Below are 72,089 nucleotides of genomic sequence, written 5' to 3'. Positions count from 1 at the left end.
ATGAATTAGTAGATTTTCATAGAATTAATATAGTTTAGTTAATTTATTAACTTAATTAACAATATTAGTAGCTTCCCAATTTTTTCAATTTTTTTTTATATTTTCATTCATAATTAATTAGTACATTTGAATTAATTAGCACATTTTTTAAATCTTGAATAAATTAATAGATTTTCATAGAATTAATTTAGTTTAGTTAATTTATTAACTTAATTAACAATATTAGTAGCTTCCCAATTTTTTTTCAATTTTTTTTATATTTTCATTCGTTAATTAGTACATTTGAATTAATTAGTACATTTTTTAAATCTTGAATGAATTAATAGATGTTCATAGAATTAATTTAGTTTAGTTAATTTATTAACTTAATTAACAATATTAGTAACTTCCCAATTTTTTCAATTTTTTTTATATTTTCATTCGTAATTAATTAGTACATTTGAATTAATTAGTACATTTACAATAAGTTTGATTGACATGATTACTATATTTGCAATAAGTTTATTTTTAATTACTTGTTTAATTTAAATTTTTATTCAATTGTAATGAAATAGTATATGTTCAATAGAGTTGCAATGGCTAGTGGAAGTGGAGGTGGAGGTGGAGGTAGAGGTAGAGGTGGAGATGGAGGTGGTGGGAACGGCACATTCGGCCAAGATTTAGCTTGGAAGTATTGTTCACCATTAGAGGGAAATCGAAATGGGACAATTTATAATTTTTGTGGGTTGGTGATGAAGAGTGGAAGCATTAGTCAATTCAAGTATCATTTAGAGCATAGAGACCCGAATAACAATACCAAAAAGTGTCTTTCAGTGCCACTCGAAGTGAAAGAAGAGATAGGAGAGATGTTACATGAAAAAAGTAAAGCAAAAGCAAAGAAAACTGTAGATATTGAAGAGATCAGAGATCAATTATGTGGCACTATGGGGGCTAGGCATACACTTGTCATGGACGAGGATGATGATGATGATGATGATGATGATGATGATGATGATGATGATGATGAAGTGTACATGTATCCAACAAATATGGACCTGGATGAGCGGGATGCTTATTGAGAAGCGGTTCGTGCATCGAAGGCAACAGAATGGGAGTGACAACAACATGAAAATCTTATAGGAAGCAAGCGTAAAATAGGGGAGTCGTCACGAGGTAGTGGTGTACCGATAATGCGGAAATCTCAAAGTATGCGACATTCAGACCCATCACCGCCTATTGCACCCTCACTCTACAAGTCTTCTAAGGCAAAGCAAAAAAAAAAAAAAAGATATGTTAAAGGGTGGTTCAATTAAAGAAACGATGGGACGCTTAATAAGCAAAATTTTCATTTATGATAGCATCGCACCTAATAAAGCAAACTCTCACCACTTCAAGAATATGATTATTGGTGCATAACAAGCAGGTAATTTTTAAGTTCTCCAATTTTATATTGTTTTACACCTTTAGTAGGTGTAGTATTTTGTGTCATGTTTTAAATATATCTTACATATGGTTTGTAGGAATGGGAATCGAACCTCCATCTCCATATGAAATAAAGAATAAGTACTTGGAAATGGAGTACAAAGATATGGAAGCTTATGTGAACCAGCAAAGAGAAAAATGGAAGACATATGGTTGCACCATAATGTTAGATGGATGGACAGGGTCCACGAGATTGAGCATAATTAATTTCATGGTTTATTCAAAAGGGAGTATGGTGTTCCTCAAGTTAGTCAATGCATCCAACAATATCAAAGACCAAAAATACATATACAAGCTATTGAAGAATGTTATCAAAGAAGTCGGGGTAGATAATGTGGTCCAAATTGTCACAGATAACGGGTCAGCATTCGTGAAAGTAGGGAAGCTGTTGATGAAAAAGTTTAACTTATATTGGACCCCATGTGCGGCACACTGCATCGACTTAATGTTTGAAGACATTGGGAAAAGACCTAGTACTGCTGAGGTAATACGTAATACTCGCAAGATAACTAACTTCATTTACAATCATTGTTGGTTACTTGCAGAAATGAGAAAGTACTGTGGTGGAGACATTGTTCGACCAGGAGCTACAAGGTTTGCTACAAACTATATTGCTCTTGAAAGTCTTCTTAAAAAAATGGCTGATTTGAAGAAATTGTTTATGAGTAATGAATGGGCACTCCACAAGCTTAGTCGGACAAACATTGGACAAGATATAGAGAAACTAATGTTTGATCATCCGTATTGGGATAGAATGAAACATGTTGTTTCATATAGCCACTATACATGGTGCTTCGAATCATTGATTCAAAAGTTGTTCCAACAATGTCGTTAGTGTACGAGCTTATGCAAGTGATGAAAAAAAATCTCAATCGTCAACAAGTTGGCGATTGGATCTTCAAAATACTCAAAGATCGTTGGGAGAAAACACTAAAACATCCACTTCATGCAGCAGGTACTTAATTTTCATCAATTGTTACTTTGATTTTATTTCATTTTCTCTTACACAATACTAAATCTACATAATTTTATTGTAACATACTTCTTGAATCCAAGGTTTCAATATAGGCGTGGAGTTGGTAGTGATCCATATTTAATTCAATCATTCCATGAAGTATTTGCTAAATTAGACCCAAATGCTGAATCGGTTGGTCAATTTAGAAATGAGGTAAATAAGAAACTCTTATTTTACTAAAATTTCTTATTTCATTCATCATTTTATTTGAACATTTACTAACAAATACGATATTAACAATTTAAATTATGAATACATAGTTTGTGCTTTTTCGAAATGCAAAAAGAGGATTCAGTGATCGAGTGGCGGTTGCATCAAGGTCAACCATGGTGCCCGGTAAGTACTATTTCTTAATAGAGAAAAAAATTGATTATCATTATTGTAAATTCATCACATAAATATTTATATAATTATGAATTCCCTTGCAGCTGAAAGGTGGTTCATGTATGGGAACCAAACACCTACATTGAGAAATTTGGCCATTAAAATTCTCTCACAAACTGCGTCATCTTCTGTTTGTGAGAGAAATTGGAGCACATTTGCTTTAATCCACACAAAGCAACACAATCGTTTGGCTTACTCCAGACTACAACAATTAGTTTTCTGTTACTACAATATGAAGCTAAAGTTACGCGATATGGAGGCAGAAAATGATCGAGTTGCTGAGAAAGATTACCTTGATCTTCTTGACATTTCAGTTGAGGTGGGTGAAGAAGAAAATAATCAATTATTCCAATGGGTCAGGCCTATACACTTAGATGATGAAGTTGGTAATCCTGATCCGCGAATTACTACTCATGCTCGAGAATTTGGAGTTGATGTTGAATGTGTGTTGTCCAAAGAAGTTCACAGTGAAAGTTTTAGCAAAGATACCGAGGATTTATTTTAAGGGGCATTGAATTCCCACCAAGAGGTTGACTCCACAAGTATTGGTCAAAGTAGTAGACCTAGTGCTGCTGGTACTTCTGTTTCTGGTTTCAATGGTTCAAGAGTGGAACTGATGATGGAAGTGATCATGCAGGAGAAGATATTGGGGAACGCCAAAAAACTCAATATCCAATGAGTCAATTCACTTGTGAAAATGATTTCACGCATTGCACACAAGATGAAGACCATGGCTCTAGAAGAGCTGGTCCAGGTATAGGAGCTATTGGGAAGCCATACAAAGGAAGAGAACGGATAATGACTCCATATAACGAGGAGTTACTTTCAGGGAGTTTTGAATCTATGAGTATAGGAACTCAATTTAGTGACTCCTCAAATGAGGCTAACGTTTACACTCCTTATGTGATGGGTTATGATCAACCTTCAAGTTCAACTGATGAAGAGTATGGTATGCCGAGCTACCTTTCTACTGCACAAATGTCCTACCAAGTTCCATATCAAATGTAAGGAGGATTTGACATGAACACATGGATCAATCTCGAGTATCATATCCATGTAGAGGCAGTGGGCAGGACTCAAGAGATATATTCATGGCATGTTAGAATTTTTAACCAATATTATCGAGACTCAATGAGTTGGTACCAATATTGTCTCCAACAGCAAGATGAGGTTCCTTCATCTACCAATTCCATTGAACCACATCAATCCTCATTTTGGTACTAAGGGTCATTGCAATGTAATATGTACAAATTATTGATATTTAATGAAATCAAATCTTTCATGAAGCTTCATAATGAGTGTACAATTACAAAATTCACATTTCTTATCGACCGACATGATATAATTACATTTAATATCATAAATTATATCATACATATATCAAATTCTTCAACAACACAACTTTAAATTGTCTATTATATTTCTAATTACATTGCTATGAGATTTTTTTTACATTTCCATGAGTTTTGATCAAATTTTGGCATATCGAAATTTTTTTCCAAAATATTCGTCGATATTTCTCCGATATATCCAATATATCCATAAAATTAAGTTACCGATATATTCGTGATTACCAATATTTTCATCATTGGGGAGGAGGTAGGCCGCACCAGGCCCCGTGCCGTTGCGGCCATGGGGTGCACACCACACATGTTGTGGAGCCCATGTGTGCGTGCTTGAGTGTCATCCATGTGTCCTAGGCATGCCCAAAGTTGTGCCATGGTGCCCCCTTGGTGCGGTCAAGGCCTTCTCTTGGTGTGGTCAAGACCTTCCCTTGGTGCCTCTTTGAGTCTCCTACCCCTCTTTCCCTCCTTAAAGAGCAATATGGGCCATTATCAAGATGTTTGGAGGAGACATAATGAAATATTTAAATAATTATAAATTATATTCCAAAATAAACCTCACCCTTCATTTGCACTAACTCCATAACCAACATATACCTGGTCCCTATGCGGTGCTTGTTTGGCGCGCATGCAATGCCTGTTTGGCGCGCACGCGATGCCTGTCTGCTACACGCGATGCTTGTTTGGCATGCACGTGGTGCCTGCCTGGTGCACGTGCGGTGCCCGTATGATGCGCACGCGGTGCGCGTATGATGCGCACGCGGTGCGGACAGGATGCCTATCTAGCGCGCACGCGGTGCCTGTCTGGCTCGCCCGTGGTGTCTGTCTAGCTTGCACATGGCCTCCTCATTTTAACTTTTGGGGTTTGAACCACCAAACCTCCCGACCATCCTTCCTCTCTGTCTAGGCTCCCATGGGTGCAAGGCCTACCCATGAGGCCCTTTTCTCCATCTTCGGATCAAGAGGCTAAAGGGCTGACAGTAGCCTATAAAGCATTAACAAGGAAATGTACAATATTGATTGAAAAGAATAAAAATAAAAGATATAAATCACCATTCATTTTTATGGCGCTCTATAAAGTATTAACCAAAAATCTATGATGACTTGTTTGGGAACTGTTTTTGAAAACAATTTTCTATTCTTCAGAGTAAAAAACATAGGAGACATGTTTGATAATAAAAAATTATTTTCTATTTTCTATATTTAAGAATAGAAAACACTGTATTTTCAAAGAATATCTTTTAGTTGTTTTTTATTATTTTTACTTTTTTTTAAGGTTGTTTTAAGAAATAATTATACGATGATATATAATATTAAAAATAAAATACTACATATAAAAATTAATTTAAAACATATTTAAAAATATTATAAATAGATTTAAAACATTTAAAAATTCCAAATAGACTTTTGTTTTACAAAAATGAGATAACAGTTTTCAAAAACTATTTTTCAGAATTGTTCCAAAACAATTATCAAACAGTTCTCAATCTTATCCTTGAATCCAACTTTGATCAAATCAAAGATTTAGCAAAAAAAAAATAGAAGAGAAATTATTTCAACAATTTTCCTTGCTAAATCCTTGACCGTTCAAAGTTTCTCTCCAAATTCTCCATCAAACCAAACCAAGCTTTCTTTTGTAAAATCCACATTGGTTCATACATATTTATAGAGAGCACAAAAGCACAAGTCTATTGTGAATATAGAAATAACAACAATTCAAGTTTAGGTAATCTCATTATAACCATACCAGAATTGGATTATAATATCACATTTTTTCAACCATATGATTCTCTCCAAAATTAATAATTCCTTTTGCAATAAGAGGAAATTTCTTAAATGCTTAATAAAGATAGAAATTTAATATTTTGTATGATATTATCTACAAATTGGGGTAGTATAATTCATGACAAGGTTGGACAAACTATATAGTATAAAGTTTTGGTTTTGCCTTATAAGAAAAGATAGATTGTATTTCTAACTTGATATAGAAAATTTATAATTGAATTAGTAACTTATTGTATGGAATTTTTTTTTTGTCTATTTTTTTATTTTTATTTTTGTATAATATTAATAACATCCTTTATATGCAAAAATAATTTTTTTGAAGGTATCCATAAATATTATTTTTCCCAAATTTCTTATTGTTATTATAATATTTATTATCATTATCTCACAAGAAGAATGTAATTCTCAAATTTTGTACTTTGTTGTGATTTTCTTTATTTTTTTATTTTTTAAGTTGTAATGAATAAGAAGCTACATAATAAATTTATAACTGTTGGTAAAAGGAAGTAAATAAGTAGCAAGATTTTTTACATTTTTAATTTTACAAAGGTCAAGGATGAAACGTTTTGCAAACTTCCTTTTTTACAATTTAATCTTAAAAAAAATAAGGTTGCAACTTGGACAAGTTGACCCGACCCAGCTTGAACCTAACCCAATATTTAGGTAGGTTTGGGCAAATATTTTTAATACTTGAGTTGTGTTTGGGTTGAGTTCAGGCCAAGGTTTGAACAATATGAGCCTAACTTGAATACGATTTAATGGTTTTATAATGTTTATATCCTTTAAAATGATATTCATTTTCTTTTTATATTTTAAAGAAAAAATATCAATTATAATTATATTATATATTTTTTCATTCTTTTTAGAAATATATATATGTTTATTTTTAAATTTTTTTATTGTTATATTGTAATTTTGTATTATTTACTATTTAAATTTTGGTATAAATATATAGATTTTTTTGTTTTTTTTTTTTAAAAAACAATATGGATGGATTTTGAATCATGCAACCCAATCAACCCTACTAACTTGAGTTTAATCTGATCAACCTAAGTTTAACCCAATCAACCCTAAGTTTAACTCAATTAACTCAAGTTTAACTTGACTGATCTGAATTCAACCCAAGTTTAGAAAAATGAGGTTGAGTTAGACTGAGGTTGAGTGTCTTGGGTTAAAGGTAAGGTTGAGTTGAGTTTAGATTGTTTTTTAATTCAAGTTGCGATTGGGTTAACCACCAACTCAACCAACATGCCCAAGTTGCAACCCTATAAAAAAAGTGACAAGAAAAACGTGAGATTGGGTTAACCAAATTAATTCATTTTGTAGTAAGAATATCAAAAGTGCTTAAATGCCAAATAAGGAGATAATTATATGAGTTTATAAGAAAGAAGGATGAGGACAATAGATTTGGGTAGTTTACTTGATGATAAGATTTTACCCAAAATATATCATGGAGTTCAATGTGTGGATTTGCTTAAGATGGTAAAACATTATCTAAAATTCTATCTTTTTTTTCCTCTTTAAAATTCCATTAATTTTTTGCTAGCACAAAAATGACAAATGGATTTGATTTTGATTTAGTAATGCTTAATTCAATGTTTTTATTGGTATATTAAAGTTATATTTGGTTCCTGAAAAATATTAAGAAAAAAAAAAGTTAAGAAAAATAATTTTCTTATATTTAGTTGTCCTATGGAAAATATTAAAGAAAATAAAATATAATTAAAATTATTTAGAAACTTATACGTTTTAAAATTATTTAATCTTTATGTTGATGATTTAAAACAAATAAAAGGAGTATTAAGTAGCAAATAAAAATAATTTATTGAGTTTAATTTATTTTTTATTTTCCTTTACTTTTTTTCTTCTATTTTTTCTTTATATTTTATTTCTCTTACATTTTCCTTTGCATTTGAAAACCAAACATAACCTAATCGTATAAATTTTTATATTTATTTCCATTTTTTGTGGTATATACTTAAAACAATAAGCTTGTCATATACAAATAAGAAAATTTTAACATATCCAAATATTTTATATTTCTCACACAATTTGATATCTATTACTAATACATATTCGAAGTTTCTTAATAGAAGATGATAATTTACATATTTCATATTTTTATTGTGATTTGTGCCATCATTTTATAACTTTTCAAAGAATTAGAAATGTTAGGGTATGTTTGACAATTATTTTTTAAAATAGTTTTCTATTCTTAAGAAAAAAATGAAACAAGAATATATGTTTAGTAATTATAAACTATTTCCTATTTTATATTTTTAAGAATAGAAAATAAAGTGTTTTTAGAGAACATTTTTTTGTTGTTTTTTATTATTTTCACTTTTTTTATAGTCGTTTTTAAAAATAATTATATAAGTATGTAGAATGATTAAATATAAAAATTATTTTTAAAACATATTCAAATTATTAAAAATAGGTTAAAAATATTTCAAGTTCTAAAATAAACTTTTATTTTACAAAATATTAAATAACAGTTTTCAAAAACTGTTTTTCAGAACTTTTTTTGAAAACAATTACCAACCTTAACCTTTATAAATCCATTGATAATAATAATAATAAAAAACATAAAGAAAGAAAGAAAAAAAAATACGTCATCATTTAATAGTGGATTTCTATGGAAGCCTATAAAGCATTAATCGAAACTATATCATCCCTAATATCCATTGCAAAGACAAATTTAAAAACCCAAAGAAAAAAAAAAGGTAAAAAGTCTTCATTCAATTGTGGATTTCTATGGTACCATATAAAGCATTAACGGAGAATGTATCATACCTAATATTCATTGCAAGATAAAAAAATAAAAGATATACATCTCCGGGTTTCTATGGTGGCCTATAAAGCATTAACAACCCAATATTCAATCTTGTCTTGGAATTCAACTTTGATCGAATCAATGATTTAGCAAAAAAATTTAAAAAAGAAACATTATTTCCATAATTTTTCTTGCTAAATCCTTGACCGTCCAAAGTTTCTCTCCAAATCCTCCACCATATCGAACCAAGTTTTTTTTTTCCTCCTTTTTGAAATCCTCCTTGGTTCATATATATTTATAGAGCACAAAAACATAGGTCTCTCTTGAATACAAATAACAACTCAACTTTAGGTAATCTCATTATAACTATACCAAAATTGGATAATGGTATTAGATTTTTTTCAACTATATGATTTTTTCTAAAATTAATAATTCATTTTACAAATAGTAACAATTCAACTTTAAAATATCAAAATTGGATTCTAATATCAGATGTTCTTTTCAACTATGGATTTTTGTCAAAATTAATAATTCATTTTACAAATAACAAAATTCAACTTTGGATAATCTCATTAGAACTTTACCAAAATTGGATCATAATATCAAGATATTTTTGCAACTTTACAATTCTCTCTAAAATTAATAATTCATTTTGCAATAAGAGGAAAGTTCTTGGATGCTTGGTAAGGATATAATTTTAATAATTTGTATGATGTCTTCTAGAAATTTGGGTGGTATTTTGATGATAAGATTAGATAAAATATATACTATAAATTTCAATACGTTACTTCCCGTATAAGATAAGATGGACTTGGATATAAAAAAATATAATTGTGTTGTAACGACCTGCATTCAATCGTGTAGATATTGTCAATTTTGGAATTGGTAGATATTGTCTAATTTAGGTTTAAGGGCTTCATGAGTTTAAAACGTGTCTAAAAATATCACAAATACCCCCATTGCAAATATGACATCCTCATGGATTTCAAATGTATCTACAAGATTAAGAAGAACCTATATTTATTTAGTGTTAAAAACTTTATCCCCTATCCGATGTAGGATATCACAAACACCCCTCGTTACAGTCACAACGTTCTCATGACTTTAAAATGTATCTACAAGATTAAGAGGAACTTATACTTATATAACGTCATGAATTTTCTCCCATTTCCGATGTGAGATATCACATGTGTTTTGACCCATAGATACATAATTATCCAACTGAAAATGTGGATATATATATATATATATATATATATATATATATATATATATATATATATATATATATATATGTTGCTCTTCTTGAGTTTGGAACTAAATGTATGGATTTATTTTTATGTTTATTTCCTTTGATTATTTTTTTTTTGGCGTAATAATAATAACATCCTTTATATTCACAAATAAGAAAGTTCTAAGGTATCCAAAGATATTATTTCTCCCAAAATTTCTATCTTTATTATACTAATTATTCAAATTATCTTATAAGAAGATTGTAATTCCCAAATTTTGTAATTTGTTTGCAAACCTTTCTTTTTTTTTTTTTCAATGAATAAAAAGCTAGAGAATTTTTTTTTTAATAGTTGGTAAAAGTAAGTAAATAAGTAGCAACCCTTTCTTCAATTTGAATTTTATAAAGACTCTAGAGAAAAGTTTTGCCAACTTCTTTAATAAAGTTTCTAAATTAATTCCTATCTAAATCCTTGATCAAGATTAACAAAGTTGTTTTTCTTGATATCTAAACTCGTTTAAAACATATCATATGACATGAAAACATATATAGTTGTATTGTTGATACCAATAACAACGATCCAACATTAGGTAATTTCATTGTTGCTATATTAAAATTAGATTATAATATCATATACTCATCAATTATATGATTCTTTTTAAAATTAATTTGTTGTGAAATAAGATGAAGTGCTTAAATGTATAACAAGGATACAATAGTACTATTTCTAATGTTATAGAATGAAGCCTACAAATTTGGATAATAGAGTTTATGATAAGATTTGATTGAAAAATATATTATGGAGTTCAATACATGGATTTGCTTGTAAGATAACTCCAAAAAACTATAATTGAGTTGTAACCTATGTTTTCAAAATTGAACTAGACATTGAATCAGAAAAGTTGTCAGTTCATGTTTCATTGGTCTGTCGTTAAATCATGGTCAAATTAGTGATATCATATATATATATAATTTATATTTTAATAAAATTAAAATAATTATAATTATATATATAATTAAATTTTTTAATATTTTTTTACTTTTTATATTATTTGATATGTCATAAATGAAAATATAAATATAAATGTATTAATATATTAAATTTTATTAAATAAAATATATACAATATTTAAATATGAAGATATATTTAAGATGAAAAAAAATTATAATATTTCATTTAATTACATATCTATGTATTTTGTTATTTTAAAATTTTAAAAATTATTATATTAATTAATTTATCTTATTTTCATATTTTTAATTAATAATTATTATACACATAATAGTAGATATAAATATTTTATTTGTTTAAATGTATCATATGAAAAAAAATGTAAAGAAATGATATATATATATATATATATATATATATATATATATAACAGTGGGAAGCCTATTTAGAATTTTAGTTAAACTATGATTGACCGGTTCATATGAAACCGAACATCAACGAAGGTTTGACCTATGTCTGGTCCATACCATCAAATCGGATTGAAATGGCCGCTGATCGACGCTTCAATCGAATGGACTAACCAGTTTGGTCCAATTTTTAACATTACATAAAATTTAATTTCTCTTTTTCTTCCCTCTATTAAGAATCCAACAAATTCTCTTTGTACAAAAGAAATGAAAATAGGTTTGGTGTAATTTTTTCTTACTTTTTGAATAAGCAATATTTGATACAATGTTTTTATAGGAAGTTTAATTGCATAATATATATATATATATATATATATATATATATATATATATATATATATATATATATATATATATATCTTTTGCGTTAAACAATATCCTCCATATGTACAAATGTTTAAAAAAAAAATTAAAGGCATCCAGATGTACTCTTTTTCCTAGATTATCTAATGCTATTTTACCTTTTACTTAAAACATCTCCTAAAAAGATTGTAATTATTAAACTTCATACTTTTGTAGTAATTTTTTTAATTTCTTTTAATAAATTTTAGTGAATAAAATGTTGGATGATAATTTTTTTGTTGTTGTTGTAGATAATAATAACGGAGTAAAGAGATGGTAAACTAAGTTCGAGGATAAATAGGTCTTACAATTTTTGTTGTCGTAATTAAGAGTATGTTTGATAATATTTTTATTTGAAGTGCTTTAAGTAGAAATGTATTCTCTATGACTATGTTTGGTTCTCGAAAAATTTGAGGGAAAATGCAAGGGAAAGAAAATTTAAAGGAAAAATAGAAGGAAAATAAATAAATAAATAAATAATTGATAAATTATTTTTATTTACTACTTCAAACTCATTTTACTTATTTTAACTCATCGATATAAAGATTAAATAATTTTAAAATGCATAAGTTTCCAATTAATTTTAATTTATTTGATTTTCTTTGATATTTTTCATAAACAACAAAAAAAAAATCATTTTCTTTTACTTTTTTTTTTTCTTTCCTTAGTATCTTTTGGAAACCGAACATAAGTTATAAGTATTTTTTTGAAATTACTCATCAAATGTTTTTTCAAATAAGTGATTTTTAAGTTTTTAAAAAATATTTTCTAATTTTTTTGAAAATACTTTCTAAAAATTATTATTTTATAAAAAATGAAAAGAATGAAATAAAAAATTATAAAAATTTATAACTCATTGTTTGTATTTTGTTATAATGACTAAGTAAGTCTTTATGACTAAAGGAAATAAGTGAATTTTAATTTTAAGTGGTTTAATTTAAAAAGTGAGATCCACTATTTTTTTTTCCACATTTCAATGTTAATTCGTTTATCAAACCAACCACCCCTTAATTTGTTGATAGCATTAACACCCACTTTGGCACTTATCTGCCAAAATAAAATAGTAAGCAGTAAAATGCTCTAAACAATTACTATTGGGTGGGCAAATGGAAAGAGTGAGAGCATAAGAGACTATTGAAGAGGATCTCTTATTAAGAGGATACCAATCTCTATAGCAAATATTTTAGAAAGTAAGGTCGTGTTTGATAATTGTTTTTTAAAACAGTTTTGAAAAATAGTTTTTGAGAACAATTTTTGAAAACTATTATTTAATGTTTTATAAAAAAAAGTATGTTTAGGGACTTAAAACATTTTTAACATGTTTTTAATCATTATACATGCTTGCATAATTATTTTTTAAAACAAGTCTAAAAAAACAAGTAAAAACAATTAAAATATGTTTTTTTGAAAACATCATGTTTTCTGATTGTCAAATGTGTTTTCTAGTTTTTTTATTTTAGAAAATGAAAACTGTTGTCAAAAACAGTTGCCAAAGAGACCCTAAAATTTTACCTCTTTCAAATGTAGACAATTTGTTGGGAAGAAATTAATATTCCCACCTGATATGAGATAGGGAAGTAATTGCAGATCAACTGCCAACACAAATAAAATCCAATTACACGTACCATCCAACCAACCAAATAACACTAGACCATGTGAAAAACCCTTCAAATAAAGGAAAAACTAAGGACATGACCCCTTCAATGAAATTCCCTAATCAATGAAGAGCAATCCATAGAGCTTTTCTCAAGTATAAGCTTGAGGTTTATCATCTATCCAAAATAAAATTAATACACTAGAACTTCAAAAGGATAAATGATAAATGATCTACTCCTAATTCACAAACTCTTCCAATAGAGAAAAATAACACACTTGATTTTGATAAGAAATCATCTTTATGGAAGAGAGAGTGGACAAAATAAGAGTCTTCTTCTTTGCTTCCACAAAATCAGTGGAACCCAAGTTTGGACAAATTTTAGTTTTAGCCTTTTAGGTTACTTCACATGGGGCTAGACCCCAATGGGGAAGATCCCTTCATTCTTACCACTTTTTAGTCCTATTAATTTATAGGAATTTTCTATATAAAAATCAACTAACTGACATAACATAAATTAATTAGATTGTGCCACATGAACATGACTAATGAAGTGGTGTTACTCTATTAGAAAAGCATGTGGGTACAACAATACGTCTCCCATTAAGTGCTTTCTTTCCCTCCTCTCTACAAGGCCCAAATAAATTAAACAATATTTGGATATATCTCATCCAAACAAGCCTCCAATTCTAACCATTAGACCTAGATCCTCAAATTATCAGATATCCCTGATGGCAAGGCAGGCTTCTGACTAGAGCAGGGATGACTTTTGTCTTCATATATGTTTCCCTCAACGTTGATCAGAGGCCAACACCCCCCTCTATGGGCATTCACCCAAAGATTAGGTATCTTTCACTAAGTTGCTGCCATGTCCTCATAAGAGACAGAGGTTGAAGCTTAAAAGAATTTATATGGAGCCCAAGCAAGAGATGACACCCTCCAATGGCTGTGTGTGGAGGGCCATCCATTCCCTGACCTCAGGCATGTATGCTTGTGCATCACCAGTCTTATGTGTCACAGTGAACACAAAAGTATTCTTATAAATCCACATCTCAATACAAAGTTTTGATGTTCAACAATAAAAACAAACAAATGACATAAATGAAAAGATTATGCAAATTCATGTGTAGATGAAATGTGAAATCCAATCATCATGATAGAAATTCATCATAGTACTGATAGCTATACAAACAGCAACTGGAAGAGTAGCCCAGATCCATGGAAACATTCAACTTTATTATAAACATACAAATGCATAGTTCCACATATAATGAGAGCATAAGATGAAATATTTTTCAGCAAATATCAAATTTCCCACCATGTACACCTAGAAAATATAGGGAACCAGAGCCTTGACCTCCCTAGGAAAATTTTCAAATTTGGAAAGGTACCATTTCCTAGTAGCATAGCTTCTTCCAATCAAATACACAGTTGTGCCTAGTGTGAAGGAGGATGCATATAATGTTTGAGAAATGAAGGATACCCCAATAAAGCCAATAATTTCAAAAAGATAATGTGGGCAAATAACTAAGTGAAAGAGACCCCCTCTAGGAATCTTGTAGCCCTTTTCATCCTTTCTCCTCAGTCTGGAAAGGAGGAGGTGGTGGTAAAAGTTACCATAGATTCCCACTAAAAACAGTAGAATGCCAGGGTACTTGAGATCAATAGATGGCTCCATGGACCCTTGGACCAAGTGCTGGATATAGATCATGGTTGCTGTGGATAGGGTATAGCTGAGAGAGATGAGGATGCCAGAATCCAGGACCATCCCACCACTGTATTTGTGAACAAACAAAATCTACAAAAAATGAGGCAGATATATCATTAAGCAGTTAATTTAAGAACACCATTTGCAGAATGAAGTGGATGGCAGCATGGTTAAGTTCTCAGGACTATATTTTTTTTTTTTGTCATTTGACTTGATTGTGGAATATAGGTGGGTTGCTTGCACTATGGCTTATATGCTACCAGGAAGCAATCTCTCCATATCTCTCCACCATATTTTTTATATACATATATCTTAATTTGCTTTGATTGTGTGATATGCATAACTGCTCAACATTAATATTATATGTCACCATCTCCATCAACTGGTACACTTCTTCACTCCATCTCATCTCTCTTTAAAATATAAAATTAGTTCTTCAACTACTTCAAATGCAGATGACTTGTTCCCATCCTTACACCCTATCTTGTGATGAAATATTGAACTCATGGCCCCAAAATAGTCCTTTTTTTCTTCAAGTATTTTCATATATTTGAAATTACTAATATAACCTTAAATAGAAAAAAAAATATCTAAATTTGACTAACAGTATTTTTCTTAAAAAAGGTTGTTTTTTTTTTTCCTCTTGATAAAACCTTCTATTATCAAAAGCTTAGCACTCTCTATGGTATTAAACCTTGGGGTGCTGACTCTTTCGTGACAATCAATACCAATAATCAATACTAAGTAAATTTAGGATATTATCAATGACAAGATTTAAAACTAGTATCATGTGCCACTTACCGGATCCACACTTACTAGCGTTCGACTTGACCAATTGGGCTATCTCGGTTCATGAGATAGATTGAGGTAGGTCATATGGGCTTCCCTTTGGGCTTAAAGGGTATTTTTGGAAAATAAAATATGACAAACACCTAAACGTAAAGATTTCTTTTACTTAAAAAAAGAAAAAAAAAAGGAAAAAGACAAACGTTCAACAATTCCTGCAACTCATCATGCTTAATTTTTTTGCAAAGAAACCAAAATCAAAATGCTATCTATGATATCAAAGCATAGAGAAGAGACGTACATACCTCCAAAACCCTCTTGAAGAAATGGATCGTAAGAGCAGAAGCCACCAATAGAGATCGGAAATCATTTTCCGGGAAAATCCAAAAGGAAGCAAAGCCAAAGAGACAAGCCGGAGCGTACAATAAAAGCATGCCTGCTGTGCTGGAAACCTTGATTCTCCGGGAATTGGCATTCCATAATTTGGAATACTGAAGATGAATCCCTAGAATTTCCAGGACTCCGAAGAAGGATACACTTAAAAAACTTACGATGGACATGGTTGTGATGAAGAAAGAGGAGGGGTATAGAAAATCGAGGGGCTGCACCATAGCTACCGTTCTGATCAACCTTCAATTGCTGTGTGGATGTGTGTTGAGTCTGTTGACAAGGAGGCCGACTATAAAAGAGGGTCGACCAGCCTTAATTGCACCTGGACAAGGGCACCCTACTTTGTTTTCTTCACCAGTTGCTTAATATATCTGTTTGTTTTCCCTACTGGGTGGTTGAAAGTTGGAATAGTATGTGGGCATGTGTCACATGGCTAAAGGTATGTCTTACTGAACTTTTCCCTCCACATATGAAATTTCAATTAGAGAAAAAGGAAAAGAAAAAAAAAACATAGCAATCTATTAAAATTATTTAAAACAAGTTCTAATAGTAAATAAATATTATTTTTACTATTTAATATTTCATGTTATTTTGTTTGATAAGAATTAAAATTTTTAAAAAGTTTTAATGGTAAATAAGGGTTATTCTATACTATTGAATGTCGTGGTGAAATCAATGGTACTTTTTTCTAATGTTTATCTTATTTTATATTTTTTTTGTACTTATTTTATATTTATCATCACAAATTATACATGTTTACTTAGATAATATTTAGTATAATTACATATAAATCCTATGCTTAGTACAAATATTAAATCGAGATATCCATTCTACGAGAACTCTTTTAACTTACACTCTATTTGACTACAGACTCATAACTAATTTTACGAAAATTCTATTTCTGATAATTGAACATCATTATAAATGCATCAAACATGTATTTTTTCAATTCCAATCCTATAAATCTTCAAACTACTTGAGGATTGAAATAATAATATTAGGTGACATTACGTATATATTTTCAAGTCTCATGATTTATACCTTAATTTCATTTATTTTTATCATTGTATCTTGATTTTATTTATTTATATCCTCGTTTAATGATGTAGATCCTACTCTACAGATTCAATGGTTCAAATTTGAACTTCAATAAGTGCCACTATGATACCATGGCATTTTTCAATAAACAAATATTATTTTGATTACATTTCATATTTCATATTATTTTATTTGATTAGAAAATAAAAATTTTATTTGTTATATTTATAAATTTACCATTTATATTACTTGTATGAAAGAATAAATGAAGATCCATAGGATTTTTTTTTTCCAAATTTTTAAAAGAATCATAGTGTTTTAAAAATCGGATCGAATCGATCGGTTCAATTGATCCGACGAATGTCTCTGATTTGGTTTTATATGAACCAATAAATATTTGATTGAGCAAAACCTAATTGGGTTTCGCTTGATTGTTGGAGAAAAAAAAAGGGAGAATTATGTTTTGGGGTAGATGGGCCCTCAAATTAACAAAAGGTCCATGTAACTCTTCAAATTGAGCCCAAGACCCAATAAAAGTATGGAAATTGAGTTGAAGGATATCATCCTTCAGTATTTCCAAAAATGCCCTTTGTTGATTTTGAGAAAAAAAATTAATATTTTTTAAAAATACTTTTATTTAATTTAATATTTTTGATTTAATTTAATATTTTAAAAAAATACTTTTATGTAATTTAATATTTTTTAAAATACTTTTATTTAATTTAATATTTTTTAAAAATAAATTTATTTAATTTAATATTTTTAAAAAATAAATTTATTTAATTTAATATTTTTTAAATACTTTAATTTAATTTAATATTTTTGAAAAAAAATTATTTAATTTAATATTTTTGAAAACTACTTTTATTTAATTTAGTATTTTTGAAAAAAAAATTATTGAAAAAAAAATATTTAACTTAATTTTATAAAATATTTTATATGTGTTCTTAAAGGGTATATTTGTCTGTTACTATTTCATATCCTTCAACTCAATTTGAAGAGTTATATGGACCTTTTGTTAATTTGGGGCCCATCTACCCCCAAAAGATAATTCTCCCAAAAAAAAAGGCAAAATTTTATTTGATTATGAAATAACTTGAAGACAAGAAAGAGAATAGTGAATTATAGTATATACCTTTTTAAAAAGTTTTATTAATAGTACAATGAAAATTTTTTGGCATATATGTAGAGCTTTGATTAATGCCCTTTGACCAACACTAAACTCGATCCTTTTGAAAAGTTTTGAGGGATGTGGGCTGGGCCTTGATCCCATGCTCTTGGGATTTTGTTGTGTTAACCTTTCCACTTGGGGAATGGACCCTTGATTTACATTTGAGCACCTTTTATATGATAACATTATGTTTATACAAAAATGAAATATAAAAATAAAATTTTAATAAATTAATTAATTATAATTATTTTATTTTTCAATTACATTTAACAGTTAAAAATATAAAAATATTATGATAATCTTTGATCTTTTTTTTATATGTCCTCTATATTAATTAAATATAAGAAAAATATAAACTTATAAATTAAATATGAAATATTTTAAAATAAAAAATCATAAATATATCATTTTTTTATTTTATTAAATAAAATAATTTTAATAGATATATGATTTCTTTTTTTATCTTTGGAGTTTTCTCTAATGTTTTCATCACTTTTCATCAATTTTCATCTAAGGATAATTTTTATCAAAATTTTCAACAATATTTCTCAACATATCTCGATATATCTGCAAAATCCAAACACGAATTTTTGTAAAAATAAGTATTTTTATCCTTGTTTAGTACAAATTTGTGTTCTTGATGCCAAATATATTTATAATTTTACTTCCTAAGGGTACTTGAGGTTCATTCCAAATATTCGTGCTTACTTAAGAGGATTCAAGTCATTAGCAAATTGAGCTAGGGCCATGGCATTTCATTTTTCAACAACTTTTGCCTCTAATTTTCTTTGTTCGAAGAATGTTCATGTGTCACCTTAAATTGTGAGAGGCAATTATGATATTTATTTGTGGCAAAAAAAAGGTTGACCTTGATATTAGGGGTAAGCATATGAAAGTCAACCTAGGACATGAGGTAAACAGATTTGATGTCTTTTCATCCTCTTGCTATATGCTTTAGCTTTTTCTAATTTTACATATATTGACATTGTTGGGAATATGTGAATGTCAATCATTCTCATCCTTGGACTATCAGGATGCATGTAACTCTTTCCTAGGGTTCCCTAAATGTAACTACAATGGAAGCAATAACAGTAAAAACTCTAGGTCATCTAGAGAGGGAAGAGGTCATACTTATGATCTGGATGTTCCCAAATCAAATCCAATCTGAAGAAGTAGAATCATAAATACCATAAATCTCGTAAACCAAACAATCTTCCACCCAATAACCCTCTTTCTTCGATCCTAACTGAGAAAACAAAAGTTATGCTTAAAGGAGAAAAACACCTAAGAGGGGGGTGAATTGGGTTTTTCAAAAACTTTTTTAATACAATAAATTCAAGCACAATATAAACAAGAAATAAAGAGATAGAGTTAGAGAATTCAAACTCGGATTTTATAGTGGTTCAACACTTCCTTGCCTATGTCCACTCTCCTCAATTTCCCAACCGAGTGAAGGTTCCACTAGCTTGAAACTTCAACAAAGCTTCCAATTCTTTACACTTGGATTCCGGCTTCAATGGGCTCTTACACAATCTCTTCAAGATTCAAACCTCTTGAAATCTTTAACACTCAAGTTTTACAAGAAAGAATCCCTCAACCTAGCTCAAAGATAGCTCAAATTCAAAATAAAGGTAGGATGACTCACAAGAGTGTACTAAAAGATATGCAAGTGATGGTTTAATGCACTAAGAAGGAAATGAGAGATTTTAAGCCAAGAATAGGTAGGTAGACAATTGATTACATGTGTTCTATATATCATAAATGAAGTGGAGCTCTTAATTTATAGGTTTCCAAACTCGAGAGCCAAAAACAGTAAAAAGACAGCCTCGACAGGACAACTTGGGGGTCGACCAGTTCACTAGTCGTTGGAGCATTTAATGTTTTGGCATATTACTGTTGCCTCGACCGGGAAGGGGTGAACCTCAACAAGGAAGAGGAAGCTACTGGATGAGAGAGTGTTTTTGGCACTCCTCGATTGGACAAGGGCAACCGGTCAATCGGTTCCCCAACCGGTTGAGCCGGTTGGCCAGAGCCTCGACCGATTCATCTTTTTGGCCTCAAAAACCTATCTTTTTCAATTTCTTTCTTTTCTAACACTTAGGTAAGATCTTTAGGTAAATTAATATGCTAATTTTGAAACGTTTTGCCTAAGGTACATTTGATAAAACTTGGGTTTTAATGAAATCGAAATTTTAAAGAATAAACCGAGTTTTCAAAGATGCATGAAAATGTATGAAAAACCTAAGTGCACCCATGCATTCATCTTACATTCGTTTCCTATGATCAAAAGTCTTCCAATAGTCTTAATCTTGTATTCCTTTGGTCCTTTGATGAATTTTCGAATTTATACCTAAGATTCTTTATCATTCAAACCAATTAGTCACTTAATCATGGTTTGTTATCATCAAAATCCGATTGGGAGAACCCTTGGGCTAACACTAACATTAGAAAAGGCGGAATCCTTTTTGGAAGGATAGAGGCTAAGATTCCTCTCTAAAGTCTAAATAGTAAGAGCACACCATAAAGCCTTAAACCTTTAAAGGGGTTTATATAGGCTTTCTTATGAGCTTAAGTGACTTGAGTTCATCTTGGGCTTAGGTCACTTAATCTAACCCACTTGGGTCTTAATTAATTAGTTAATTTTATTAGGTTTAAATTAATTAATTAGGCCAGTTTATAAATACCATTCACAGTATCTAGTGCAATCTTACGTTTTACAAAAAATACTCTTATGCACACGTATGAATTAGGAATCTAAAAATCCCTTAACAAAAGTGTCATCATGGACTATGAGTTAGAGTGATGACCATTGGAGCTCATAGGAAAATACTAACTCCTTCATAATCTAATTCTAAAATTGATACAACATCTCACTATATAGAATTAATTGCACTCTAGTATTTTATGGTATTTGAATGAGATAAAACTTGGTTCTAAGACCTACTATCTATTGCATGTAGACTTCCCATGAACTAATATTCATAATCTAACAAGGTATATACTATCAACATGTAAAGATTACCTCTCCAATCCTTAAGTCTCAGATTCTCTTATTATGTGATCAACTAACATGCTCTACCTTATAAATAACATATGTCAAGTTCTAATTAAGAATTTACTACGACCATAGTTTTCCTAATCACACATCCTTAGGATTATCTAAAGGGACATGCTTTCTCGAAACTATGCTTTCTCAAACCTATGAGATATCGTAGTGTCTATATCAAGAATATCTATTAACACTTAATTAATAGTGACTCAATCCGTAGGGAATATATGATCACTTTAGGGTTTCATCCATAGGTCAAAGCCACTGAAGACCTCAATACGAGCTCTACATTCTCTCAAGGTTGAGAGTCCATGTAACATAAAAGATTCATGAATCATGACTACCTAATAGTTAATATCATGATTCATCATAGGTTTTTTCTAATGTGCAACCATACACGCTAGTGCATTTACTATGAGAAAAACATCCCAATAACCAAGACAAGTCATCCCTTAGTTTTGAAGGTAGTAAAATACAGCATCTGATTGATTGCTCAAATCCATCAACTAGTTGTGAACTACGATATTAAAAAGAACCTATGACTTGAATCTTCTATACAACTTTTAATGCACCCAAGTCATATACAATGCAAGTGAGATGAGCTTGAATGCTCATACAACAATATAAATAAGGATAGATAAATGGACCTATAAATCATAATAAATGAATTTATTAATGGTAACTCATTTTGTTACATCATGTCATCATTTTAAGGGTTTTATCTTAAAAACTCTTACTATCTATAAAGCATGTTGGGTATTCATCTAACACCTATGCTATCACTATGTCCATTAGGGACTCTACTAGATAAAGTCTTGGTGAAAGGTTCATTAAGTTCTTCATAGAAGTTATCTTCTCCACAACGACATCTCCTCTCATTACTATCTCATGTATTAAGCGATACTTCCTCTTTATGAGTTTACTCTTTTGGTGATTTCTTAGTTCTTTAGACTATGACACTATCCTACTGTTATCATAAAAAAGGGTTATGAGTGGAACAACAAGGGGAACTACCCCAAGTCCCATGAGAAACTTCCTAAGTTAAACGACTTTCTTTGCTACTTTAGGAGCAACAACATATTTGACTTCCATAGAGGAGTCAATAATACAAGATTGTTTCGCACTTCTCTAACTAATAGCCCCACTACTTAGAGTGAACACAAATGTAAAGGTGAACTTGCAAAAGTCTCTATCAGACTAAAATTTTGAATCTATATACCTAAGAGGGTTCTAAATCATCACCCCACCAATGGAGTTGAAGCAGCTACCCCACTAATGGAGTTATTTACTCGGTGACATTGATAGTTCAAGGACAAGGATTATACATTTGACATTGGATATGAAGTGGTTGAATCACCCACTATGATTCCATTTGCATAGTCAATGGGCCGAATGGAAGGTATGTTGATTTTGCTTTAGGTACCTTCATGGTCAAGGTAGGAAGATCAATCTAAGAGGATCTCTAGTTAGTGATAAGATCATGATCAACATTGTAAGCTTGATTCTCTTATGATACTAAGATTTTGGAATTTGAGAGCTTTAGGATTATAATTGCTTCTTTGAGTATAGTGAATTGATTTCCTCTCTCCCTATTGATGTATGCCTACTCGTACATACATTGTTAAACAATATTCAATCTTGTATTTTTATTTTCTTGTTTTTCACTTGCTTGCACATAAAAAATGCCCTTCATGCAATAGTTGCAACTCTTTGTTTTAAAATCTTTTTCTTCAACTTCCTAGCCAAACAACTTAAACTTTATATTTTTCAAAATTCCAAAGTTTTTTCTCTTGTAAGACGGTTCCTATTTATTGATATAATTTTTCCTTCAAACCTAATTTCCCCTAACCATTTACTAATACTTGACATATTTAATCTCTGGTGTAATACTAATACCTCACATATTCTAGCAAGAATAATTTCGGTCCGTCTTGATAATTTTTTTTTGAAAATAATTTTTGAAAGTTATTATTTAATGTTTTATAAAACAAAAATCTGTTTGGAAATCTGAAATATTTTTAACGTATTTTTAATATTTTTAAATATATTATTTTAATTTTTTTTTATATGTAGTGTTTATTTTTAATCATTATCCATATTTGTATAATTATTATTTAAGAGAGTTCTCAAAAACCAAATGAAAACAATTAAAAATTATTTAGTGATGACATCTTATTTTCTAGTTGCAAACATGTTTTAGAGAATATATAAATAATTTTTTTAGAGAATAGAAAATTGGTCTTGAAAACAATTGTTAAACACGGTCTTAACCTCTAAACTACAATTCCATATTACCACCGACCCATCCTAATGTGCTTTTCTCATCATCAAATCCTTCCTAACCTTTAACTTCCCACACTCATTGAAATACCATAGCACATTATCATAAGAAAAACTTGATAGAAATTGTATTAGAATATATTTAATTTAATAGTTGTGCTTCATAGCAAAAATTTTGGTCATTGCAACCATGACTACTCTAGATTACAACAAGCTCCCATTGTGTCGAAGAAGAAGGAGACAAAGGTAAATATCGAGAAAAACACATAGAGACTAAGTAACATATAACACCCTCCAATAGCTCTATTGAGATGAGAAACCTTAATTACCTTAAGGATGTATCCATGACATTAGGCTTATGTGTCATAATAGATATGATAGTAGTACACCCTTAAACATTCATATGATAAGTTTGTTATCGACAATCTATATGAATAATTTGTATGAATAAAAGATTCATAAATAAAATGTCAATACAATAAAAATAGCTCATCATGTTCTAAACAATGTGTGAAAATAAAAATTCATTACTATGAATGAGACCATTGTGGAAACTCAACAAACAACAAATATAAGTTTCCAATGGCATACAAATTTTCAACTTTATTATAATTGATCATACAATTCCACATATCATGTGTATACATGATGACATTGTGGGCAAATCTCACATTCCCCATTGTACATAACTAGAAAACATAGGGAACTAGAGCCTTGATCTCCCTAGGGAAACTTTCAAATTTGGAAAGATACCATTTCCTAGTAGCATAACTCCTTCCAAGCAAGTACAAAGCAGTGCCTACTGTGAAGGAGAAAGAATATAGTGTTTGAGACATGAAAGAAATCCCAATAAATACTAGAATTTCAAAAAGATAATGTGGGCATATGACTTGGTGAAAGAGACCACCTCTAGGGATTTTATAGCCCTTCTCATCCTTTCCCCTCAGTTTGGAAAGGAGATAGTGGTGGTAAAAATTACCAGAAATTCCCACTAAAAATAGTAGAATCCCAGGGTATTTGAGGTCAATTGGTGGCTCCATGGACCCCTGGACAAGGTGTTGGGAATAGATGGTGGTTGCTGTGGATGTGAAATAGCTGAGAGAGATGACGATACCAGAGTCCAGAACCATGCCACCACTATACTTGTGGATGAACAGAACCTACAAACAGGGCAGATTCCCAATTAATCAATTGAATTTATAATAATTATTTTGAAAATCTTGTCTTCATTTAATTTTAAAACTTTCCTTCTTTAGGTGGGAGACTGTCATTTGCATCTTCTTTTAAGTGGGAGACGCCCACATGCAAGACAAATCTAATAATTAACAAAAATAAAAAATAAAAAATTACCCCGAATTTGTTTTATTGAAATTATTTAGAGTGAGATGATGTTTGTTTTTTTATTGAATAGAAAAAAACAGATATACAGGGTAAATTTAATAATTAATAAAAAAAATATCTGAGAATTTGTTTTATTGAAATTATTTAGAGTTAGATGATGTGTGTTTTTTGATCGAATAGAAAAAGTTATATCCACTTTATGTCTTTCCATTTAAAATTTTTCAACAACTTTTAAATTTTTTAATTTTTTTTTATTTTTATAATTTTATTAAAAATAAATATAATTTATAAATAAATAATATTATAAATATTTATAATTTATTTTTATAAAATTAATATTTTATTTATATTAAAAGTTAAAAAAATGAAAAATAAAATAAAATAAAATAAAATAAAATTGATTTAATATTATATATAATTGGGGTAGAGTGGGATGAGATAAACTCATACTCAAATTAGTTTGAAATCTTTTTTAGGTTTTTAAAAACTTTTTAAATTTATTTATCTTTATGTTAAACCCTTTGAGACGCCATGGGCGTGTACTTAAAAAAAAAACCTTATCCTATTCTCATCCATAATTCTAACAATTTTGACCTAACAAAAAAAAAATATTACTTTTAAAATTTTATTTTAATAGAAGGAGTTCTACCTAAAATTTTACAAAGGCCCAAATAAAATTTTGTGTAACTTTATTATTATATTTTATTTGTATGATATTTATTATTATTATTATTATTTTTTTTTTAACATGGTTTAATAAAATATTTTTTAGATGATTTTATTCCCTTTTTCGTTTTTATTTTGTAAGATTTTTTTTTTTCACTTTTTCTATTTTCTTAATTTTTTTTTGGAAAATAAAAAATCTAAATACGTCATAATTTCTATTTTATTTGAAAATAAAAACATAAAACAGTCTGATCAAACAAACAGACCCCTGATTCCTTCAATTGGTTTTCCCTTGGAAGTTGACCCACCAGAAAACATTCATATTTCCAAATATAATTAGTCATATTTTCCATGCTTTTTGCATCAGAAACCCAAATCAAAATACCAGTTTCAGAAGAAAATTCAAAGAAACAAACGGGAAGATGCTAGAGAAGAGGCCTACGTACCTCCAAAATTCTCTTGAGGAAATGGACTGTGAGGGCTGAAGCCACCAACCCACATCGGAAATCATAATCTGGGAAGAGCCCAAAGGAAGAAAGACCGAAGAGAAAAGCAGGAGTATACAAGAAAAGCATGCCTGCTGTGCTGGAGACTTTGATTGATGATCTCCTGGAATTGACATTCCATAGTTTGGAATACTGAAGATGGATTCCTAACATTTCAAGGAATCCAAACAAGGATAGTATTAGAAAAGTTGTGATGGACATGGCTGTGATGAAGGGAGAAGAAGGATACAGAAAAGCATGGAGTCTCATCTGCACCATGGCTATCATTCTGATCAACCTTCAAGTGATTGCTATGTGGGTGTGTGCATTGAGGGCGGAAGAGGGTTATATATCATAGAAGGAGGCCAATGCTTGACTTCTAATGGGAACAGAAGCTAGGGTTTAATGTGTTTGTACATGCTTTGCCGACCATGAATGTGAAAAATAGTTGCGTAATCTATTCTCCTTTCTCATTTGAAAATGTGGGGAAAGAGAAAAGAAGTCGGCATGTTTAGGATATTTTTTATTTAACTTATAAATCATCTTAATTACTTAATTTAAGTTATTAAGCAGATTAAACATATTTGTACGATATTTGATAAATCGATAATATCAATTTAGTGTCCGTTAAATGATGCTTTTAAAAGACACTTTTGATTTAAAAAATATTTTTGAAGAAAAATCAAATATCAGGTAAAATTTAGGAAATATTTTAAAAATTTTGAAAAATTACTTATAATATTAAAAAATTACCTACAATATTTTTTAAAGAAACGCTTCATAAATGATTCTCCTAAAAACACTTTTGTATAAAACACTTTCAGTAAGAATATTTCGACTAAAAATACTTACCAAACACACTCTTAATGACTTAATATGATTTAATTTAAGTCATTAGGTAGATTAAACATATTTGATAAATTAACTTAATATTATAACTTAAAGTTACAACTTTAAGTATAGGGTCAAAATAATTAGTTTATTATTAATTTCAAATCCTTTTTTACTTCATTTGTTTGTGCTAGTATTAGTATATTTTAAAATTATAATTTCATATCAATGACTTATTTCTTATAATAAATATTTTATGGTTATTTTAGGTAACTACAATACTTTATATATATAAATATTTTATAAAAATAAATTTTATTATTTAAAATTAGTGAAATAAATTTGAGATAATTATTAGTTAAAATTAGTAAGGTTAATGTGTCAATTTAATAATTTAAAATAAATTTTAAGTTAATTTTATCAAATAATCTTAATGCTTGAAGTAAAAAATAAATAATAAGTTTGAAGTAACAACTTAAAACTTATTTAACTTTCAACTTGAATCATTAAGAATAAAAATTAAATTTTACCAAATATCCATTAAATTCAAGTTAAAATAGTTTACTTATTCTTAATTTCAAATCACTTTTGCCATATTTGGCTATATTTAGTGAAAATATATTTTATGATTCCATATTCACAACACAATTTTTATAATAAATACTTTATAGTTATCTCATGTTTTCACAATACTTTAAATATGAATATTGGATAAATAAATTTATTATTTAAGGTCAATGAAAAAATGAATATTATTTAACATTGATGAAGGTAAATATGTCAATTTGATGATTTAAAATAAAATTCAAGTTAATTTCATCAAATAACCTTGATAATTAAAGTAAGTTTTAAATAAACAACTTAAATTTTTTTAACTTAAAGTTAATTAAATCATTAAAAAAAATAAGTATTAAATTTTATCAAGTAATTGAAATATAATTGAACTTAAAGTCAACTTAAATAATTAAGTAATAAGTATTAAATTTTACCAAACATTCTCTTAGTCAAACTTACTTGCAGATCTCTTACTCTTTTGCATGTGTATTTTCATAGTTCATTAATTTGTTTTACAGTATTCATATGGTACTTTTGATTTTAGAATATTCTCAATGACTTTAAAATTGAGAGTTTTCTATAGAATTCTCAGACTTTGAATTATTAAAAGCATGATTTTTGCATGTCCAAGATAAGCATAACATGGATTTTGAGAAAAATATTCGAGTTCCTCTTACGTAGTGTGTTGCACACAAAATAGGGCTGCAATTCCATGGGTTGGGCTGGGCTTGCATTTAATCCAAAGCCCAACACAAATTAAGAAGTATCATCACTCGATCAATTTTGACCTCACGCTCGAACAAACTCAAGTGGATCTCATTTTTTAAGATTAGAATAAGTTGAAGTTAGACTCGGGTTGATCAGGTTAAACTCAAATTTATTTATTGATTCAGTTATTTATGTCAAATTCAAGTTAATAAGATTGAGCTGATTGGCCCTAACTAAAATATGTTTTAAAAGATTTTTTTCTATATATTTATATCAAAATGTAAATAATATTTTAAGGCCCATTATCCTATGAAATTTTGAGCCCATCAAATCTCATAAAAGTTGGGAAGGCCTGTAAATAGAGGCCCAACCCAATGAAAAAAATTCTTCTTGTAAGACTCCCTAAAGGTTGAAAATCTAGGATTGATACACTATGTTTCGCAGTGTACCACAATTGGTCCTCGTACAATGTGAAAACATGTCTATCCTAGTGAAGTACATTGAGTCTTGATGTGTATATATATAATGATATGGTCTTTCTTGGAATATATGATTCCATGAGGGGTAAACAAACTTGGCCTCAATAATAAGACAACTTCAATGGTCACCCATGTGGTGTCATGCACAACTTCAATAAATGAAAAATTTAAAATACAAATAAATCAATTTTTGGATAAAAATCTTAAATATGAAATTCACTTATATTTGAACTCTTGTTTTATTTAAGAAAAATATTTTTTTCAAAAAATAAAATAAAATAATATTATTAAAAAATAAATATAAAAATACAACATTTTTTATCACATGTTTTATTTTGCATAGAATTGAACTTGTCTTTTGAAAGACGGGTCCATTTTTGTTCATTTTTCACCTCAAAAAAGTTTTTATAGTGCACTTATTTCTTAAAAAGACGGGTTCACTTTTTTCTTTTTTATATTGATTTTATCTTTAGAAAAGATAAATTTATATTTACATTAAACTTGGCTTTTCAAAAAAACAAGTTTGGTTTAAAACTAAAAAATACAGTAGTTTTAGAATTTTTTTCTACAATATAATTTTTAAAAAAATTATAAAGAAAACCCTATAAAAAAATAGTAAAATGTGGGAATAATATTTACAAAATCATTAGAAAAAAAAAAAACAAAAAACGTGAAAGAAGGTATGAACATTGGTCTTGATATACAAACAAATAGGAAAAAAAAATGGGGACAAGAAAAATGGGAATCTTTGATCACGCCATAAAGCAAGGGTTCTTGTGAAGATATATAGAGATTAATGGGGAGATAAAGGTTGGTAGGGGGGTTGTGTGGAGTTGTAAAAAGGCTGACATCATGGGGGTGGCCAGTTGCATGGAGATGGAGACAAAGGCCATGCAGTTTGAGGAAAAATTGAAAATGAAAAATGAAAAATGAAACGTACGGGGTTTCATCACGAGAGGCACGCAAAGTGTTTGAAAAAATGCCAAGCTTTTCCCATTCTTTCACTCCTTCCTCTCATTGTTCTTTTGTGTGACTTCCTCCTCTCTTTCACTTCTTCAATTATGTTTCTCTCTTGAAACTTGGAAACATCCCAAACGAAACTCCATTGACCCCTCCCACATCACCCTCCGCCTTACCCATCTTGTTCCCATCCACATTATTGCTTGGGACCAAATGGATAAAAGATGTGTGCTTGGGTTCTTATCCCTCTGTTTGAGTTCCGAGAAAGTGCAAGAAAGAGATAAGAAATTTTGGGGCATTACTATATATAGGGATGACACTGGGATGAGTTTTTTCAGGTACTCACCCTTAATGGAACGAGTTTGGGATTTTTTTTAAAACTTGGGACGGTATTGTCTCACCCTGATTATATAAAAAATTAATTTTAAAATTTAATTTAATTTATTTTTTATTTTCCTATTTTTAATACATAGATAATAATAAAAAAATAATTTTCAATAAATTAAGTTATAAAAAATAATAATTTAATTATTTATAAATATCTTTATTTTAATATAATTAAAATTTTTTAAATAAAATTTAAAAAGTTTAATTATTTTTTTTTTTTTAAAAAAAAAAAGTTAAATGGGCACATGTTGGGAGAGTATGAGAATTTCTTATACCTGCTCCAACCTACCCCGTCTCGTTTAATTTTTTTAATGAGACGGGGATGAGAATTATTTTGAATAAATGAGGCGGGATGGGGATGTGGATGACCTATCTCAAACCCATCCGTTGTCATCCCTAACTATATACTATTTGGGGTTGAAATGTCTGTAGTTAAGTACTCAATCATTCGAAGCTACTTCATATTTTGCAATAAATTGACGTGAAATGAAATGGGTTGAATTTTAAACTTTGCTCATCGTTATGAGTTAAACTTTGGTTTGATTTGAGTGCTTTAGCCATTTTATTCATATATACTTTACTCATCCAATGTATGTTATCGTTGAAGGAGCCATTTAAAGAATTAAGGGTTAATTTCCCTTAAAAGTTTATAGATAATGATATAATATATTATTTGAATCAAAAGGGTTGTGAAATTTTGTTTTGAAACTAAATTTTTAGATCTTGTTAAATTAAGGTGGTGTTTGTTTTTTGGTTGAATAGAAAAAAACTAAAATATTTGTCTTTTCTATTTTGTTAAAAATAAGTTATTGATATCAACTAATATGATTAAACTGATCTAACGATAACAAGTTCTCTTTATTTATATTGATTGATATTAACAAATTATTTTAAGTAAATAGAAAAAGTCAAATATTTTGACTTCTTTTATTCAGTTAAAAACTAAATACCACCTGAGAGTCTATTTTTATTCTAGAAAGCACTTTTAAGTTAAAAAATATTTTTTTTTAAAAATATATATTTGACAAAATTTAGAAAATGCTTTAAATAATTTAAAAAATTACTTATAGTGTTTTATAAAAAAATATTTGAGAAATAATTCTTTTAAAAATACTTCTGAAAAAAATATTTTTATTAAAAATATTTCAAATAGAAATATTATCAAAGACATCCTTATCAAACAAAAGATAAAAAGATAACAAATTCATGTGAGTTAAACAAATTTATTATTTGATGAAATTTGAATTTTCTTTGTGAAGAAATTGGAAAGAATGCCTGAGATACTATTATCCAATCCATCTGCATTCCTGTACATGTGAAAGAGACTGAAAGATGGTGAGATAAGGGTCTCAATCAGTTGATGACTTCAAAATAGAGAGACAAAAAAAAAAACATTACTCACTCAAGGCCATGGATTGACATCACCAACAGTGACCAACTTGCTAAGAGAAAAAGGATGGGGCATATAATGAAGAAAATGTTTAGGTGGCTTCCTGATGAAGACAGCTGGTGATGGCATTGGGTTGTGAAGTTGGTGGGTCCCCAGACTAAAAATAGGGGTGGGTGGTGGGGGCCAAATCACCCCTTTGTGTAGTATTCAAAAAGAACATGTTCATCCCAAAGTTGAATGCCTTTTCCATATTTGGACTGCACCCCACCTCCAATTATGGCCTCTTGCTTCATCACCATGTGCCACATCTGTAAATAAAAAAATTAAAAGGTAAATTTTGCATTTAAATTAATTTTTAAAAGTAAATTATTGATTAATAATTTTTTTTTTAATTTTAATCATTTATTCTGGTAGGCTGTGTAAAAACTATGGAATTTGAAAATATCTTCTTTAACGGTCACTTGTAATTGAACAATGAATGATGGTTAAGCTCATGATTTAAATATACTTTTATCTTTTAAATATATACTTTTTTAGAATCAAACCTCATTTCATATCCAATTAATAGAGCCATGAGGTTAAACAACTAAAAATATTTTCTTTCTTAATCAATTAATTAGAGAATTTGTTTGATTCTTATTGTCGGGGAGTGTCCCAAATTTCTAATTAGTAAATATTTTTTTTTATAAAGAATATTATATAGAATATTTACTAAGTTGATACATCACTGTAATATTAGATTTCCTTATAAAATATGAAAATTGTTAGGAATATCTCTAGAAGTATTCCAGGTTATAATGAAAAAAAGTTATAAGATGAAAATAAGCTTGTAAAAACTATATAAGGTGAATAAAAATGTAAGGAATAATGAGATATACCTAGTGGAATGATGAACTCACGGTTCAGGGTATGGATACAAAGAATGGGGAAACATAGGATGTTTTGCGAATAGTTGTATCTGGTTCTATCATTTGTAATATTCTTTTTCATTTATGAATGTAGACATAATTGGTCAAATCACGTTAAAACCTCGTATACCATGTGTGTGATTATTTTATCTTTGTGTTATTAAATTAACAATATTTGCATGAAAGCTTCTACTGGCACAACACTTATGACCATTTCCTATCATTATTTATTTATTTTTTTGTTACTTTTCCTCCTATATTTCCTTTATAAATCATTGCTCAATGTTGTTCTTAGGGTTAACTAATAGTATATATCATTTCATTTAAGAAGAAACATTGGTTTCTAATTTAAATCTATAAATAAACTATCATGGTTCTTAATTTTAAAATCAAAATTGTATTCACATTATTTCTTGAAGATCTTATTAACCCTTGAATTATTAAAAATGGTCCAATTATATCAAGAATTAACGGTCGACTTATTGATCATTCCAAAAATCTTCACAAGTATCAATTAATCAACACTAAAATTCCTATTTGATGCTTAGGTCTTTCATAAGTTCATTTTTCTTTTCCTTTTTGAAATATTTGGAGGATAAAAAATAGAATGATATACCCTATTAATTAATGGATTGTGTCATGCACCGTGAATCTATCACTATTGTTACCATAACTATTTTATTTTTTCATTTGGAGGAAAATAGGATAATGTATGAAAAGAAAATTGACAATGATTGAATTCTATTACAATGCCTTTGGAGTGGAAAATTTAGATGAGAAAGAAAATGATAGTTTGAAATCTCAATGGTAAATTTTGGTATTTGTAACAAAGAGAATTTATGTAAAAAGGATTCAAGTCATTTGGTGGGAGTTTATTTTAACTTTACATTATTTTTATTTTTCATGGGAATGTAATTTCTGGAATTTGCATTTTGTTAAATTAGAATTGAGATATAACCTCTTTCTTTATAACATCAATGCTATTATTCTTAGCTTCTCTGAAATTAAAAGATGAGTCTTAGCAATAAAGCAAGGAGAGTAAGGACCATGTTTGTAAGAATCTCATTGTAGTTTGGGGCATGGGAGGAACTTGCTTAATGTCTTCCTATTACTTCTCATATCATTTGTCTTGCACCATCTTTGTTGCTACCTTTAGTAGAGTCACCAAAATGTTTTACATTCTCTATCAGATAAGGATGATAGTGTCAAGCTATCCTAATTCAATAAGAGAGTATAGTAAGAAGTGTAAAGGACTTGGAGAAAATTGTTGCTAGTAATCTTAAATAAGCTTTCAAAATGGAAAGATTCATCTTCAAAAAGAAATTTACGATATTTTCTATTATTGCATTGTAGAGCCTACTAAGGATAAGAGTCAACTAACATAATACATACTAAGGAGATATTGTCAGTTGTACATAGACTAATAAAATAATGTTTATATTTGTAGAATAATTAGATAGCGCCATTTGTTGACCTTTAGAGAATGATATTCCAACAATGACATGAGACCTACTAACTAGTGTGATACTCCACCTGCTTCCCCATCCCCAATGGTTTTGTTCAAAGAAATCCTTTAATTCCATTATGAGATATATATAGAGTGATAGGTATGATCTTTACATGACCATCGACATTGTAAAGTTAGAGAAGATCCCAATACATAAGTAAGTATTAGGACGTGTGGCTTTATGTAACTTCTTAAAGTCATATTACTAGTATATTCAAGCATCCATATATCAGATATCAAAATATTCATACGATCACGGTAAAACAATGATGAATCATGCACAATAGTTTGTCAAAAAATGATTTACCTATATATCATCTTCTTTTCTAACATGATACATGAGAAACCAACAACCATTGTAGTGCACTAGGTCTAATTAAGGCTTTTAGACCTTAGTCTGAACTTGAGCATATATAAATAATCTAATGTTATGTTACTAAGCATTTTCCATGAAAATGAATGTGATATCTTGATACCATAATCACATGCTAAGGCAAACGTTCCTCTTGGATGGGTATAAAGATGAGTATCATAGATATCCTCTTAGTGAGTAAGGATATGCTAGTGAAACCAATTCAAGTAGGGAAATTGCCTCTCATATTCCATCTTAGCATATTGATTTTGTCCATATTTCATTCACCTTTGTTAAAGAAGTATTTCCATCTTAAGATAGATAGAGATGATAGGTGTCCTCTCTACACCATTTGCATAGCAAAATTAGAGAAGATCCCAATACAAACAAGTATTTTGTGGGTGGGTCAAAGTAAAAATGTCTTGAAACATACTTACTATAAGTGCACTAGAGTATCCATATGTCATATATCACAATATTCACAAGATTATGGTACATGATAATAAATCATAAACAATAGTTCGTGAACAAATGATATACTTATATATCATCTTTTTTTCCAACAACATGATACATGAGAAAGCACCACCTTAGCATAAAATTGATATTCAACATAAAAAAGTCAAACACCTGATCAACAGTAGGTCTTCTCATCTAATTTGAACTTATAGAAAATCGCCATCTTGGACTTGGAACATGTTACAACTTCTTTGAATGAGTATGTTAAAATTTCCAACATATATTATATTAAAATTTAGTTTGAATTCAACATATCATAATTGAGTATGCTATGTAGTTTATGAATCATTTCTAAAAGAAGTTCTAAAACCAAAATTTATAATAGGTTTCAATAACATCTCATAGTAGTTTCAAAACAATATAGAGATTTCATAATCTAAGTATTTCAATTAACAATTGTAAGCATTCCACATCAAGAATTGTAAATCATTCCATTTGGCGAAACCGTCTATGACCATAAAACTCTTTCATACCATTTATAAAAATAGCGCATACACGCGCACACACACATATTGATTGAGGTGTTCATTTATGAAAATAGTTATAAAAAAAAGTGAATTATCAAGTTATTCACATAATTGATCCCAAAATAAAATTTACAATAATTAGACCCTTCCAACTCAAAATCATCCATTACAATTGACGAGATTATAACTTGAGTCGAAAGAAAACACATACAAGCATGAAATGACCAAATTACCCTTCCTTAGGGCAAAAGGGAAACTTAGGCTCATTTATCCTAGCTTTTAAAAAAAAATTCCAATTAAACAACTTATTTTAAACTTAATTATCAAGGAAATTTGATTAAATGGCCATCAAAATTAAATTAACATCTAATTATAATGTATTTTTACAAATTTAGATCTTCTAGGTAATTGAGAAGCATTCTTGATTGATTAAACCATTATCTTGATTAATTGAATAAAAATATGGATTTCAACTAAATATAAAACCTCTATTAAATTTTCTCTTATCTTCTTTTAGCTTCTCTTGTTTTCTTTCTAATCAAATGTCATTTAATTAACTTTAATGAAACTTTCCAAAATTATAGTATGATTCCTCAACAAACCATTCTAATCCATAACTTAGGCCACATAAATGCTATCAAACACAATCTAGTTGTCATAATGTCAAAATCAATCTCAACTACCCATGAAACTTCTTATCAAGCTTCAATTATTATTATGTTTTTCTAATCTACCACTATATCCTAATTCAATTTCAAGCTACCTCAAAAGTTATCTAATTGATATCCTAAGACATAAACACCTAAGTTCACCAATGTTTGTTGCGTTAATTTAACATTGTCAACTAGTACACCTTAATCAAATCAAATATTGTTCTTAAACCTATCAATAACTAATACCATATCACCCATTTCATGATAAACACTTATTATCTATTAAGTTTAACATTATTCACCATTAGATTCTTTGATTTCTTACTAATTTATAAGGAATAGTATAAGAAAAATCCAATCATTCATATGGATTTCTCCAAACTTCTTAGCATCTAAATTAACACAATAAAACAATTCAATTATAAAGTCAACTTTCTTGTTATTGTTTATGCTTCAACATTGAAATTTAATCAGTTGTAATCATCTCAATCTCAAAGTTAGCAATTTAGGTTCAAGACAAACACAACTAAAATTTCAAAACTCACAACTCTAATGTTAGGATAGAACCATTAAAAATAGACACATGATGTTAGAAATTTGATTTTTTATTTCATATTATATTAGTTATTCTATTCTATTAGCATTATCTATGTGATTATTCACTTGTTTGAGCATTTAGGACTATATCACTTGTATTGTATATGAACTTGAGTGTATTAGGAGTTACACGAAAGATTTGACTAATGAGTTCCTTATAAAAAAATAGTTGTTCACAACTGGTTCAAATATTTTGACAATTCATTAGAAATCATAGCACACTACCTTTCAAGTGGTAGGATGATTGTTCGTAGTCATCAAGATGAGTTTCTTATGATATATGTACTAGTGTATATGATTACACATCGAACATAATCTAGGGACAGTCATGATTGAGTGACTATTGGATTGATATGACTTTTTCAAGCCAACATGTTTCTTAACCCTGAGAGAATATTGAACTAGTGTTTAAATCATCAATGACTTTGACCTTATAAGTGAGATCCTAATGTGATCATATATTCTTTACGATTAGATAATTGATTGTTTGAGTTGATAGTAATAGGTATTCTCAATAAAAGCACTATGATAGCTTATGAGTTTTGAAAAATATGTCTCCTTGGGTAATCCTAAATATTTATGATCATGAAATCTATGATCATGGTTATTCATTCAGTGGAATTTAACATCTATCATTGGTAGGTAAGAGTATGTCAATTGATCATGATATAGGTGAATTGAGACTCAAAGATTAGAAAGGTAATCCTAAAGGGTTGATAAATACTATCTTGTTAGATTATGAACATTAATTTACAGGGAACTTGCATGTAATGAATCGTAGGTTATGAACTTAAGTAATTAATTAGTTATTATTTAATTAATTTTATCTTGATTTAATTTCATAAGATATTGGAGTGTAGTTGATTCTCTTTAGTGGAATGATGAGTCAATTTTATAATTATGATTCTAAGGGAGTCAATGTTCCATGGGTTTCAATGTTACTATTGGTTCTAATGGTCTCTACTTGACTTCATACTTTTGGCGACACTTATTATTGAGGAAATTGTATTTTAATTATATTAATTATATTATGTACATTAAGTTTCACAGGATTGTACTAAAGCATATAATTAATTGACTCCTAAGTTTTATTTGGGCTATCCAAGTAATTGGAGCTCATCTTATGAACTAATTAATTAAATAGGACCCAATGGGCTAGAATAAGTGACTTTAGCCTATCTCTTAGGCTCTAATCACTTAAATTCATCTCTAGTTTATTTATACCTTTTAGGGTTTAGGTTAGACTAACTTTTACTATTATACCTTGGAGAAAAACCCTAGCCTCTATTTTCCTCAAGAAAGAAAATCATCATTTCCTAAGTGCCAAGATCCATTAGGTGGCCATTGGGTAGAAGACACACAAGGTCTTAAAAAGTTTCATTAGATTAGAAAAATAGGATTTTAAAACTTTTAAACCCAAAGGTATGGTTTTTTAACCTTAAAGATTTAGTTTTTGAATTGTTATGGCTTTCATTGTACCAGATCTGAGATGCTAATAACTAACAACCATACATAGATTGATTAGATTAGGTATAGTTAAGATATATAAATCATTTTGCTTTTATAAAAATTAATAATTTTCTTGATTTGACTTTCCTATCTCAAGTCTTCTGCTCATTTTTCATCTTCTAGATAACCAAGTAGCTTAAAAACTAAGATTTAAAGACACATAATCACCTTACTATCATTTAGAAATCAATTCCATCCAAATCCTTTTATCAAACTCAAATCCAAAAATGAATTTATTTACCATCGAGATCCATGAAACAACCACACAAGTATATATTTAGTTGAATCAAACAAGCTTAGGGAGATGAAATCATATCTAAAACTACTCTTTAGTCTACAACAACAAATTAAGTTGCCTATTCATGTTTCAATTTTTTTTTGTTTTAATTTTTATTATTTTTTTACTCTCCAACAAGACAAATATAAAGAAAGTTGTCCAAACCTTATGGCCCGAAATGTCCCTCTTGAATTTTACATTACTTTCCTAAAATTCTTCTTTTGTACCATAAAATATTACACTTGTTGCATAGAATCCATTTATAATGCAATCTTTAATCACTCCTTTGGTATTTAATAAATATCAAGTTACTCCTTGGTGTTAAATTTTGATATTTTATTTTAACTTTTTTTTTTAAGTTATAATTATGATTATCCACTAACTTTAGGGCAAATTCAATTTGATCACATAGTAATTTCTCCATAAATTGATTTTATTATAATATCACTAATTTAATGTGAAATAAGATGAAAGAAATGAAATTCAGTTCTTTTAATCTTATATAATTCTATTAACTAATGTTTTTCTTAACATTTAGTTTCAAACATAGAGTTATTAATATCTATAATAAGTAAAATCCTAATGCCAATTCAATTTTCTAAAGTCCAAGCACTAAACCCCATTTCGAATATTTAACTAGATTCTAAATACAAAATCTAAGGTTATGTTTGAGAATTATTTTCAAAAATAGTTCTGAAAAATAGTTTTTGAGAATAATCATTAAACGTTATTTCAAATAATCAATTAGATTCTAAATTCAAAATTTAATGCTTTGTTCGACAATTATTTTAAATAATAGTTTTGAAAAACAATTTTTGAGAATAGTTTTTAAAAACTATTTTCTAATGTCTTGTAAAACAAAAGTGTGTTTGGGAACTTGAAATATTCTTAACATATTTTTTATGTTTTAAAAATAACTTTTATTTGTAGTAATTTAATTTTAATCATTCTTCCTATTTATATAATTACTTTTTAAAACAATCATAAAAAAACAAGTGAAAACAACTAAAAGATTCCCTTTGAAAACACTTTTTTTTTAAGAACAAAAAATTCTTTTCTATTTTTTGGTTGTTAAACATGTTTTTTTGTTTTCTATTATGGAGATAAAAAAACTATTTAAAAAAATAATTGCCAAATAAGACGTAAGCTTTTTGTCCAAAATCTAAGAATTGAGTACTATAACACAAAACAACACTTCATATACCATCACTAAGAAGCAATTATTCGGTAACTTCCACAACCACTATTACCGCTATTGTCAAAAGTAAAGGCATTATAAAATTACATTTATCTTTCGTTTCCCAAAATACCTATCTTTCAATGGAAATAAAAAGATTAATATTGGCATGCATTATGTTAATGTATTTTTTTTTTATCATACAAGTACCTTTGAATGTTATCTAGTTGTTTTGTGTATTTTAATTTCTAATCTTTCTACTTTTCCATTAGAACCAATATTTTAATCAAAAACTCATATTTTGTTTTAACTTTCCTTTTTGTGTGTTTCATTAATGACTTAATTTCAACATATATGGCTTTCATTTCAATATTTAGTTTCCAAATATCGTTCAACTTTTGAAAGAAACAAAATTTTATTATATATAAATGTTGATTTAAGTTTACTAAATACAGTCAGCTATCTTGACTAAATTAAATTGTTTAACCTTTATTTTGACCACAAGTTAATTGCTCATTTGATTTCAAATGGTAAATCCATTTTGTTTAACATAATTAAAATATATATATAGAGAAATAAGTTCTTCAAATTTCATACACTCAATTGAAACAAAAATAACCATATTACTCATTCGGACAACAATTGGGATGAGTTTTTCCAGTAACTTGTCCCTAACAATGAAGGTTTGAGTGACATGTCTATAGGTTAGGGTGAGTTTGGAAAAATATTTAGAATCTAAGACAAGTTAGGATTAGGTTAGGGTTTTGCTCCATCTTCCTTACCTTGCCTTGAGTAGCAATAACCTGTATGAATAATCCTCATTTTTCGTCGTCCATAACTATAACCTCTCATTCCTCCTTCCATTCCTTGTCTCTGTTTAGGGCTAAAAATTTCAAGATGAAAAATGCTCAAGGTATATTTAGCTATCAAAGCCTTTCATGAATTTTAAAACAGGTCAAATAAAGTTGCGTTCATGTAAGGTTGAACAAAAAAGGAACCCAATATGCCATAATGGCTATGATTGCAACAATATATTTTTTTTCCATGAAGGAAAACACCTCAATTTAATGGGAAATTCAATTCTTACATATTTTCCTCCACCAAATCTAAATCTTCCTTTAAACTAGTAGTGATTACTGGTCCATAGTGGTTCTAGTATTCAAGTTTTCATATATTATAAGTTGGGTTTATTGAGTTTAGCAAGGCAACCTAAAATTTTTGCATATCTAAGTGAGATATATTGTAACCAACATACCTTAGGTATGACATTAAGATGGGTTAGTCAAAGTATACTTTGGGTTGAGGGTTAAAGAAGGGAGCAACCCATAATAAAACCCACCTTATTGATATTCTGGTTAATTGTCATCCATTTGTTCCATTCTCAAGTTTGGTTGAATTTAGGGCAATTTTGGATAAAATCAAACAAATTTATGTATGCTCATATAATCTAGATAAACATACTATCAAGAAGGAGTAATCAAGGTCTAAATAATAAGAAATTACAAAAGGTAATTAATAAAAGCTTCACCATAAAAGACAGTAATAAGATCTAAATTTAATAACTAAATATACATGAATTCAAACATTTTTTGTACAATATGATAATCTCTAAAGAATATTAATTAAACAAAAGAGTAAGACTCTCAAAATCTACAATTAACCAAGGAAATATCTAAAAAAAGACAATTAATTTTAAATAGGAAACAAACATGCAAAACATACAAAATAAAAAATATTAAGAAGTAGAAATTATCCAAAAGAAACTGCACATAATAAAAAAGATAACACATTCCCAAAAGTTAGCCTATAAGTAGGTGATCATTTTAGCCCATTCCAAGTCCAACTCAACATGAAGTATTAAAATAGAATAACTAACTAGTTAACAGGTAATTGAATTGAACTAATACATAATTTGATGAGGAAGTAACTTTGATGGAAAAATGAAGAAAAAGAAAATCATATAATATGTCCTACATAATCAAAGACATAAACTCAAGAACCAAGTGTTGGGGTAGAGTCCTTAAAAGTATGACATGATGTAACAAATTTGGAATTTATTAGTTATTTAATATTATTCTAGTTTCACTTTTATCTATCCTTATTCCATGTAATATTATATCTTACAAGCATTTTGGTTTGACATATCTTGAATTGCACATGACTTAGGTACATTTGGAGTTGCATGAAAGATATAAGTTATATGTTCTTTGCAAGTAGATGATTTGTTCACAACTGCTTTGTGAACTTAGGCAATCCATTTGAGGTTGTAATGAAATATCTCCTAATTGGAGGGGTAACTAGTCTTAGCCATCGGGACGAGGTTCTCATGTGAGTAGACTAGTGTGCACAATTACACATTGGATAGAACCCATAGTGAGTCATGACATAAGGCTATCGAGTATTCATGATTTCACTAAGCTGCTATACTATATTGTCTCTCAACCTTGAGAGAATACTGAATTTATGCTAAAAGTTAAAGTGGTTTTGACCTATGAATGAGATCCTAAGGTGATCATGTATTCCCTATGGATTGAGTCACTATTGATGGAAGCCAATAGCAACATATATTCTTAATAAAGACATCATGATATCTCATGGACTTTGAAACAGTGTATTCCTTTGGGTGATCCTAAGGAAGTATGTTAAGGTAAACTATAACCATAGTAGTTCCTTAAGTGGACTTGATATAAGCTTTTTGTGAGTTAGAACATGTTAATTGATCATACAATAAGAAAAATTTTAACTTAAGGATGATAGAGGTAATCTTGAAAGGTTGATAACTTTTACCTTATTAGATTACGGATGACAATTCATGAGGAGACTATATACAGTGGATCGCAAGTCACAAACTCGAACATTTTGTGTCTAGTTGTTATTTACATATGGTATTAGAGTGCAATTATTCTATATAATGGGATATTGAGTTAACTTAAAAATTAAATTCTAAGGGAGCTAGTACTATCCTATGGGTCCTAATAGTCCTCGCTTGAGCTCAAATACCTTGCTAGCATGGTTTATGAGGCTGGATTGTTTTCTATTTAATTAATTATGAGCATAAGGGCATTTTAGTAAATATGCAAAGTTGCACATGAGTTAGTGAATGGTATATTTGGATTGAGCTAATTGACTAATTAGAGTCCTATTGGGTTAATTAGTCAATTAAGACCTTTTTGTGTTAGATTAAGTGACGCAAGCCCAAGATGGACTTAAGTCACTTAAGCCTATGGAAAGTTTATAAATACCTTTTTAGGGGTTAAGATTTTAGATTTTTGTCATTCACTCATTCTCCATTACGTTCTAAAGAAAGTCATAGCCTTCACCATTTTAGATCTCCACTATCTAAGTGTTAAAATTCAAGGAAGAGTCATCAAGTAGAAGATTGCTGAGTTTTCGAGATCATCTACATTTTTGTAACAATCTTCAATAACAAGAACTAATTTAGGAACACTCGAATCTTGGTAAGCACATATAATCACCATTTTCTAGATCTAAAACATTTTTTTAATAACATTTGTCTATACTATGTATAAATCTAGAAGTCTAAGGAATTGTTGCATGCACCTAATGAGATACAGGACCAAGGAATGGAGTAGTCCAGGATCCTAACACCAAGAGTCATATTAGAGTTTATTATTTGAGAGAGGCTTGTTAAGCTAAATTGAACTATAATTGTGTTTTAACCTCACCATCTAACTTGTTGTTTAAAAGATGAACACTTGAAAATATGGCTAATTATGACAAATGATAAAGTAGTTTAAAATTGATTAAGAATCAATGGGAGAACAAAACTTTTTATATAATTTTGAAAACCATGGTTCAAGTAGGATTACTCAAAATATTTCAAAGTCAATAATAAAGTAATGTTTAATTAAGAGTTAGATAGTTAAATAGTTCTAAAAGATTGAAATAATTGAATGTCTACTTAATTGATAGTCAAATAATCAAATAAATTTGGACATAATATGCAGACCTTAAATTTTTGCAAATTTTTTTGAACGAGTAGTTAAGTAATTGAAAAAAAAAACTACAACTTCATGATACTAAAGGTCGAACACTTAATTACCTACTACTCTACCTCTAGATACTATTTTCATTATAAATGTATCGTGATTTTTAGTACTTAACAATGTATTGACAAAGGTCCAAATGATCAACAAGTCATGCATGATAATCATAAAGACATCAAGGCATGGCTTCCCCCAACAATTGACTACTCTGGCTCGAGTTCTTAAATTTTGTTTCTTAATCAAGTGTGAAGTGACTAGCTTTATTTAGTAGTGTTGTTGTTTATTTGTGAACAATCTCAAGCCATTAAGCACACTCATCTATTTGATATTTTGACTTATCTTGTATATATTGAATTCATGCCTTGGTGGTAAGTAAGTACTCTTGAGTTTACACCATGAAAATGACTTTTTGATTGATTTCTCATTTAGAGGACTCTCTTGAACAACTTTAGGAGTGCACCAAGGAAAGACAATAATGTCAAATGTGCCATGGTCTTAATGTATCATTACAGTTTCATGTAAAAGTATTGTTTCCATGTCAGAAGCTTGATTATAGGTACTTGGAGTCCCCTGATTGATAAATAAAGACTTTGTTTAACAATCTACATAAACCCTAGCTCAATATATTAAACCAATTTATTGTATTTAGGGTTGAACCTAAGCCTTATTATGGTTTTAACATACAATATGGCTAATTCATGTCTACATACTATATCATGACTACTAGCTCCATCATCAACATATTTGTGTAATGCTTGATTCTTCTCCCTGACTACAATTTTAGGTTTGAATTTTTCCTCTTGATTACACCCTAATGTGGCTAATAAACCTATGTTGAAATTTTAAAATCCCTTAAAATTACTAAAACATTCATGCATGCATGTTGTAGCACATAGGCAACATGAGATCGTACATGGGGTGAAGATAGTGGGTGATATTGTGCATTCTTAAATAGATTTTTCGATCTTTGAAGACCTTGTTTCGAGTAGTCCTAGATTATCTAAAAGCTCTTGTTGAGAGTTAAAAGGATTTTAGTGCATTTGGTTATAATTCTATCCAAAAACTAAAGCTTTTGGGTAATGGTAGAAAAAAAGGTGTATCAAGTCAACTTATGCTACAATCTTCTACACCTTACTTTATACGTAACTTAAGCTTTAGGTGTGGTAGACCGAAAATAATAAATAAGAGAAATAAACAAATATGTTAAACAAAGGCTCTAATACTATATTAGGTTACGCATTTGACCCAAAAACTTAAACATTTAGGTAATAGTGGTGGGTTAACAATGTTCATCAATCATATTTAGACTACAATTCTCCGAAAATATTAAAAAGTTTTAAAATATAAAAATTTAGAGATATAAAAGTTTTCTCAATTCAATTAAGGATACAATGTTTTGTAATGATGCTTATAGAAAAAGTTCTAAAAAATATATATTTTTCACATATTAAATAAAAACATTTCTTTACATACATATTTTCAAAGAATGACTATGTAAATGAAACTTAAAGGCATGCATCACTCTTTGAATGATCAAAATAGTTTTTTCAGTTCTAACCTTTTTAATATTTATATAAATAACTCCTTAGCATACTCAAAACCAATCTCAATGTTTATTGTCCCGACAACATTACAATATATAGATAGAGTTTGACTTGTGAAAATAATATTCTATTGGCGATCAAATTCATACTCTACGAATTGATAGTGAAAATAATCGAAATCTATTTTCACAAGCTATGAGTGGAGAAGATTCTACATTTTGGTATGATGCCATAAAGGAAAAGATGGAATCCATGGCTAAAAATCAAGTTTGGAATCTTATAAAGTTACCAAACGAAGCTACAACCATTAGCTATATATAGGAAGATAAAAAACTCTTCTAGTAATTAAAAAATATAAAACTCTATTTGTAGCTAAAGGTTTCACCCAAAAGGAAGGCATTGACTATAATAAAACCTTCTCTCTAGTTTCTATGAAGGGTTCATTTAGAATAATCATGATCTTAGTAGCTCAATTTGATTTAGAATTACATCACATGGATGCAAAAACAATATTCCTCAATGGGGATTTAAAGTAGGAGGTATGTATGGCCCAACACAAATGTTTTTTTATAAAGAGAATGTGAATCAAATGGCTTGTAAGCTTAAACAATCCCTATATGGAATGAAACAAACCTCTTGTCGATGGAATATAAAATTCCATAACATAGTTATCCCATTTGGCTTTCTAAAAACATCATTAACCAACACATATACCTTAAAATTAATAAAAGAAAAAATATTTTTCTAGTTTTATATGCAGATTACATTTTACTGAAAATTAATGATCCAAGCTTACCATATGAGACAAAGATTCCTCTCTCAAACCTTTGAAATAAAAGATATAGGTGAAGTCTCTTATGTTATTGACATAGAAATTCACCAAGATAAATCATAAAGAACTCTAAAACAATCTTATATTGAAAAGGTTTTGGAAAGATTTAGAGTAAAGGACTATAGTTCTACAGTATTACTTATTATTAAAAGAGACCAATTCAATTAGAATTAATATTCACAAATGTATTAGAGAATAAATAGAGGAGGAGTATACCATATGTATCTATAGTAGGTAGCCTAATGTGTAATGGCTTGAAGCTACTTAAAACTTAATATTGATTTATTTAGTCTCTGAATATAAAGCATCCACTAATGGTGGATTAATATAGTAGGATTTCTCTTTAAAAAAAAAAAAATCTACCTATTTTAATAGTGGAGTAAGTTGACAGTTTAGTTAGCTGCTAGCTTGGTTGTGTGTTTACAAATATGACTTAACATTTTCACATCATTAGGATAGATTGCTTAAAAGTATGTTATGAAAATATATGATTTCATTAGTATTTATATTATGATTTCAATTTCACTTTATTATTTTGTTTATGCATTATGATTGATTTGGTCATTTAGGCCTGCATAACTTACATTGTGCATGACTTGGAAGCATTAAAAGTTACACAAAAGATTTAAATCATAGGTTCCTTGCAAGTTGATGAATTGTTCATAACTGGTTTATGGAATTAGACAATTCATATGAGGTTGTAGTGCACTACCTATTAATTAGAAAGATGATTAGTTTTAGTCATCGAAATATGTTTTTCATGGTGAGTGCACTAGTGTATATGGTGACACATTAGATAAAACCTATGGTGAATCATAACATTAGCTACTAGGTAGTCATGATTTCACTAGGCCATAATACTAAATTAGCTCTCAACCTTGAAAGAATATTGAGCTAGTGTAAGGTCTTAATGACTTTGACATATGAGTGATACACTAGGTGGTTATATATTCCTTATAAATTGGGTCACTATTGATTAAGGCAAGTGACAAAGTATTTTTTATAAAGGTATCATAATATCTCGTGGGATTGAGACATTGTGCCTCCTTGGGTGATCTTAAGAACTTTTTATCATGAAATATACAACACCGTAGTAATCCCTTTGGTACAATTTGACATATATTCCTAGTGAGCTAAAGTATGTCAGTTGGTGACATAATAGGATCTATGACTAAAGGATACTAAAGGTAATCTTGAGAAGTTGATAGTTTTGACCTCATTAATTGATAAAAAGCTTACATACAATGATTAATAGGTCATAGACATGAGAAATTGGTTAAATTAGATTTAATTGATTTATTTCTCAATTTAATTTCATAGAATATCATAATATAATTGACTCTCTATAGTGGGATGTTGAGTCAAATTTAGAATTAGATTTTGAGGGAGTTAATATTTTATTACGGATCTCAATGATTTCTACTCGAGCTCACATTCTTTAGTGGCATATTATTTTGAGATATATTTGAGTTTTTTTATTCATATGTGTACAAAAAGGTGTTTTGGTAAAAATATAAGATTGTGCAATAGCTTATGAATTATCTTTCTAGATTGAGCTAATTAATTGATTAGAGTCTTATAAGGCTAATTGATTAATTAAGACCTAATAAGTTAGATTAAGTGATCTAAGACCAAAATAGGTTCAAGTCACTTAAGCCCTCAAGGAGGTCTATATAAACCCTCTTAGGGTTTAAAGTTAGACACTTTAATTAACCATTGTCTTCTAAAGAGAGATAGAGATAACCCTAGCCTCCATCCCTCTAAAGAAAGAGTCCACATTTCTCTATTGCCAAGATCCAAAGAAGAGTATTGAGTGAAAAATCTCTAGATCCTTAAGGCCCTATTTCATTGATTGGAAAAGATTTGGGAATATCCAAATCTAAGCTATGGATTCTTGTTTTTTTTCATCATAAAATAAGTTTTAAAGAATATCTAGTTTTCTACCACACGACACCTAGGATCTTAAATGCATGTACATGTTAGATCTAGGACTTGGACTAGATTTATCCAGGGTATTCCAACACATTTTATTGGTTGTTGTAAAAGTCATTTGTCATCTCAACTTTCATCCAAAAAAGAGGTTGGAATAGGTGTGCAACAAGGGTTATTTTAAGACACTTAGGATGACTATCAAAGTGATAAATAACAACAATAAGATATTAATCAACTTTTAGATTGAAGCTATTACTTCTTTGATGAGTAGTCTTAAACATGCAAGAAAGAAATTGAAATACAAAAAAAATGAAGAACCAAAATTTTATCTATTTCTCTCTAAACTTGGAGCTACAATTGTAAAGAGAAATCAAAGTAGAAGAACTAAAAGTTGAAGAATAATTAATTTGTTTAATAGGTAGAGAAGTTATTGTTTTGAAATTTAGATTTATGATGGTTTTTAAAAATAAAACGAGTAATTTAATGATAATTTTGGATTATGAATAACTTGTGGAAATAAGTTATTATGTATAGCTTGTGGAAATAAGTTAACATACTGGTTTGATAATTTCTAAGAAAAACTCTAATTATTTATGATGATTGTGCATTAGTAATATTGATTGATGTGTTGAAACTTGTTGCTCATGTTTAAAAAAATGTTCACTATTAATATATAAATGATTGTATATGGAAGTAACCCTATTTTGTAGCATGAGCAACATAGAAAGGTGCTTGAGGCACTAAACAAGTGAGAAAAAGCACCATAAATGGCGGCTTAGTGAATTAATAGGGGGAAACGGTTCATGGGTGAGAATTCCTAATGGAAAAAGGGTAAAGTATCTTAGGGTGAAAAACCTAAAACAACCCTAAAAAGTATCCATGTTTGAATATAAGAGGAAGTGTAAATATATGACCCTAAGCGAGGGTCCCTAAAATATAAGTATTCTAGACCATAAGCAATTAATGAGCTACCAAGAGAGGTATATAAAAGCCTTATGGAAGATATATGGTAAACCAAAAATTGGTAGTTGTGAAAACAAATATATACCTTGTGACTTTACATTCTCTAAATGAAATATTGTTTGGTGTTATTATAAAGCATTGAAACAATGTTTTATATATTCAATTTTTATAAACAAATTCTTCTCTATTGAGTTATTGCTCATATTTTTTTTTTTAATTTTTTTTAAAAGTTTTTATAGACATAATTGAAGAAACTCAAGATGGGAGATTGTTTTGTTTAGTATGGCATCCTATCTATTTTGAGTGTTTCATTTGTTTAGTGTGACATCCTATCTATTTTGAGTGTTTCATGCTATCTATTGTTGTATATGGAAAGAGAATGAAAATTGTAGCTTTAATTATATATTGTACTATTGTGTAAAAAAACCTAGGATTAAGGTTCTTCTTTTTGTATTATAAATTTGGTTTTCATTTAAGTAAATCAAGTTTTTAGATGTTAACAGAGTTTGTCATAGTTAAAATATTTAAACCTAAATGTTAGTAGTTTTAGTTATGAAAAATATGTCAAAAATGATTGAAACTAAAAAGTAAATAAGAACGTGTACTAGTCACAAACTTTGCTTAAATGTGCATACTAACCTTTGAGTAAGTTTAATCCATATATGTTAACCTTTGAGCAAGTTGAATCCATATACCTAAACCTCTAAGTAAGTTGAGCCCACATATGCAAACCTTTAAGCAAGTTGAATCCACATATGCAAACATTTGAACAAGTTGAGTCTGCACATATTCCTAAGCATTTTCTCTTGTGTGAACTATCTTAAAAGCCTAAGCAACTTGACATTGCATAGGGAACTCTAAGCAACTTTCCTATGCAAATCTAAGCGAAGTTGTCATTTTTTCAAATATTTCTAAGTGTGTATCCCCGTTTACTATTTTGTTAACAATATGAACAATGGAATACCCCCCTTTTAAATTCAATAAAACTACTTTCAAAAGTTAAAATCTAGTTAAATTAAAATCCAATTTTCTAATTGGAAACAATTTTTATAAAAAATAAAATAAAATTGTGAAATTGGCTTGCATGAGCCAAGTTACCAAAGATAAAAATAGTAAAAAATTATTTTTTTGTTCTATTAACATGAAAGCCACAAAATTCACCGCTTTGAATCTCAAATTGAAAATTTTTTAAAAATGACATATTTATCATACTTAGTGCAATTTCAACAAGGCTAAGTTAATACATAGAATAGACTTGAAGTCTTTTAACTCAAATAGCTATATCCCAAAGACATCTATGATAAAATTTAACCACAAGCATTATAACTTTTTCCTTAATTCATATTTCAATTTTTAACCCTTTTTTTTTGTGAATCTTGGACATTATACTAAACCATAGTCTTAGATCTTAGGGTGTGATGTAATATATGCCTAAGTTTGTAGAAGACTTGATATCAAATTTTTAGTAAGTGTAGAGGGTAGATATCAAAGTAAACCTGGTGTAAAAAACTAAAAAGCTAGTAAAAAGGTTATAATGTACTTGTAAGGAACCATGGACTATAAGTTGACCTACAAACATATCGACCGTCTACAAGTGGCTGATTATTCAAACTCTTTTTTTTTTTTAGACTTGTAGACACAAGAAAGTAGAAACACTAAGTAAACTATTATTGTTTCGTCTTCTATACATGCAAAGTTTATGGCATTGTATGAAGTTACTATACAAATATTATGGTTAAGGAATTTTAATAAAGGTCTCAATATAGTTGATTTTATAAAGAGACTGATGAGAATTTATAATAGAAAATCAATTGCATATAAAATAAAGAAAGTAAGGAAGAGAGAATATGAACACAAGATCTTTATAGTGGTTCAACGCATCTCAACCTACATTCTCTCTTCTTAAGCTCCTAATCGTATGATGATTCCATTAATCCAAGGTTTTCAATACAAACCTTTAACAATTATAATTTGATTACTTGGATCAAATAGATACTTACAATTTCTTTAAGAGTTACATTATTCTTAACCTTCCTAAGTGATATCTCATGTTAAATTTTTTCCTTCAAGTGATGCTCCACACTTGAGCTCACACCATAAAGGTTAGAAGAATTGATTAAGAATTAAACTCACAAAATCCTAACACAAATGTAAGCTTAAATTAATATAAGATAAACTAATTAAGGTGCACTAAATAGATATGCAATTTTAAAGCAAAGTACACTACAAAACACTTCCCCAAGACTGAAATAAATTTAATAAAGATTTTAGAATGTCAAGCTTTCAAACTAATGAAGTTTAGAGCCTTTTTATAGGGGTTTAGAGTCTAAACTAATTGTTAGGCATAGTTTCGACCGATTCACTAGCCGTTGTACATTAATTGTACTAAAAAGTGATTGTTAAGGTTCAGAGCCTTAACTAATTGCTTAATTAGTTTGATTGGTCCTCAATTTGTCGAGACTCTATCTCAACTAGCTATAGCCTAGCTACTAGAAGTCAATGATGCACAAAATGCCCTTCAATCGGAGAGCCTAACTGGTTCAATCGGTTTCCTAACCTCTTAATTATTTCTTTGGCTCCTCATTCCATTGCAATATAAAGTACTTAAAAACCTCGGTTTGAGGTCTAGAACCTCTAAAACTTTTGTATAGCTTTTTAAAGCCTTTGAAGTAATTTTAGAAATCATTTGGCTCAAGGATTTAATTGAAAATGTGAAATCATTTAATTATAAAAGAATTTAAAACAAGTTTAGCACCTATTGATTTAGGTGTTTGAGTAAAAAATAAAATGTAATATGAATCTAATGTACTAATAACCTTACAAAGAGATATTAGAAAAACGGTTTTGATTGGTTTTCTCTTTAAGATCCTTTTCTTCTTTTTGGTTTTCCCTTGGTTTGATTTATTTTTATAATTGCCACTTTGAAAATCTTTTTACCTAAACATACTTACAATTAATTATTAGTTTCAAATCTTGTTTTGTTTTCATCAAAATCAAAATTAATCAAACTTTGTTTTACACATGCAAAAATTCATAAGACAATATTGAGACTTTCAATAACTTTTACTTTCTAAAATGCATATAAAGTTATTAACCTCTTCTTTGTATCTAAACTAAACTCAACCCCATCCTTAATTTTTTGAAACGCAAACACTACCTTTAATATATATATATATATATATATATATATATATTTTCATGCACAACTTCTATATAAGAAAAATCATATTTTTTTCTAAATTAATGAATATTTATTTATCAATAAATTAATAAATTATCCCATTAAGATAATAATTTTATTAGTATCAAGAGTATTATTTTAGAAAGATTTTACTAAATTAACATCCCTAGATAGATAATTTATTTAAACTATTACAAATATTATTATCATGTTAAATAAAGAATAACTACCAATAGGATAAAACTTTGAATATAATAATTTCCATCATGGTAGGAAGTGATGAAATTAAGAGTGCGTTTGATACTAAATTTAGACAACATTTTTATACTTTTGAACACTTGAATTATAAAAATTTTCAAATGTTAAAAAAATTTAAAATACTTTATAAAATTACTAACAAACAGACTCTAAATAAATTAAAAAAGATAAAACTTGTGTATACCATATGAATAGACAATTAAGGAAGAAAACTCGGGGATGATAATCACTTGACTATTTATGATTAGATATAAAGCACAATTGTATTCAAATATGGAATCAACGAATTTTATTAATTTTGCTTTATACCTCTCAATCATCATGTTTAAGGGCTTACTAATATGATAACATGAATAACGGAGGATGATTGACTAATAATGAACTTTATGATAACATGAACGAGGGAGGATGATTGACTAATAATGAACTTTAGTAAGTTTAGAAAAATGGATGTCAATTATTTAACAACACTCCTAAAAGAAAGAAGAACTATTTTATTACCCATTACTAAAAACAAATGAAAGTGTGGTTATAATTGGAGTGTCATAGAAAGTGTGAAATTATGAAATCTAAAAGAAGATTAGAACATATGGGGGTGGGGATGTGTTGAAAGCAACAACTACAACACAATCCCATAAAAGGAGGTCATGTTGAAGTGGTGGGCCCCACAGGAGTCCTCCCTTTGGGTGTAATCCTAATCTCACAAGGAGTTTCCCTTTCACTTTCGCTTTCGTGAATGAAGGGTCTCTCCCACCCCCTTTTTCAACCTTGACTTTGATTCATTCATATTCCATTTTATCATTTTTTTATTAGATATCATGTCACATAAGTACAAAAGAAGACATTTATTATTATTATTATTATAACTATTATAATATTATATAATAATATATAGTATTTATCCAATGGGAGGGTGGAGTCATTATTTTTGAAAAATTAGAATCATTAAGAAAAAAAATAATAAAATAATATTTCTATTTTTATAATCCAACAACTTTCATGATCAAACCTTTATAAATTCTCTTCATTGTGACTTAAATCTCGAAGTGTTGACCGTACTACAATAATTAGTCTCCAATAAATTCAGGATATCATTAATAATAGAATTCGAATCCAAAATTATGTTCAAATACTATACTTTATAATGTTTATATTGATTAATTGACTATTTGGGTAAAATAATAAAATTACATTTTATTTATTTATTTATCTATTCGATTTATATTGATTGTATTTTTTTATAGTTAAATAAATTATTTATCTAAATCCTAATCAAAATAAAATGATTTTGTTTTGGGTATGAAAAGATAGAAAAAATTATAGTTGGTCAATATTTTTAAATTCATTAAATAAATTTTATTACAAGGAAAATATTTTAATAATAATAATAATAATAATAATAAATATAAGGGTTTTAAAGTAATTAGTGAGGAGAATAAAAAGTGGAGTAAAATCCATGACTTTTGTCAGTTTTTTTTCTTTAAAATTTAAGGGATACTTTTGTATATATATTTTTTTTTGAGAAAAAAAAGTATGAGAATGATATAGTATTGCGAAAAAAAGGGTGAGAGTATCGGGGGAGAAGAGAGGAGAGAGAGAGAGAGAGAGAGAGAGAGAGAAGAGGAGAATAGAGAGGAGGGGGAGGTTTGATCGAGTCATTTGAGAAATCTAGAAAGTGGGGGGAGAGGGGGTGGGGGTGGGGGGAGAGATGGAAATGAATGATCACGGCGCGAGGCATTATGCAGGGGCACAAAGTGAGGACAAAGCTCTCTTATAAGCTCCAAACCTTATACTTTCTCCTCTCTTCTCTCTCCTCTTTTCCCTCTTCTCTCGCCATTTCCTCACCACTCTCTCTCTCTCTCTCTCTCTCTCTCATATCTTTCCTTCGTCTCCCCATTTTTCTCTCTTTGGATCTCACCTCTTCAGCTCTCAATTAAGGGTTTGCTCTTTTATTCTCTCTATCTCTCTCGCGTCTTCCTCATTTCTGTTTCTCATCATTTGGATCTGCCCAAAAGGCTTCGTCCTTTCTTTCTGGATTTCCTCTGCGGAGCGGTCTGGGAGAACTAGGGTTTGGAGTTTCGTTTCACTTCCTTTGAATTCTGTTCTATTTTTCACTCGTCTTTTTCTTTTTTCCTTTTTTTTTTGTTTGCGTTTTTTGTTTTTGTTTTTTGTTTTTTGTTTTTTGTTTTTTTTTTTGTGATTCTAATCTGGATTTATTGAATGTTGTTTCATCTGGTTTCTGCTAGGGTTTCGTGCTGTTTTTCGATCTTAGTGGTGATGGATTCGTTTTGATTCCATAATTTGACTCTGTTTTCTCTCTCTCTCTCTCTTTTCTCTCTCCCTCCAGGTCTCCCATTTTTTTTCCGTGTTTTGAGCTCATCGCAGTTCGTTTCAGGCGCTGTGTCTGAGTTTTTTCTTGTGGATCGCTGACTGGTGTTCGGGGTTCGGTGTTTTGATTTGGCTTCTGCAGCGTCTTTTTGTGATTCAGGTAATCCCTTGTCTTGTCCTGTCCTGAACTGGGTATTGCTTTCATTTTGATCTTTGCAGTTGTTGATTCTGTAATGCTATGATTTGCATTCTCATGTTTATTGTAAACTTTTTGGCTCGTGGGTAGTAAGAAGTCTTAATTGCTGATGATTATTATGTTTTGGCTTTATCTTTTGTGCGATGGGACTATTTTATATTCAAATTGTGTGGGAAATTCATCTATTTATTTGCTTCCAAACAAGGTAAAAAGGTTTGATTCAAAAGAGATGAATGCCATTTTTTTTTTTTTACTTTTTTGGGTTAGAAGGAAATCTACAGTGTTTTTTTTCGGAGGTCATAATTCCTCCATGGTTTGTGAATTTAAACCTCACTGAATTTGTTACTTTTTGTGGTCCATTTCCAAGTCTTTATTTGTTGGTTTGCTTTTATGATCCCCAATTTAATTTTCTTTCTATTTATAGCTTTAATAATTTCTAATTGGTTATGGGTTTTGTTTGGATTTAAGTTATGAAGCCATTTAGATAATGGTATTGGCAGTGTACTTTTAGCTTCATGCCATTATTTGCGCTGCAAAGGTAGTTTATGGATGTGTGTGTGTGTGTGGGGGGGGGGGGGGGAAGGAAGTGTGAGTATCTGAAAGTGGAGTGTGAATGTTGGTGGCCTTTTCACTGCAAAAGTTGTTTATGGATTTATGGTAGAGAGTGCAAGTATTGGAAAGTGAAGTGCAAATGTTGCTGGACTTATATTTGTCGGTTCTGTTTGTTGTGTTTAATTTTGTTTCTTATTCCTTTAGTAGCCGGGGTGTTGGCCTTTTGGTTGAATGGTCATCAGCTATTAGTGGGATTTGGTGTGTGATTGCAGTTAAAGAGATGAGTCACTTGACAAATGAGAGCGAAGATGGAATGCTCTCAAAGGACCAAACAGGGTCCCCATTGATTGATGAAGGCAACAGCAGCGGAAGTGCAGGTGGGGGAATTGTTCTGAAGAAAGGACCATGGACGTCTTCGGAAGACGCAATCTTGGTGGAATATGTGAAGAAACATGGTGAAGGAAACTGGAATGCAGTTCAGAAGCATTCTGGCCTTTTTCGGTGTGGGAAAAGTTGCCGTTTAAGGTGGGCTAATCACCTTAGACCAAATCTGAAAAAGGGAGCATTCACTGCAGAAGAAGAAAGGCTGATAATTGAACTTCATGCGAAGATGGGCAACAAGTGGGCACGGATGGCTGCACATGTAAGTATATAATCCACTTCCTTTGAGTATTATGTTGTTATACTCTTTTTCCTTTCATTATTTTTTATTTTATGTGAATAGTTGTATAAACAAATATGAAACATGCCATCTGGAATTTCAGTCTTAGTTTTTTGTTTGTGATTAAAAAAAGAAAAAAAAGTAAATATGCATGAGAACAATTATACTGTTGTGGGATTAATTTTCTATATGGCTTTGTCATCATATGCACTAGTTAACGAAATAAAAAATGACATGTTGTTGGAGTTGGATCACTTTAGTGGGAGCCTGACCTTGTCATGGCTGTTCCAGCATGTGCATATAAGAATGTTAGTTGTCGGGGTTTGAAAGTTTCTATTTCACTCATTTAGGTTTAGACATTTCCCTCTCTCCCCATTCTTTTGCTGAAGTAAATTATACCATGGTGGGATTAATTTTCTATGTGGATTTGTCATCATGTGCACCCGTTAACAAATTACGAAAGGAACTTCGACATGCTGTCGGACTTGGATCACTTTGGTGGGAACACGACCTTTGTCATGGTTGTACGTGACCTTTGACAAGGTTGTACACGACCTTTGTCATGGTTGTTCTAGCATGTGTCTTCCAATAAGTAATAACCCTTTGCTATTATAAGTATGTTACTCGTTGGAGTTTGGAAGTTTTTATTTCACTCATTAAGGTTTAGATATTTGCCTTTCTCTCTTTTGTTTGCTAAAGTAAGTCGACTTTAGATAAGTGCTTTTGGTTTGATGCAGGAATTTTTTTATTTATTTTTCCATTCCTGTAGATTAGTTTGCAGGTATAAGTTACTAGTATATTTCTGAATTTTTTTCAAGGTCTATTTCAGTGTCACAGAAGACATTACCATTCTTTGCAATATAAAGTCCTGATTTTAAGAATCCATATTTGATCATGTTTTGATAATGGCGCCACTTTTGTACGTCAACTTTCCTCTCTTCTTCCCAAACCTAACCAACCAACATACTATACCTACCCCTTAAACCTAGATAGATATTTGAGAAGTTTATAGAAACCCTTACAACTGATGCTTAATAATTATTGAGTGTACTTTCCTTAGATGAGGTAGTAACTTATTTGATTCAGAATTATTGAAAAGCCATAAGGGGCAAGAATAATTTGTATGTATACAATGTTTTAAAAGGTTAAAGGTGGTATTGAGGCATTTTGCCTAAATGAGGCAAAGTATAAGGCATAAGCCTCAACTTAATAAATAAAAAATAAAAATAAAAGAAAAAAATCTCAGAAATTAGAGAAATACTAATGGAATCATATGAAAATTAAATAATAAGAAAACCATACAGTTCATAATAAGCAAATTAATTGTATGTCATTTTCATCAGTTTATAATTTAGTTCCTCTTTGTCTGTTCTCATGGCTTTATTAAATAATCGTCAAAACCACCTTCATTATCACTAGTAGGATCTCATGAATCATAATTATATCCAATTGCTTTATTATCCTCTCCGTCAATGTTAATATCAATCAATGATTTTTTTTCTTTATATTACAATAATAAGATAATGATTATCTATAAGTTCAGCCATTACGGTCATAGTTGTTAATTGGTAAAACGTATCATGTATCATTTTTCTATTTTTTTTTTTGTATTGTGTGTTGTATTGTTGCTTTTTTATTTAGTGAAAAATTAAATGGAAAAATTATGCATGCATTTACATGTATGTTGAAAGCACGAAACATAGAATAATCTAACCAATTTTGTCAAAGATATTAAGATCTTAAGATTTTAAATCGTATGATACCATATGAAAACATTGAATGCTAGAGCTTTGAAAATTTCAATTTAACAAAATATAAGTTTAATGTAGTTCATTACAAAATTCACAAAATAAACTTTTAAAATTTTTAGACATAAATTTTAGTTCCAAATTTTACCAAGCATATGTACTTACATGTGTTATTGATATATGTGTGTGTGTGTGTGTGTGTGTAAATTCACAAAATAAACTTTTAAAATTTTTAGACATAATTTTTAGTTCCAAATTTTACCAAGCATGTGCACTTACATGTGTTATTGATATGTGTGTGTGTGTGTTTATGCCATCCCCAAAGTTCCAACTTTTTATATATTAAATAAAAGTTTTCATTCATCAATTACCATCATTTTCAATGTCAAAATTCTAATGGAAAATTTCCAATACTCAATATAAGAATAAATTTACTTAACTTCCAACATGATTTTTGGCAGCAAGAATGTAGATTTTCATATAAGAATTTTACCTCTCTCTTTTATGATCCATTTCTAACATTACTGTACACTTTAAATGATTAATATAATAATTCTTTTAAGAAAAAAAATATAATTTGATTTTTTTTTAAATCATGAAAATAGTTAAAAGTGTATGTATGGGTTTATTAGTATATTTAATATCTTATCGTGTATCATAATATTTGCTTAAGATATTGTACTGATTGCAATATATGTTGAGTTTCATAAAAAAATGTAACATATCATATGTCATAAGTTTTTATCATCTATGACTAAGTGACCAATAATTCCTTTATATCTTCTGCCCAACCTCATTAAAACCAATGAATATTGAGGTTTGGACCTCTTATAAAATGTATACCAAAAGCCCATTAAGGTCCTAAAACCTTCAAAACCTTTTAAATATTGAGGTTTAAGCCTCAATTACCTTGAGGCTATAATCTCAAGGCTATAAGCTTCAACAGGGTGAGGCTTAAGTCTTGATTACCCTATATTAAGGCTGTAGCCTCAATTGTAATTTCCATAGCTTGCCTTGAGGTGAGCCTCAATAGCCGTCTAAAACGCTGTATAGCCTCAACAAGGTGAGGGTTAACTATACATACATACATGCATACATACATACATGCATATCTGTTTATGGTATAATGGATTAAGGGATCAAACTGCAGTCTATGTATCTCACTCGACCTTAGTAAATTCAGAGGAAATTAATTACTGTCACAAAGTATGTTTCATGACTGGAGAAAGAGTGAAAACAATGTATTTCCCCTGGATTTTGTCCTTGTGTTTTTTTTTCCTACTATATGTATATATTAGAACTGCAGTCTTTAAATAGACCTTAGTAAATTGAGAAGAAAATATTTACTCTCTCAAAGTATGCTTGATGACTGATAGAAGCAGTGACAAATAGTGTATGGATTGGATCTTAGCCTTTCCAATTTAGGATATCATCTGGGAGTTAGGGATCTAATTAATTCATTATTTTTTTCTTTTTTCTTTTTTCTTTTTTTTTATATGAAGAATTAAAGAAATAAAAAGGAAGGGACTAATTCAAATTCATTTAATGTTAATGTTTGGATAGAAGTAAATTCCGATCTGTTGACAGTGTAGAAGTTTCATTAATAACTTTTGGTATTAATTTATCAGGTTTTGAGCACGTATTCTGTGTATACTAATGGATTTGTTACCATCATTGAATGTTTAGTTTCCTTCAGTACTTAAAGATTGCTATATTTGATTATGTAATTTTGGGATATCAACGAAGATATCATTGTAATTATGACTCATCTCTTGGATATATGATTAGTCCTACTCATGAGTTCTGCCATCTTTTAATCTAATATGGTGTCTTTTGTCTTTTTAGTTACCTGGACGAACTGATAATGAGATAAAGAACTACTGGAACACCCGAATTAAGAGAAGGCAACGAGCTGGTTTACCACTTTATCCTCCTGAAGTGTGTTTTCAAGCATTGCAGGAGAGTCAACAAATCCAGAATACTGGTGGAATTAATGGTGGGGATAAAGTGCACCATGATCTCTTGCAAACTAACAGTTATGAGATACCAGATGTCATCTTGGATGGTTTTAAGGCTAACCAGGATGCCTTTCCCTATGTCCCTGATTTTCCTAATCTTTCTACCAGTAGCATGCTAATGAAAGGGTTTGGTTCTTCTCAATATTGTGGTTTCATGGCTCCAACAATGCATCGCCAGAAGCGTGTTCGAGAATCACCAGCCTTATTTCCTGGCTATAATGAAAGAAATGGAATCCCCCTGTTTGACCAGATTCAGGATGATACTGGTGATAAAATTGCTCAGTCCTTTGGGTTGCCTTATCCATTTGATCCTGACCCTACCAACAAGGACCCATTGCCTTTTGCTGGCATGCAGGGTAGCCATGCCCTTTTAAATGGCAACTTCTCTGCTTCTAAGCCCATTTCTGGGCCTGTGAAGTTGGAGCTCCCTTCACTCCAATATCTAGAAACCGATTTAGGTGGCTGGGGCACATCTTCTTCACCGCCACCTTTACTTGAGTCTGTTGATGCTTTTATTCAGTCTCCACCATCTGGGACAGTCCAGTTAGAATGCCTTTCACCACGTAATAGTGGCCTGCTGGATGCTTTGCTCCATGAGGCAAAGACGATAAGCAGTGGGAAGAATCATTTGTCAGACAAGAGTGCAAATTCCTCTACTGTTACTCCTGGTGATTTAGCAGATAGTTGCCTGAATATGTGTGAGACAGAATGGGAAGACTATGGTGATCCTATTTCTCCTTTGGGTCATTCTACAACTTCAATCTTCAGTGAGTGTACGCCAATCAGTGCCAGTGGAAGTTCATTGGATGAGCACCCCCCTTCTGAGACCTTTCCTGGTGAGCCTATTCTTTCCTTTAGTACTGAAGCATGATATGATGTTTACAATTAATATCAATTGGAGCAACTTGAATGAAAATTTTGAATTATTATTGAGATTATGAAATTTATTAACTTCATCAAACAATTGAAATATGTGCTTATCTGTTGTGATTTGATAATTCCCAAGTCATTCATGAATATCCTGTAGTTCACTAATGATTTACCATTTGTTTTAGAATTTCCAAGTTCTTCCTATTAATTATAGTTTGATAACATGTCTGGTATTGAATGCAAATATGTATTGCTTGGCTGACTCATATGTCTGCCTTTTGGTTTACTCTCAAGTTTTCTCAGTTCTTCCAGCTAGCATGTGAGTTCACATATTGCCTCAAAGGTGGAAGGATCTTGCACGTAAACTTTATAATTTTGCTTGTTGTTCAAGTTTCTAAAGTTTTACTTGATTTGTTTTTTTTGCAGGATGCAGTGTTAAGGCGGAACCAGTTGACCAAGTTTGGACTCCAGATGGAGAAAAAGAAACATCGACCCAGTTGGATTTTTCCAGGCCTGATGTTTTACTTGGCTCAAATTGGATTGACCAGAGTACTGGCGGTCCCAAGGACCAAGCCATGATGAATGATGCTGTAGCGTCGCTTTTTAGTGATGATTTCGGCAACAACTACAAGAACATGGCTTCTGGAACTCCTACATCAAATCAAGGTTGGGGGCTTGGTTGTTGTGCATGGAATAACTTGCCTCCTGTCTGTCAAATGTCTGAACTTCCTTGAACCAATGCCCAACTGTATGAGTTTCTTTCAATTCCACTCATCAACTGTATGAACTTCCTTGAAACTTCTATCCCCTTAAATCATGTTGAAGACTTGTTTAATTTGGGATCTAGGGCTCTACCTTTTGGACTCTTAGAAGTTCTGATGGGTTGAGGTTGATGGTACGATGTGTATGAGTCGATGTTATTTTGTTTGCTATACTGTCTATGCCTTTTGGTGTCCTTGCATTTCAAACTAGTGTAATGCCAGTATTGGGACATGGAACTCTGTGCCAGTATGCTGATGCATGCAGACTTTTGTTATAATTGTAGAATAAATTTGCATTTCTGATGTTGAACAATTATAGTCGTAAAATCATTTTCGGTTATTTTCTGGGTTTGATTCAATTACCTTTATTTGCTTACATTTTCTTCTTTATCTTTATATTCAATCGACAAAATCTTGTAGGATGCATGATTAGTTAATTTGCTTTCACATTCAGGAAATAGTTTGTTGCTAGAGATTCTTTTGCGAGCACTTTCACTTGATATCATCATGGTGTGCTGCATGTTTTACTTGAATTCTTTTCCTTGTTTGTGAATCGCCATGAGAAAACTGTTACAGGAATTGTTAGGAAGTCCTGTGTCCTCTTTAGGCCTTTCTATCAAATATTTCAGGGCCATTGGGAAGCATAAGAATAGTGCTGCTGCATACAACATTGCTGAAACAGGACTATGCTTGAAGACCTGACCAGTTGATGGGGAGTGACTGAACCGCATAGTCGAGTCGAGTCCCCCATTATGTTAGCATTGCTTTTTGATAAAAATACTGGTTGTATTGACAATGAAAAGTGTTATTCTAATCAAAATCAAGCTGAAGTTAACAGCATTGAGCAGGTATGAGGGTTAAAAGAAACATATGATCCTCCTGATTTTGATCAATCTCAAAAACGTTTACAATTTCATAGTCTGGGGACATTTAAATGATCCCTCAATTGGCTGATGACTGCTGAAGACAAATAGTATCAATGAAAGATGTTCTTATGAGATGATTGTATGTGGAGGTCGGATGATATGCATTTGGTTCCAAAACTGGCATAGGGATTAAATTGTACAAGATCCCATCTCAATACTTTCTTCAGATGTTCAATTCAAGTTATCCAGAAACAAGATAGGTTCAGAAAAGGCCTACTTCCTGTAGTTTGGAAAGGTTCAGAATTGGCCCATTTCCTGAAGTTCCAAGAGGTTTTAGAGACCCTCCTTGAAACCTTCTGGATCCTCAATGGCTTTCAAAAACAATCAAGGAAATGCCAAGAATTTGAAGCCATGCTCATGAGCCACTTGCTTCCTCAAATCAACCCAGTCTCCCTCTTAACCATCATTATATCATACAATGTTCTGAGTGTATTGTGCAATATTCAGGACTGTACATAATAGTATTCATTTTTATGGGCTAGGTTATCTTCAGCTGTATCTGGTTCTGGTGCATCATGCCAACACTCCATTCCAAGAACCCTGTGAATAAATAGTGTTTGGATTTCAAGTTTGTATGAAGGTGAAAACATGAATCTTAGAATGTAGGAGGTAGATGAGAGTTCTTGGTGCCTTTGATTCCTTTATTTCATAAAGTCTTTGGCAAGGAATGGGGCTTATTGGAACCAAAACAGTCAATTTGGACATTGGTGAGTGCAAGTGCTTGTGTTGCAAATACATACAAGTTAAAATCATCAGAAACCACCAATTTAGAGAAGCTTTGAACAAAGACTCGGTTGGGCTCAAATGGAGATTTCGACATATCAAGAAGAGAATAAATCATGATCAAATCATGCAATTAAGGAGAGGGAGTGCATTCAATCTTAACGCCTACAAAAACAAAGAAATTTAGAACGAGAAGAAGGAAAAAAAAGAACAGTACTTTGCACCAGAAAGCATGGAAACAACCTGGAAAACATATCTTCTAAACAATGAAATCAAAAAGCATAACAGCAATAGCATACCTCAGTTACCAAATTCCTTATGAAATGCTCCTCTATTTGATACCTTGGAGAAGACATTATTGACAGCAATTACAGAGAACATGTTCTTTAAACTAATTATTAGAAGTTAGAGAAACTTATGTATCCTATATAATCTGCCAGGAAGGGGAGATAAAATGTATAATTAGCAACCATTATCTGTCACAGAACCTGAATTTAGAGATCAAACTAATTGACCATGTCCTTATAACGTAATCCAACTCCATCATGTGATATTTCTTTCTTCTTTTTACTGCTAGTAGCCAAAGAGGATCGTCCAGAACTTGTTGATGTGCTTGATCTTCTTGAAGAACTGGCATTTGTCCATGATGATAGATGACTGGTATTTGTCCAAGTTGGTGAAAGAGATCCACTCATCTGAATTGTGCTACTGAGCCTTGTAGTTTCTGAACTAAAGCTTTCTTTTTCAGTTGCTCTACATTCACCTTGTGATTCAGGGGACTCTGGATGATTACTAACTGAATCTGATAGTCCAGGGGAGAAGCCTTTGATGCTATAACATGTGTTGCCGCCCATTATATAACATAGAGCATCAACCACCTGCGGTGATACAAAATGAAGAGCAGGTGATTAGTGAGTTCCCTCAGTTTTTCTTGGTACTGGATTTGCTATATGTTTATCTATAATATTAGATTAGTGAGAAATAGGAGGAAAAGGTGAAAAAGCTTTAATAAGATTCCTAGTTTCCTTTCTCTTTGTAATCAAAATGAACAACAGGGATTTGTTTGTGCATTCTTTTTTTTTTTTTTTTTTCCCCTTAAAACATCCACTTTCTCATCAAAATTAAGCTAATGCAGGTGAAAGAACAAGCATAGAGTGGATAGACTTATCCTAGGCTACACATACATTTTCCATAGGTAATCGCTTATGAGGATCCTTGCTAAGACATTTTTCTGCCACGCGAACCATCCATAAGAGTTGGTGGACATCATGGGAATCCACAATCCTCTTGTCAATTAAATCTGGGTAGTTCCCTTCTTTCATTAGTGGCCTTGCCTACAAAAGAAGTGGGAAAAAACTGCATAAGCCTCTTGAAAATTAGTAGGAAATATGAGGTAAATTAGCTATGAAAGCTCCCTTCTTTATCTAGATGTTACTTAATGGTATGCTTCAGCAACTTTAGTTATATGAATGGGCTTTATAAAACATATGACTAACTTTCAACTTCTCATCTACTTGAATTTTATTATGCTTGAGCAATGGTCTTTTCTGCAGTATGGAATTTGGTACCAGGAATTTGATAATAAGTAATAAACATGTCACATGGTTGTTACCCATTCTACTAGGCTTTTCCCTTTTAGTTCCTTGTCTGTCATCTCCAGCCCAGTGATCAGCTGTAGCAGCACCACCCCGAAGGAATAAACATCAGTCCTTTTCGATGCTTTCCCACTTTCTGCATATTCTGGTGCAACGTATCCCAGTGTCCCAACAACTCTCGTCTCTGAGGAATGATCTGAGTCTTCTTGTTGGGTTCTTGCAAGACCAAAATCTCCTAGCTGATACATTAATTGAAGTAATGATAATTAGACTTGTTTTGTGATTAGTTTTTTTTTCAATATAAATGATATGAAGGCTCAATGATGTAAGCTTAAGTACTAGGTTGATCATAGGGCAGCATCCAGGATGAGCCAATGGATCAAACCAGTTGACCTAATTTGAACCATTCTGGCCATTGAAATGGATCAATGTGCTGTTGGTTCTGTAGCATATATATTCGGATTCTTACCAGTGCTTCGTAATCATGGTTTACGAGAATGTTGTTTGGTCTCATGTCTCTGTGAATGATGTTGTTTTTGTGCAGATATTCTAAACCTTTGGCAGTTCCCAGAGCTATTTTGATCCTCTTTTTCCAACCGAGTGGACTGCAGCTATGCTCTGTGTCATTTCAGCAAAATCCCCTCTTAGGATAGGCTTCAGTTCTCTATAATTGTCAGTAAAATAGAACAAAACGTCTTGAATGTGATGCAAAAGGAGTATAAATTAAACTAGTCTTCTGTGTTTGGTTTGTTCTTACTTGACAGATGTTGGTCCAATGAACCATTGCAGACAAACTCATAAACAAGCAGCCTATGATTTCCTTCCGAACATGATCCCAATAGCATTACCACATTCTCATGTCTGGCCTTGCTGAGTACAGTTACTTCAGATTTGAATTCCTTCTCTCCTTGAAAGCTTGCAGGTTTGTGTTGCTTAACAGCAATCTTCAGCCCATTCTTCAGCTGTCCTCTGTGGACACGACCAAATCCACCTTCTGATAGGAAGTTCTCTCGGTCAAATCCCTCTGTGGCTGCTTGCAGCTCTGCATAAGTGAAGTCCTTTTTCCATCCAATCTTCGGTCTTCTGTTTTCGCAAACTGTACAACTGGAGTTTCTAAATATCTCTTCTGGTTGGAACTCACTCATCTGATCTGATGCGGATTGCTCTTCTGCTGTTTCTTGTTCTGTATTTGTAGTGGCTTCTTCTGCTTGGTAACCCAAGGGGGAATATCTTGTCTCGTTGAAGCTAGAACTTGAGGATTCAGTGTTTGCAAGGCTAGAACTGGATACGCTACTTTGCAGAATGAGCTGTTCACTCGATGAGGATTTAGAAAATGTAGATTTTCTTGAGTTATTCCATGGGGGTTCTCCACCGCCATCACCGCCTGGTACTTCACTCATTCTGGTTTTTCCAGAAATTGCTTGAAAATGAGGGGGAAAAAAGGATGTGAGCTACATCATGAAAGCAAATTTTAAAGAGAGTTTCTTAAGAAACTTATATATTTTTCATCCTTTTCTGTTTTCGATAGAAAAGGGTATTCTAACTGTTTTCAATCTAGAACTGTTTGGTTATTCGAATGTAGTATATTTTTCATATTGGTAATTGCTTACTCTTGCAAGAAAGTAGTTCCTCAAGGCTTCCATGCATCATTTCTCCATATGATACAAAGGTTGTTACTGGCCCTCTTAGCTCTTCAATGGTGTTGTCACGTTTCATCCTCGATATTCCACATGAGAGTTTGTCCATGAAGTACTTCTTGTCTTTCTTCATCTGCCTGTAACAAACAACAAATCCTTCCATACATGAATCTTTGGCTGCTTTGGGACCCCACAAGTATGAAGTATGAACATGTCACATGACTAAATTTGAAATATTTGTTATGTGGTAGTCTTGGTTAGGATCCTTCAGAAATGTTCAACAGAAAGTGTTTCGGATTTTGGGTGGATATATTCTTTCTTTTAAACCAAAGTTGATTACTTGAACATAAAAAGAATAGGCATCTTTTTCAGTAGTATACAATATGATTTCTTATGTATATGTTGTTATACTTGTTTATGTTTTTCGTTGTATAGAATTAGACAAAGCACTTTTCATTAAGGCTTTTTTTGTATAGGACACTTAATTCAGTGGCAGATACTTGCCAAAATGATTAATGTGCCACACCAGTTTGAATGCTTACAAAAGGGTGAGGATAAAAGGCTAAATGACTAGCTTTCTCTTAGGAAGAAGGGAAAAAAGGAAAGAAAAGAAAAAGATGAATACTTGTGTTCAGTATATATGAACTTTAGATATATCTATATATATATATCCCTGCTTGAGAATATGACTCATGAACCTGGATGCCCAATGTCCAATGCTTGTGTTCGTGTTTTAAGGGTCTAGGATTAGGATTAAGATTTGGTAAGACGGCTAATTCTATTACAGAAACAGGTGGGCTTAACTCTGCCAAACACTTTTTATTCTTTATGTGATTAGGATACATTAATAGTGATTAGATCCACAAGAATATGATCATAGTTTGGTCAGTCCAGAGGACCAGACTATTTCAAATTTGAGTTTACATGTTAATGCTAGATTGAAAGCCATTTTTCAACTGATTCAAACTGAAACATGAGAGGGATTATCATCTAAAAGTAGTAGGAAACCTTCCCTCTCAACCCATAAACAGTCCCTCGTGTAAATGCTAAAACAGGATGCATGTAGAATGATAGAAGTGAAGGCTTTGTCAACTCTAAAGCATGATATATGTATTGGAATAGCTCTTGAAGTTTGTAAGGTTCTGTGAATTATCAGAAACTATTGTGCAGGGAAATACAGGTACATTCCATTCTTCATCCTTACAACTAACCTGTCAAGTACCACCCATGTAGCCTCGGCACTTTTCACAGCTTTGAGAGCTACTGCTTTTGGGGAAGCTCCTGCAAGCACACGTATGTGGAACCCGATCTGTAAAATTTTCATGCAAAAAAGTTATTCAATTAGCCATTTCATTGACTGAATATGAAAAGGTACACTTCTTTCTCAACAATTCTGCTATATATTTTGAAATTCATCTCTTTCATGTCCAAAGTCAACATTATGAATGATTTCACTATGGTTGTTTGGATGATCCGGAACCTGCTGCATCAGTTCAGTTCAGTTTCAGTTTCAAAAATAGTTCAAAATTGGCCTAATATTTTGGAAAATTTCCATAGGGATAGGAATTAAGACAAATATCGACTAAATACTAGAAAATTATAGCCATTAGTATTGGAGAAGTTAGAGCTAAAATCAGTAAAACATTGAAGTATGAGGTGAGGATTCTTGACTTTGAGGGTTTTAGAAACTGACCTTTTCCATTTCATAGTGCTTACGGATTTGCAAAATCTCAGCATTGTTCAAATACTCTTCCTTTTTCTTGGCAATTTCTTCCTGGAGGACTTTCTGGTTCACTCGAACTATTGATCTAGAATCCACCTTCACCCTATATCCCACTGAAAACAAAGGAAAATTGGAAAAAGAAAAGGGGAGGATCGCCGCAATTGTGAAGTGGGGATTGAAGTAAAAAAAGAAAAAGAAAAAAAAAAGAAAAAGGGAAATCAATCAGAAAGCACATCATTCATCGATCTATAAACCTGCACAATTTCCCTTTTGGTATATATCATTTTCCTGGTGCTATGTTTAATATTTCTTTCTTCTTGGATTTTTCTTCTGTACTCAAAAGAAAAAAAGGCATGAATTCTTACGTATTTTCCTACCTCCCATGAAAGAAAACGTACAAGGATTATTAACCTGGTGAAGAACTCCGAGGAGTGTAAGGTCATCTCCAGGCTTAAGTGTTAAGTCATGGAGAATCCCAAGGATTGCTCTTGAACTAACATCCCTGGATGCATCCTGGACCACCACCACTTTCTGGGCATCTCTCGACATGATTTATCTGGTTGAAACTTTGTAACTAGGACTGAAAGTAAGCACGGTTATAGATTTCTATACAATCAGTTTTCTCGGTTTCTTCCTTTGATAATGCCTTTAATATTCTTAAAAATATGTATAAATGTAGCTATATTTTGAGAAAAAACACAGGAAAAACACGCCATTGAGGTTCTGGTTATGGTCTGGTTATAACGAATTCATTGAGTATGATTTTCTGATACCATGAAAGGAGAACTCCACTCAGAAGGATGTACGTAATGGATGAAAAAAAAAAAGTCAGAAAATGATGGAAAAAAATCATAAGAACTCGACTATCAGGAACTCTTCATTTTATTAGATTCTACTTCTAACAACATTGGGGTGGAAAGGGTGGTGGTGAATCTAGGCATCTTTAGTGTTAGTTCAAGAGCATATTCTGAGATGCGAGCCTCAGGTCTCTCAAGTTTTTTATGCTGTTGGGGAGGATCTCTTATTGTTTATGATTGGAATTGTTAATCCCTATGCTTAATTCAATACATTGTAGCATCGTGGAATCAAAATAAGCCATTGGATTACAAGGAACTGATCTTGGCAGCTCAATATATTCAATAAAGAAACCTGCAAGTTCCTTTTCTGTGTTGAATATTGCATTATGGTGCCCAAAAGGCATGGCCAAGTACATTGTTTTGTTTTGTCTGCAGATTAGGCTGAGGAACCAATGTTTTGAGAAGTTTGTCATTGTGGGTAAGTGGGTTTTCCTTTTTTTATTGCTTCCTTGCTTGGTTTCTTTGTGATAACTGATAGCTACTTTGTTCACCATGGTTGGACATGACAATGAGCTTTGGAGTCCAGCCTGGTTTGGGCTGTTTATAATGAGTTTGATTTGGTGGTTTGTCTCTGTTCTTTACCAAGTGTTTTGTTGTGTTAAAAGACCTGAAACAGTGACATAATTATTATGTAAATATAGGGTTCAAGGTCCTGAAATTCTTGGGTTTAAGTACTATGTTGAAACCTATATTTGGTCGTCCTAATATATAAAATTAAATTTAAAAATTAATTTAATTTAATTTTTATTTTTCTATTTTTAATATTATAATAATAAAAAAATATATTTTTCAAAAAAAATAAATCATAAAAATTATAATATTTTAATTATTTATAAAATATATTTATTTTAATATAATTAAAAAATTATAAAAATAATTTTTTTTTTTTTAAAATAGACAGGCATGAGAATTTCCCATACCCGTTCCACCTCATTCTATCTCATTTAATTTTTTAATAGGACATAAATGAAAATTATTTTGAATAATTGGATAGAATTAGGATATGAGTGACCATCTCGAGCGACCATCTCAAACCCAACCGTTGTCATCTCTAGATGGAAAATATGTTAGAGCTGACACGAAATTGAAAATGCAAGCAGTTTAATCATCCACTCAACCATTGGCCACATGAGGCCATCATTTTTGCCTTGATTACTAATTCTTGACCGAAAAAATGTGTAGCTAGCCGGGACACTAAACAGGGAACCATGTCCGAATAAAGTATTCATCTAGAATTACCTTATAATAATAATAAAATATAGGTGTATATTACTTTTAAGATGATAAAATAACATAATATACAACTATGTGGATAAATATAAATAATTAAATTTTATTTTCTTCTTGGATAGATCTTCTTAGATAACTTTATTGATAGGCCACCAAAATGTTTATTAAAAAAGGGTTTAGGGTTTAGATTAAAACCTTTAAAATCATAATTGTCTTTATTTTTAATAAAATTATTTCTACAATTCCCAAAAATAAAATTTAATCATATCAAAGTGGAAATTATTTCTAATTTATTTTACTAATAAATTTAAAAATTAAACACTATACCAAACAAATTTTAATATGAATAGCTTACTCGGTTAGGATGTACGGACATGAGGACTATAGTCGAAGAAATGTAAATAAATGGCTTTTTTTTTTCCTTCTTTAAGGTTATGTTTGGTTATTGAAAAATTTGAGAGAAAATGTAAGGGAAAAAAAATAGAGGGAAAAAAAAGTGAAAAAAAAAATTTTAAGCCAAAAAACTATTTTTAAACATTACTTTAAATTCATTTTGCTTATTTTTCTATATTATATAAAGATTAAATAATTTTAAAATGTTTAAATTTTTAATTAATTTTAATTATATTTTATTTGATTTTATATTTTATGATGAAATCAAATATGATAAAATCATTTTCTTTAATACTTTTTTTACCCTAAAAACTTACTTTTCAGTACCTACAACTTGATTCATGTCCGCGACACAACAACCTTTGATTGCTCTTAAAGGTCTTCAACCCAAGATTCAATACTTGAATTCTTTGAATAAGAGATCAAGAATGGTATGACACTTTAGGCTTTCTCCTCAATGAAACCCTCTCAAATTATATGATATATCTTGCCAATATCTTACCCTTAATGGGTTATAATGAGGAATTTATAGGCAACTAAGCTAAAGAGTTTTGGTTTTGGAAGAATTCTCAATTGAATTAGCGTGAAAAATTCTCGATAGAAATAGCATGACCACTCAAGCCAACTAACCCATGAGGTGCTTGAGTGGCAAGGAACGCTTGAGAAAATAAGAAAGGATGAAAGAATGTATTCTTAGCCATAGAGATGAGAGGGTAGCAATGAACTAGTAGGGGTTGTTAAATCTAATACATAGAATTGGAAGTTAGCCAAATTAGTACCAAATGATAGTTTTGAAATTTTATAAAGGAAACTAAGAATTGAGAGCTTCAGTAATACTTTTGGATTCATTTCTACTACTTGGTATGATTTCATTCTCTCTTGTTAAATAGTATGAGTTGATATGGTTTACTAACTCTTATAAATTGAAGCATGTTTTCTCATTATTTCAGATTTAGTTTTAGTTCCATCACTTTCATTGCTGGGGACTAGCAACACATTGGATGGGAGCTATGATAAGCACAAAATTACTCATTATTATTATAGTTAAATCATACAAACTCATGACATTTCACTCATAAAAGTACTCAATTTATCTTGTTTTAGGGTGTCTAATCAGTTTGTATGAGTTTTGCAAGGAAATAAGGTAAAAATATGGCTTAAACAAAGCACTTTGGAAGGGTTAGTAACCCTAGACCAAAGTCAGCTCACTATTCCCTTGCTTTCCCCTTAATATATATAGATAGATAGATAGATAGATAGATAGATAGATGAATAGATAGTTATCTAGATAGATATATAAAGCAAGCACACCAACAACTGACTCTTATATATATATATAAGTTATTCTTGTTATTTACTAGTCATCATTGGTAAATTGATGGTGCTAATTTATAATTTTTTTTACTTCATTAATTATTTTTAATTTAGTAGTACTTTTCAATTATTCTATTTGTAAGTTTTTTTCTATTGCGTTAACAAATTTTCAATTAAAAACTAAAAAAAAATCCTACCTAAAAATATGGGATGTTACAAAAATAAAAGAAAAAGAAGATGAAGTGTAAGTGAAACTAAGTGAAGGAGTGAAATTAGGTTATGAGTACGGCTTGGGTTAGGCTG

At 30.3% G+C, this 72,089-nt stretch overlaps 4 protein-coding genes across 9 annotated transcripts; 1 reads left to right on the top strand and 3 right to left on the bottom strand.

The window, feature by feature from the left end:
* Positions 1 to 14,553: 14,553 nt before the first annotated feature.
* Positions 14,554 to 16,580, bottom strand: LOC117927821 (steroid 5-alpha-reductase DET2-like). Its single transcript, XM_034847509.1, has 2 exons — positions 16,147 to 16,580; positions 14,554 to 15,145 (listed from the first exon to the last, which is right to left on the bottom strand). Exons 1-2 carry the CDS (start codon positions 16,450 to 16,452, stop codon positions 14,675 to 14,677), a joined length of 777 nt encoding a protein of 258 aa, XP_034703400.1. The 5' UTR covers positions 16,453 to 16,580; the 3' UTR covers positions 14,554 to 14,674.
* Positions 16,581 to 24,269: 7,689 nt separating this feature from the next.
* LOC117929021 (very-long-chain enoyl-CoA reductase-like) lies at positions 24,270 to 26,664 on the bottom strand. Its single transcript, XM_034849208.1, has 2 exons — positions 26,223 to 26,664; positions 24,270 to 24,929 (listed from the first exon to the last, which is right to left on the bottom strand). The coding sequence occupies exons 1-2, from the start codon at positions 26,547 to 26,549 to the stop codon at positions 24,459 to 24,461; spliced, it is 798 nt and encodes a 265-aa protein (XP_034705099.1). The 5' UTR covers positions 26,550 to 26,664; the 3' UTR covers positions 24,270 to 24,458.
* A 27,375-nt stretch (positions 26,665 to 54,039) lies between these two features.
* On the top strand, positions 54,040 to 62,224 carry LOC117929037 (transcription factor GAMYB-like). Of its 6 annotated transcripts, none has more exons than XM_034849229.1 (5): positions 54,040 to 54,322; positions 54,602 to 54,742; positions 55,603 to 55,973; positions 59,585 to 60,593; positions 61,054 to 62,224. In XM_034849229.1, the coding sequence occupies exons 3-5, from the start codon at positions 55,611 to 55,613 to the stop codon at positions 61,359 to 61,361; spliced, it is 1,680 nt and encodes a 559-aa protein (XP_034705120.1). In that variant the 5' UTR covers positions 54,040 to 54,322; positions 54,602 to 54,742; positions 55,603 to 55,610; the 3' UTR covers positions 61,362 to 62,224. The 6 variants fall into 6 exon arrangements, with proteins under 6 accessions (XP_034705120.1, XP_034705119.1, XP_034705116.1 ...); XM_034849228.1 differs by having other exon boundaries at positions 54,040 to 54,329; XM_034849225.1 differs by having other exon boundaries at positions 54,040 to 54,742.
* Positions 62,225 to 63,341: 1,117 nt separating this feature from the next.
* On the bottom strand, positions 63,342 to 68,541 carry LOC117928284 (probable serine/threonine-protein kinase PIX13). The gene is made up of 9 exons (XM_034848190.1): positions 68,391 to 68,541; positions 67,963 to 68,105; positions 67,481 to 67,578; positions 66,243 to 66,406; positions 65,390 to 66,052; positions 65,102 to 65,250; positions 64,650 to 64,871; positions 64,222 to 64,371; positions 63,342 to 63,915 (listed from the first exon to the last, which is right to left on the bottom strand). Exons 1-9 carry the CDS (start codon positions 68,539 to 68,541, stop codon positions 63,544 to 63,546), a joined length of 2,112 nt encoding a protein of 703 aa, XP_034704081.1. The 3' UTR covers positions 63,342 to 63,543.
* Positions 68,542 to 72,089: the final 3,548 nt, after the last annotated feature.

This window comes from Vitis riparia, chromosome 13 (genome assembly GCF_004353265.1).
Source record: "Vitis riparia cultivar Riparia Gloire de Montpellier isolate 1030 chromosome 13, EGFV_Vit.rip_1.0, whole genome shotgun sequence".
Classification (NCBI taxonomy): Eukaryota; Viridiplantae; Streptophyta; class Magnoliopsida; order Vitales; family Vitaceae; genus Vitis; species Vitis riparia.
This window is presented reverse-complemented; position numbering and strand designations above follow the sequence as displayed.

What these genes read in the sequence shown, in the direction of transcription:
- LOC117929037 (XM_034849224.1), top strand. Translation starts at nt 55,470, where the DNA reads ATGTTGCTGGACTTATATTTGTCGGTTCTGTTTGTTGTGTTTAATTTT. An exon ending in GGGCACGGATGGCTGCACAT is followed by an intron (nt 55,974 to 59,584) that starts GTAAGTATATAA and finishes TTGTCTTTTTAG; the next exon opens with TTACCTGGACGAACTGATAA. An exon ending in CCCTTCTGAGACCTTTCCTG is followed by an intron (nt 60,594 to 61,053) that starts GTGAGCCTATTC and finishes TTTTTTTTGCAG; the next exon opens with GATGCAGTGTTAAGGCGGAA.
- LOC117929021 (XM_034849208.1), bottom strand. Translation starts at nt 26,549, where the DNA reads ATGATAGCCATGGTGCAGATGAGACTCCATGCTTTTCTGTATCCTTCT. An exon ending in TCCTCAAGAGAATTTTGGAG is followed by an intron (nt 24,930 to 26,222) that starts GTACGTAGGCCT and finishes CCCTGTTTGTAG; the next exon opens with GTTCTGTTCATCCACAAGTA.
- LOC117927821 (XM_034847509.1), bottom strand. Translation starts at nt 16,452, where the DNA reads ATGGTGCAGCCCCTCGATTTTCTATACCCCTCCTCTTTCTTCATCACA. An exon ending in TCTTCAAGAGGGTTTTGGAG is followed by an intron (nt 15,146 to 16,146) that starts GTATGTACGTCT and finishes CATTTTTTGTAG; the next exon opens with ATTTTGTTTGTTCACAAATA.
- LOC117928284 (XM_034848190.1), bottom strand. Translation starts at nt 68,541, where the DNA reads ATGTCGAGAGATGCCCAGAAAGTGGTGGTGGTCCAGGATGCATCCAGG. An exon ending in ATTGGACCAACATCTGTCAA is followed by an intron (nt 65,251 to 65,389) that starts GTAAGAACAAAC and finishes GAAATGACACAG; the next exon opens with AGCATAGCTGCAGTCCACTC. An exon ending in ACCATGATTACGAAGCACTG is followed by an intron (nt 64,872 to 65,101) that starts GTAAGAATCCGA and finishes TTAATGTATCAG; the next exon opens with CTAGGAGATTTTGGTCTTGC.